The 70245-nt window shown below is 43.5% G+C and overlaps 1 pseudogene; it reads right to left on the reverse strand.

Moving 5' to 3' along the window:
* Positions 1–27049: 27049 nt before the first annotated feature.
* LOC116360062 (inactive dual specificity phosphatase 27-like) lies at positions 27050–45256 on the reverse strand (annotated as a pseudogene).
* Between the last annotated feature and the right edge of the window lie 24989 nt (positions 45257–70245).

Genomic DNA, 70245 nt, shown 5'->3' on the forward strand with positions numbered 1-70245 from the left:
GGCTACAGTATATACAGGGAGTACCAGGTAATACCATGGCTACAGTATATACAGGGAGTACCAGGTAATACCATGGCTACAGTATATACAGGGAGTACCAGGTAATAGCATGGCTACAGTATATACAGGGAGTACCAGGTAATACCATGGCTACAGTATATACAGAGAGTACCAGGTAATACCATGGCTACAGTATATACAGAGAGTACCAGGTAATACCATGGCTACAGTATATACAGGGAGTACCAGGTAATACCATGGCTACAGTATATACAGGGAGTACCAGGTAATACCATGGCTACAGTATATACAGGGAGTACCAGGTAATACCATGGCTACAGTATATACAGGGAGTACCAGGTAATACCATGGCTATAGTATATACAGGGAGTACCAGGTAATACCATGGCTACAGTATATACAGGGAGTACCAGGTAATACCATGGCTACAGTATATACAGGGAGTACCAGGTAATACCATGGCTACAGTATATACAGAGAGTACCAGGTAATACCATGGCTACAGTATATACAGAGAGTACCAGGTAATACCATGGCTACAGTATATACAGAGAGTACCAGGTAATACCATGGCTACAGTATATACAGGGAGTACCAGGTAATACCATGGCTAGAGTATATACAGGGAGTACCAGGTAATACCATAGCTACAGTATATACAGGGAGTACCAGGTAATACCATGGCTACAGTATATACAGGGAGTACCAGGTAATACCATGGCTACAGTATATACAGAGAGTACCAGGTAATACCATGGCTACAGTATATACAGAGAGTACCAGGTAATACCATGGCTACAGTATATACAGAGGGTACCAGGTAATACCATGGCTACAGTATATACAGGGAGTACCAGGTAATACCATGGCTACAGTATATACAGGGAGTACCAGGTAATACCATAGCTACAGTATATACAGGGAGTACCAGGTAATACCATGGCTACAGTATATACATAGAGTACCAGGTAATACCATGGCTACAGTATATACAGGGAATACCAGGTAATACCATGGCTACAGTATATACAGGGAGTACCAGGTAATACCATGGCTACAGTATATACAGGGAGTACCAGGTAATACCATGGCTACAGTTTATACAGGGAGTACCAGGTAATACCATGGCCATATACAGGGAGTACCAGGTAATACCATGGCTATATACAGAGAGTACCAGGTAATAGCATGGCTACAGTATATACAGGGAGTACCAGGTAATACCATGGCTACAGTATATACAGGGAATACCAAGTAATAGCATGGCTACAGTATATACAGGGAATACCAGGTAATACCATGGCTACAGTATATACAGGGAATACCAGGTAATAGCACGGCTACAGTATATACAGGGAGTACCAGGTAATACCATGGCTACAGTATATACAGGGAGTACCAGGTAATAGCATGTCCATATACAGGGAGTACCAGGTAATAGCATGGCTACAGTTTATACAGGGAGTACCAGGTAATAGCATGGCTATATACAGGGAGTACCAGGTAATACCATGGCTATATACAGGGAGTACCAGGTAATAGCATGGCTATATACAGGGAGTACCAGGTAATACCATGGCTATATACAGGGAGTACCAGGTAATACCATGGCTATATACAGGGAGTACCAGGTAATAGCATGGCTATATACAGGGAGTACCAGGTAATAGCATGGCTATATACAGGGAGTACCAGGTAATAGCATGGCTATATACAGGAAGTACCAGGTAATAGAATGGCTACAGTTTATACAGGGAGTACCAGGTAATAGATTGGCTACAGTATATACAGGGAATACCAGGTAATACCATGGCTACAGTATATACAGAGAGTACCAGGTAATACCATAGCTACAGTATATACAGAGAGTACCAGGTAATACCATGGCTACAGTATATACAGGGAGTACCAGGTAATACCATAGCTACAGTATATACAGGGAGTACCAGGTAATACCATGACTACAGTATATACAGAGAGTACCAGGAAATACCATGGCTACAGTATATACAGGGAGTACCAGGTAATACCATTGCTATATACAGGGAGTACCAGGTAATACCATAGCTACAGTATATACAGGGAGTACCAGGTAATACCATGACTACAGTATATACAGAGAGTACCAGGTAATATTATGGCTACAGTATATACAGGGAGTACCAGGTAATACCATGGCTATATACAGAGAGTACCAGGTAATACCATGGCTACAGTATATACAGGGAGTACCAGGTAATACCATGACTACAGTATATACAGAGAGTACCAGGTAATACCATGACTACAGTATATACAGAGAGTACCAGGTAATACCATGGCTACAGTATATACAGAGAGTACCAGGTAATACCATGGCTACAGTATATACAGGGAGTACCAGGTAATACCATGGCTACAGTATATACAGGGAGTACCAGGTAATACCATAGCTACAGTATATACAGAGAGTACCAGGTAATACCATGGCTACAGTATATACAGGGAGTACCAGGTAATACCATAGCTACAGTATATACAGGGAGTACCAGGTAATACCATGACTACAGTATATACAGAGAGTACCAGGTAATACCATGGCTACAGTATATACAGGGAGTACCAGGTAATACCATGGCTACAGTATATACAGGGAGTACCAGGTAATACCATGGCTACAGTGTATACAGGGAGTACCAGGTAATACCATGGCTACAGTATATACAGAGAGTACCAGGTAATACCATGGCTACAGTATATACAGGGAATACCAGGTAATACCATGGCTACAGTATATACAGAGAGTACCAGGTAATACCATGGCTACAGTATATACAGAGAGTACCAGGTAATACCATGGCTACAGTATATACATAGAGTACCAGGTAATACCATGGCTACAGTATATACAGGGAATACCAGGTAATACCATGGCTACAGTATATACAGGGAGTACCAGGTAATACCATGGCTACAGTATATACAGGGAGTACCAGGTAATACCATGGCTACAGTTTATACAGGGAGTACCAGGTAATACCATGGCTACAGTATATACAGGGAGTACCAGGTAATACCATGGCTATATACAGAGAGTACCAGGTAATAGCATGGCTACAGTAGATACAGGGAATACCAGGTAATACCATGGCTACAGTATATACAGGGAATACCAAGTAATAGCATGGCTACAGTATATACAGGGAATACCAGGTAATACCATGGCTACAGTATATACAGGGAATACCAGGTAATAGCACGGCTACAGTATATACAGGGAGTAGCATGTAATACCATGGCTACAGTATATACAGGGAGTACCAGGTAATAGCATGTCCATATACAGGGAGTACCAGGTAATAGCATGGCTACAGTTTATACAGGGAGTACCAGGTAATAGCATGGCTATATACAGGGAGTACCAGGTAATACCATGGCTATATACAGGGAGTACCAGGTAATAGCATGGCTATATACAGGGAGTACCAGGTAATACCATGGCTATATACAGGGAGTACCAGGTAATACCATGGCTATATACAGGGAGTACCAGGTAATAGCATGGCTATATACAGGGAGTACCAGGTAATAGCATGGCTATATACAGGGAGTACCAGGTAATAGCATGGCTATATACAGGAAGTACCAGGTAATAGAATGGCTACAGTTTATACAGGGAGTACCAGGTAATAGATTGGCTACAGTATATACAGGGAATACCAGGTAATACCATGGCTATATACAGGGAGTACCAGGTAATAGCATGGCTATATACAGGAAGTACCAGGTAATACCATGGCTACAGTATATACAGGGAGTACCAGGTAATACCATAGCTACAGTATATACAGAGAGTACCAGGTAATACCATTGCTACAGTATATACAGGGAGTACCAGGTAATACCATTGCTACAGTATATACAGGGAGTACCAGGTAATTCCTTGGCTACAGTATATACAGGGAATACCAGGTAATCGCATGGCTACAGTATATACAGGGAGTACCAGGTAATAGCATGGCTACAGTATATACAGGGAGTACCAGGTAATAGCATGGCTATATACAGGGAGTACCAGGTAATAGCATGGCCATATACAGGGAGTACCATGTAATACCATGGCTACAGTATATACAGGGAATACCAGGTAATCGCATGGCTACAGTATGTACAGGGATTACCAAGTATAATACCATGGCTACAGTATATACAGGGAATACCAGGTAATAGCATGGCTATATACAGGGAGTACCAGGTAATAGCATGGCCATATACAGGGAGTACCATGTAATACCATGGCTACAGTATATACAGGGAGTACCAGGTAATACCATGGCTACAGTATGCACAGGGAGTACCAGGTAACTGCATGGCTACAGTATATACAGGGAGTACCAGGTAATAGCATGGCTATATACAGGGAGTACCAGGTAATACCATGGCTATATACAGGGAGTACCAGGTAATAGCATGGCTACAGTATATACAGGGAGTACCAGGTAATAGCATGGCTATATACAGGGAGTACCAGGTAATAGCATGGCTACAGTATATACAGGGAATACCAGGTAATACCATGGCTATATACAGGGAGTACCAGGTAACACCATGGCTATATACAGGGAGTACCAGGTAATAGCATGGCCATATACAGGGAGTACCATGTAATACCATGGCTACAGTATATACAGGGAATACCAGGTAATCGCATGGCTACAGTATATACAGGGAGTACCAAGTATAATACCATGGCTACAGTATATACAGGGAATACCAGGTAATAGCATGGCTATATACAGGGAGTACCAGGTAATAGCATGGCCATATACAGGGAGTACCATGTAATACCATGGCTACAGTATATACAGGGAGTACCAGGTAATACCATGGCTACAGTATGCACAGGGAGTACCAGGTAACTGCATGGCTACAGTATATACAGGGAGTACCAGGTAATAGCATGGCTATATACAGGGAGTACCAGGTAATACCATGGCTATATACAGGGAGTACCAGGTAATAGCATGGCTACAGTATATACAGGGAGTACCAAGTAATAGCATGGCTATATACAGGGAGTACCAGGTAATAGCATGGCTACAGTATATACAGGGAATACCAGGTAATACCATGGCTATATACAGGGAGTACCAGGTAACACCATGGCTATATACAGGGAGTACCAGGTAATAGCATGGCTACAGTATATACAGGGAATACCAGGTAATACCATGGATATATACAGGGAGTACCAGGTAATAGCATGGCTACAGTATATACAGGGAATACCAGGTAATACCATGGCTATATACAGGGAGTACCAGGTAACACCATGGCTATATACAGGAAGTACCAGGTAATAGCATGGCTATATACAGGGAGTACCAGGTAATAGCATGGCTACAGTATATACAGGGAGTAACAGGTAACAGCATGGCTACAGTATATACAGGGAGTACCAGGTAATAGCATGGCTATATACAGGGAGTACCAGGTAATACCATGGCTATATACAGGGAGTACCAGGTAATAACATGGCTACAGTATATACAGGGAGTACCAGGTAATACCATGGCTACAGTTTATACAGGGAGTACCAGGTAATACCATTGCTATATACAGGGAGTACCAGGTAATACCATGGCTACAGTATATACAGGGAGTACCAAGTATAATACCATGGCTACAGTTTATACAGGGAGTACCAGGTAATTCCTTGGCCATATACAGGGAGTACCAGGTAATAACATGGCTACAGTTTATACAGGGAGTACCAGGTAATTCCTTGGCTATATACAGGGAGTACCAGGTAATACCATGGCTACAGTTTATACAGGAAGTACCAGGTAATTCCTTGGCTATATACAGGAAGAACCAATACTGAGTCGATGTGCAGGTGTATGAACTGATTGAGGTAGATATTGTATGTACATATAGGTAGGGGTAAAGTGACCAGGCAACAGGAGAGACAATAAACCGTAGCAGCAGTGTACGTGACATTGTGAGAGTGTGTGTGCCATTTCAAGGATATAAGGACCTCATTGTCTGGTGCAGACTCAATTCGTCGTGCTTGGAGGACAAAGAATGCTGAGTTGCATCCAAAGAACACCATACCTACTGTGAAGCATGGGGATGGAAACATCATGCTTTGGGGCTGTTTTTCTGCAAAGGGACCAGGACGACTGATCCATGGAAAGGAAAGAATGAATGGGGCCATGTATCGTGAGATTTTGAGTGAAAACCTCCTTCCACCAGCAAGGGCATTGAAGATTAAACGTGGCTAGGTCTTTCAGCATGACAATGATCCCAAACACACCACCCGGGCAATAAAGGAGTGGCTTCGTAAGAAGCATTTCAAGGTCCTGGAGTGGCCTAGCCAGTCTCCAGATCTCAACCCCATAGAAAATCTTTGGAAGGAGTTGAAAACGCTTGACCTCTGTCATTGCCAACAAAGAGTATATAACAAAGATAAACTTTTGTTATTGACCAAATACTTATTTTCCACCATAATTTGCAAATAAATTCATAAAAAATCTTACAATGTGATTTTCTGAAAATTTTTCTTCTAATTTTGTCTGTCATAGTTGAAGTGTACCTATGATGAAAATTACAGGTCTCTCTCATCTTTTTAAGTGGGAGAACATGCACAATTGGTGGCTGACTAAATACTTTTTTGCCCCACTGTATATATATAATAACACACACACACACACACACACACACACACACACACACACACACACACACACACACACACACACACACACACACACACACACACACACACAGTGTTTTCACCCTTTGACTTTCAGACCCCTTGATTCAATTGTCCTGAGCGCTCTGGAGCAGGTTTTCATCATGGATCTCTCGGTACTTTGCTCCGTTCATCTTTCCCTTGATCCTGACTAATCTCCCAGTGCCTGCCATTGAAAAACAGCATGATGCTGCCACCACCATGCTTCACCGTAGTGACGGTGCCAGGTTCTCTCCAGACGTAATGCTTGGCAGACCAGAGACTCTTTTTAAAATATTTGCATTTTCTTTTTTTATTGAATATATAAAACATACAATCCATTTGCAGTGAAGCCTCTCAGCCTCTACATCACATTAGTCCTCTAACAGACTCCCATCCAGAGTGACCCACTGGAGCAACCAGGGTCAACGCCCTGCTCAAGGGTACGTCAACAGATCTCCCACAAGGTTAAAAACGGGGACCCGAACCAGCTACTCATCAGTCACCGGGCTAAGCTCCCAACCGCCAGGCCACCAGCCCTCCAGCCCTCCAAGATCCCCCCCACAGTTTCTCAGCTTCCCTCAGCCCATCCCACCCATCTCTGCTGACTACCCTCTTCAGATTTCTATGCACCATATATCTTTCAACTATGCTGTGATGTTTAACATGCAATTTGAATCTACCTAATCGAATAGAATCCACAGATTGCGAGTTGAAGATAAATAGTTTACTAAGAGTATTAGTATATTAGTAATTGACTGACCCGGTCTCTCCAGATCTCCTAACAGTATTATTTCTAGGGTCAATTTTAGATCAATGTTATGCATTTTCAGCCATTCCTGAACCTGAGACCAGAAATAGGCTACCTGAAGGCAATACCAAAACAAATAGTGTATTGATTCTGTATCCTCACAACAAAATATGCAGAGCTGCGATGATTGTATGCCCCGAATATTCAACATTTTGTTTGGGGCAAGAATTCTGTATGATATTTTTAGCTGAAAAGCACAAAATCTTGAATCTTGCGTCGTTTTATGTATCAACTCATACACCCTGTACCATGGAATCGGTACATCAAAAATCTCTTCCCAACTATTTTGCAATCTGTATTACACAGCTGTCAACATCTTGGTCCTCAAATGAAACTGGTATACTTTCCTATTTATGCTATTTTTATTCCTCTGCCAGTTTTGATCCTTTATATTGGGCAGACAGACCAGTTCACTACCTCCTCTCGCTGCCACCTGCCTCCTCCATCTTGGATTGAGCAGACCTTCCCTTACAATTCTGATAACTCCATGAAAGACATACCACTACCATTCCAATTTACAATATAACTTAAAAGCAAAATACCCTTTTCAAACACATTTTCCATAAATACAGGTATTTTATCAACCAGCACATTTGAGTTCAGCCATAATATTTGTTGTAATATTTGTTCTATCTTTTCAGGGGGATGAAATTCAAATTGTAGCCAACTCTGCAATGCTTGTTTGTCATGGTACTGCTGCTCATTCCATTCACCAGCTCCGGAGGTTTACGTCACCAGCCTTCTAGGCGTCACTGAACTGGATCATTACCACCAACCCCGGACTGTCTTGTCTCATTACGCACACCTGGTTCCCATTCCCCCTGATTATTATGTGTATGTGTGCCCTCTGTTCCCCATTGTCCTTGTTTATTATTGTTCCATGTCCGTTGGTCTTGTGAGGACCTGTGCTCTGTTGTATCGGCTTTCGTGTTACCGGGTTAGTGTGCTCTTGTTATTACGGGTCTCGTCCAGTGTATTGTTATTACGGGTCTCGTCCAGTGTATTGTTATTACGGGTCTCGTCCAGTGTATTGTTATTACGGGTCTCGTCCAGTGTATTGTTATTACGGGTCTCGTCCAGTGTATTGTTATTACGGGTCTTGTCCAGTGTATTGTTATTACGGGTCTCGTCTAGTGTATTGTTATTACGGGTCTCGTCCAGTGTATTGTTATTACGGGTCTCGTCCAGTGTATTGTTATTACGGGTCTCGTCCAGTGTATTATTATTACGGGTCTCGTCCAGTGTATTGTTATTACGGGTCTCGTCCAGTGTATTGTTATTACGGGTCTCGTCCAGTGTATTGTTATTACGGGTCTCGTCCAGTGTATTGTTATTACGGGTCTCGTCCAGTGTATTGTTATTACTGGTCTCGTCCAGTGTATTGTTATTACGGGTCTCGTCCAGTGTATTGTTATTACAGGTCTCGTCCAGTGTATTGTTATTACTGGTCTCGTCCAGTGTATTGTTATTACGGGTCTCGTCCAGTGTATTGTTATTACTGGTCTCGTCCCCATGTATTTATTAGAGGTTAACACCTCGCTCTTTGTTTGGGTTACAGCCCTGTGATATATATATATATATATATACATGTTTGCTTTGGGCTTCATCCCTGTTATGTCCATGACGTACACTATTTTTGGTAGAGAAACAAAAATCCCTATTTCGTATTCCTGCGCCTGTCTCCTATCATTTCATCGAAAATGTGAATATTTTTGAAATATTTTTTGCTCATATGATTTGAAAAACAAATCATCAGGAGTAGGCAGTGCCATAAGTAAGTGAGTAAACTGAGATATGACTAAGGAGTTAATCAGGGCAATTTTTCCATAAATGGACGGTGTTTACCTCTCCATGGTTACAGATTTAGTTTTACAAGTTTTTTATTGAAATTCATTTTGTAGAGTTCATTTATATGTTTTGTGATATGAATACCAAGTATGTCTACTTCACGTCAGACCATTTTGTAGGTAAGCAGGGTAGTGTAAAAGTTTTTTTTAAAGATCCAATACGTAATATTAGGTTTTAGTCCAGAGAGTCCAGAAAAGTTATTTAATGAGACATTGCAGGGATCTAGCTTGTGGACTTAATATAAAACTTGTGTCATCGGCATACATGGACACCTTTGTTTTTAAGCCTTGGATTTCTATTCCTCTAATGTTATTTGATCTGATTTTAATAGCTTGCATTTCGACGGCCATAACGAATAGATATGTTGACAGCGGACACCCTTGTTTAACTCCTCTTGACAATTCAAAACTCCCTGAGAAGTAGTCGTTATTTATTATTTTACACCTGGGGTTGCTATACATTACTTTTACCCATTTTATAAGAGAATCACCAAAATAAAATAAAAATCCAGGCATTTATAAATAAAATCCAGTCTTTCAAAATCTGCTATAAATACCTGGCCTGGCTTCTTAGATGTTTTTCAATTATTTCTAGTAGTTATTTGTTTATCTCTAATGTATCGTCCATGTAAAAAACCTGTCTGATCAAGATGAACAATACCTGGTAAAACCTTTTTAATTCTGAGTGCTATGGATTTCACTAGTATTTCAGCATTACAACATTGAAGTGTAAGAGGCATCCAGTTTTCTTTGATAGACTGTATGTTTAAATCTGCCATCTGGGTCTTGTTTTAATAATAGTGAAATCAGACCTTCCTGCTGAGTACCCGACAGACTACCATTTCTATAGGAGTAGTTAAAACAAACTAACAATGGAGCTTTGAGAATATCAAAAATGTATTGATATACATCTACCAACTGGTATGCCATCAAGCCCTGGGGTTTTTCCAGACTGAAAGTATTTAATAGCATCAAAGTTATTCCACTGTAATTTGGCCTTCGCACAGAGAATTTGGCAAACTCCAAGTGGGTTGTCATGTGCCTTTTACTGAGGAGTGGCTTCCGTCTGGCCACTCTACCATAAAGGCCTGATTGGTGGAGTGCTGCAGAGATGGTTGTCCTTCTGGAAGGTTCTTCCATCTCCACAGAGGAACTCTGTGTTCTGTCTGAGTGACCATTGTGTTCTTGGGCACCTCTCTGACCAAGGCCCTTCTCCCCCGATTGCTCAGTTTGGCCGGTTGGCCACTTCTACGAGTCTTGGTTAATCCAAACTTCTTCCATTTAAGAATGATGGAGTCCACTGTGTTCTTGGGGACCTTCAATGCTGCAAAAAAATGTTGTTACCCTTCCCCAGATCTGTGGCTCAACACATTCCGATTTGTGAAGATGGCGCCGGGGAGTATGACTAGTGTTTTATTGGCTCTTAACCAACCGTGCTGAACATCTAATCAAATGGCTACCCCCTTCTACACTGCTGGTACACTCTGTTATTATCTATGCATAGTCATTTTAATAACTCTACCTACATGTACATATTACCTCAATTACCTCGACACCGTTGCCCCCGCACATTGACTCTGTACCAGTACCCCCTGTATATAGCCTCGCTATTGTTATTTTACTGCTGCTCTTTAATTATTTGTTATTTTTATCTCTTACTTTTTTTTGTATTTTCTTAACTGCATTGTTGGTTAAGTAAGCATTTCACTGTAAGGTCTACACCTGTTGTATTCGGCACATGTGACAAATATAATTTGATTTGATTTGAACACAATCCTGTCTCAGAGCTCTACGGACTATTTCTTCAACCTTATGGCTTGGATTTTGCCCTGACATGCACTGTCAACTGTGGGACCTTATATAGACAGGTGTATGTCTTTCCAAATCATGCCTAGTCAATTGAATTTACCACAGGTGGACTCCAATCGAGTTGTAGAAATATCTCAAGGATGATCAATGGAAACAAGATGGACCTGAGCTCAATTTCGAGTCTCATAGCAAAGGGTCTGAATACTTATGTAAATAAGGTATTTTAAAAGAATGATGTTTTTACACATTTGAAAAAAATTCTTAACCTGTTTTTGCTTTGTCAGTATGGGGTATTGTGTGTAGATTGATGAGGATGTTTTTTTTTATTTTATCCATTGTGGAATAAGGCTGTAACGTAACAAAATGTGGAAAAAGGGAAGGGGTCTGAATACTTTCCGAATGTACTGAAAAAAACACACATGGTTTGAAGAAATTCCCTGAGCCACACGCTGAGAATTCGAAAAGTGTGAAAGCGAACGATCCAGTATTCTAGAACATTGCTGTGCATACGAGTACATGTTTTGGACTCTGATAAGCGCTCTAGGCTTACCTCGTCATGTATGTATGCTGTTAGGTATTACTGTACTGTTGGAGGCAGAAACATAAGCATTTCCCTACACCTGCAATAACGTCTGCAAAATACTGTATGTGTACGTGACCAATAAAATGTGATTTTATTTCAAAATAAGAAATGTACTGTATGTTCATGGACATTGGACAAATACATATCCTTATGGTGTGTTTGATTGAATATCAGCCTTAAAAGCACATAATTTCCACTGGTACAATATTTCATGCTGGACAACATTAGGTGTTGTGTCATGGCAATCTGACAGAGAACGTCTTGCCATCTGAAGGGGGGCACCCAGAACCTCGTGATCTCAGCCAGACGTTTTATGTTGGTGTGACTGTGTTTGTGTGTGTGTGATCTGACAGTGCTCTAGCTACTGCTTTCTCACCCAGACACCGCCTGCCTTGTGGCAAACTTTGATAATGCTCTTTATTGTGGATTACGAAAGGTCTGAGAAACAAAACGATTATTTATGAAAGACAAGGGAGGAGAAGCATTTATGAATGCCGCGGTCCTGTAGATCGGGATCAAAAGAACCAGAACAAGCTCTCTGTTAGAAGACCAGACATGATAACATAACAGACATGTTGTTGTCAACTGTAGCTAACAGCTAATGTAGCATTCTGTGATCTAAAGGTAATGGTTGGTTTTGTGTCTTGTCTTTGTTGTCTTTGTTGAGGCGTTGTCATGGCCACGACTTAAGCACAATTCAGAGTCCATTCATTTGAATGTGGTGACGGTTGGAAGAAATTGTCTGAGCCACATGCTGAGAATACGAAAAGTGTGAAAGACACCGGTCCAATATTCTAGAACACTGCTGTACGTAGGAGTACACGTTTTGGACTCTGATAAGCACTCTGGGCCTACCTTGTTTTACCTATTGAAGGAAACATGGCCAAAGTGAAACTTCCTGTATGACTATATCAAAGCTCCTATATGGGTTAGGACACCTACAATGTCCATGCAGTGCAATGGGTGTACAATCATTAACGGATTTCAAACCATTTTGTGATCCTATTGTGAATATATAGGCTCAGACTTGATACAGTGACTTAAAATCTTGAGCAAATCCCATACTGTTTGTTTTGGGTCATGGTTGTCAACACGCCATAATGGAAGGAAATGTTATCCAGGTGTGTTGTGCTAAATATGTTGATGGATGTGTCAAGGTTTGAGCTGATTCTCATCTAAAATGGCAGAGATTGATCCTTCAAGCCACCTGAAAAATGGCACCTTTAAACAACCACCCCCTCTCTCAATTCCATTCAGTAGACTTTATTAACATGGCAAGTTAATGACTTACATTGTCAAAGTTGACATATAACAAAACATGGTGGGACCAACAGCAATAAGGCATCAATACTAATAGTAGTAGTGGAAATGGGATTACTATCAACAGCAACTACAACAGCAACATTAATGAGAATAACTATACATTAAAGCAATAGTAGTCGACCAGTCTCAACCTGACTGAGAAGACACATGACATGGTATGAAAGACAAAACAAAACCAAAAAGAGAAATATTATTGACATTACATTGCATTTTTCACTGGCTGTCATTCAGGTTGTGGCAGGAGGACACAAATTTGCACATTTTGGCTTTTCACCCAATAAATATAGTTTTTATAGTTTCAAATTCTTTGTACTGAATGATCATTTGGGGAAATATAGATTATCTCTGAGTATTTGTCACAGTGTAATAGGAAATGCAGCTCTCTCTCTACCTCTCCCCAGGAGCAGAGTAGGCATAGCCTGTCCGGTCTCTATATCCAGACTGTGCTCACTGGGTCTGTACCTAGTCAGTGATTTCCTCATCTTTCGATCAGTCACTGTAGTCAGATAGTCTGCCACCATGTATTGTCTGTTTAGAGCCAAATATAATTCAAGTTGACTTAGATTTTTTTGTGGTGTCTTTCCAATAGGTGATATATGCTTTGTGATGATTTGTTTGGGCCAGATTTTCTGTTTGTTGTCCTGATGCTCTATTGGGTTGGTTTGGGTTAGTGAACTGAGCCTCAGAAGCAGCTGGCTGAGGGGACACTTCTCTCGTTTCTCTTGACAGAGTAGGACTGTGTGATTAAAGGTTTCAGGGTCACTTCTTTTTTGGATGGTTGTCAAATTTTATGGCTATTTTTCCTATTTGAATAAGGAGGCGGTATTGGCCCAATTCTGCGTTATTTTGAGTTTTTCTTTGCGCTTACAATAAACAATTGCCAAACTCTGCATGCAGTATTTCGATTGGATGTTTGTCCCATTTGGTATATTCATTATTAGAGAGTGGACCCCATACATTGCTGCCATATAGAGCAATTGGTTCTATAACTGATAAAAACTTTTTTTGCCAGATTCTAATTGGAATTTAGATTTTAATATTCCTTTTAATGGCATAGAATGCTCTTCTTGCTTTGTCTCTCAGCTCGTTCACAAACATGTGAAAGCTACCTGTGTGCTGATATTTAGTCCTAGATACGTGTCGTTTTTGGTGTGTTCTAATAGAACTGTGTCCAAATAGATTTTATATTTGTCTTCCTGATTTCCAGACCTCTTTTGGAAAATCATTATATTCAGGTGTTTTAGGTTAACGGTCAGAGCCCAGGTCTGACAGAACCTGTGCAGATGATCTAGACGCTGCTATAACCCCTCCTTAGTGGAAAGACAGCAGCACCAGGTCATCTGCGTACAGCAGACACTTGATTTCAGTGTTGTGTAAGGTGAGACCAGGTGCTGCAGATTCTTCTAATGTGTTTGCCAATTCATTAATGTAGATGTTAAATAGTGTTGGACTTATTGGACAGCCCTGTTTCACTCCACGTCCCTGAGAGAAGAAGTCTGTTTGCTTGTTGTCAATTTTAACAGCACATTTGTTTTTAGTCTACATTGATTTAATAACATCATATGTTTTCCCTCCAATATAAGTTTCTATTGGTTTATAAAAAAAAGACCTTCGTGCCAAATTGAATCAAATGCTTTTTTGAAGTCTACAAAACATGAGTAGATGTTGCCATTGTTTTGGTTTACTTGTCAATTAGAGTGTGGAGGGTATAAATGTGGTCTGTTGTGCGGTAATTTGTTAAAAATCCAATCTGGCTTCTGCTCAGGACGTTGTGTTCATCAAGTAAATGATGTAGTCCGCTTTTCAGTATGATACTGCAGAGAATTTTCCCCAAGTTGCTGTTAACCCAAATTCGTCTGTAATTATTTGGGTCATATTTGTCTCCATTTTTATAGATTGGTGTGATCAGTCCTTGGTTCCAAATATCATGGAAAATACATTATCCTCAGCCAATTTGAATTTGTGGTCTGTATATTTGATCAGCACCACAGGCCTTTTTGGTTAGAGTGTATAGTTTTTCTCTCCCTCTATCTATCTATCTATCTATCTATCTATCTATCTATCTATCTATCTATCTATCTATCTATCTATCTATCTATCTATCTATCTATCTATCTATCTATCTATCTATCTATCTATCTATCTATCTATCTATCTATCTATCTATCTATCTATCTATCTATCTATCTATCTATCTATCTATCTATCTATCTATCTATCTATCTATCTATCTATCTATCTATCTATCTATCTATCTATCTATCTATCTATCTATCTATCTATCTATCTATCTATCTATCTATCTATCTATCTATCTATCTATCTATCTATCTATCTATCTATCTATCTATCTATCTATCTATCTATCTATCTATCTATCTATCTATCTATCTATCTCTCTCTCTCTCTCTATCTCTATCTCTAACCATCTCATCTTTCTCCATCCATCTCTCTCCCTCCCCCTCTTTCCATCTCCATTTCCATCTTTCTCCCCCTCTCTCTCTCTCCTCTCTCTCTTTCCATCTCCATTTCCATCTTCATCTCTCTCTATCTCTCTCTCTCTCTATCTCTCTCCCTCCCTCTCTCTCTCTCCCCTCTCTCTCTCCATCTCCATCTCCATTTCCATCTTCATCTCTCTCTCTCTAACCATCTCATCTCTCTCTCTCTCTCCATCTCTAACCATCTCATCTCTCTCGCTCTCTCTCTCTCTCTCTCTCTCTCTCTCTCTCTCTCTCTCTCTCTCCTCTGACAGTGTGTGAGTGATACTTTGTTTCCTCTGTCAATAAGGCAGAATGATTCAGTCTGCTAGAGACCCCTATACCCCCCCCCCCACACACACACAGAGTATAGAGGAGGTAAAGCAGTCTGATGGATAGAGCACCTTTGAGTTATCTGTAGAAGATAAGAGAGGCCAGGAATAATACAACCGTGCTACACTCCTGTTGCACTCTGGGAAAGTGACATAACAAAACTGAAGCATTGGTCTGTTTGTCTAACCATGGAACAATAAAGTTGATGATAATTATTGCTAGTTATTATGCCACTATTTGGCCCTAAAAGCTGTGCAGTTGTTAATGGGTAGTGTTATGTTGACGATGGTGGGGAGGGTTGTTATATTGGTTGGTTGGTTATATTTATAACCCAACCTCTATATATTTCTAGTAGATATATAACCAGGGCTGGTCTATAGCTAGTCAGGGGGTGAATCCTTCTCTGTGTCAGTGTGGAGAATCTCATGGCGGCAGACGGCAGGCTGTGTGTTTCCCTATCGCTAGGAGGCTTATCTTATCTTGAGACCCAACTGTCATGAGGCAGCGCAGCATGCAGACACATGGCAGGGTACAGGGGCCATGCATCAGAAACTTAACCCACAGGGCGCTTATTTATAGGTCATTGGTATATTTTCCAATATATATACAGGACCAGTCAAAAGTTTGGACACAGGTTTTTCTTTATTTTTAATATTTTCTACATTGTAGAATCATTTTTATTTATTTTATTTCACATTTATTTAACTAGGCAGGCTAGTTGCAAAGCAGTGTGACACAAACAACAACACAGAGTTACACATGGAATAAACAAACATATAGTCAATAACACAATAGAAAAATAAAAAGTCTATATACAGTGTGTGCAAATGAGGTAGGATAAGGGAGGTAAGGCAATAAATAGGCCGTAGTGGCGAAATAATTACAATTTAGCAATTAAACACTGGAGTGACAGATGTGCAGAAGATGAATGTGCAAGTAGAGATACTGGGGTACAAAGGATAAAAAATAAAAATAAGAGTATGGGGATGGGGATGGGGATGAGGTAATTGGATGGGCTGTTTACAGATGGGCTATAGTTGGATGGGCTATTTACAGATGGGCTATTTACAGATGGGCTATAGTTGGATGGGCTATTTACAGATTGGCTATGTACAGGTGCAGTGTTCTGTGAGCTGCTCTGACAGCTGGTGCTTAAAGTTAGTGAGGGAGATATGAGTCTCCAGCTTCAGTGATTTTTGCCATTCACTCCAGTCATTGGCAGCAGAGAACTGGAAGAAAAGGTGGCCAAAGGAGGAATTGGCTTTGGGGATGACCAGTGAAATATACCTGCAGGAACGCGTGCTACGGGTGGGTGCTGCTATGGTGACCAGTGAGCTGAGAAAAGGCGAGGCTTTACCAAGCATTATGGCCAAACAGTTCTATTGTTGTTTCATCAGACCAGAGGACATTTCTCCAAAAAGTACGATCTTTGTCCCCATGTGCAGTTGCAAACCGTGTCTGGCTTTTTTATGGCGGTTTTGGAGCAGTGGCTTCCTCCTTGCTGAGCAGCCTTTCAGGTTATATCGACATAGGGACTCGTTTTACTGTGGATATAGATACTTTTGTACCGGCTTCCTCCAGCATCTTCACAAGGTCCTTTGCTGTTGTTCTGGGGTTGATTTGCACTTTTCGCACCAAAGTACGTTCATCTCTAGGAGAAAGAACACGTCTTCTTCCTGAGTGGTATGATGGCTGTGTGGTCCCATGGTGTTTATACTTGAGTACTATTGTTTGTACAGATGAACTAGGTACCTTCAGGCATTTGGAAATTGCTCCCAATGATGAACCAGACTTGTGGAGGTCTACATTTGTTTTCTGAGGTCTTGGCTGATTTGATTTTCCCATGATGTCAAGCAAAGAGGCACTGAGTTTGAAGGTAGGCCTTGAAATACATCCACAGGTACACCTCCAATTGACTCAAATGATGTCAATTAGCCTATCAGAAGCTTCTAAAGCCATGACATACTTTTCTGGAATTTTCCAAGCTGTTTAAAGGCAAAGTCAACTTAGTGTATGTAAACTTCTGACCCACTGGAATTGTGATACAGGGAATTATAAGTGAAATAATCTGTCTCTAAACAATTGTTGGAAAAATGACTTGTGTCATGCACAAAGTAGATGCACAAAGTAATGTCCTAACCGACTTGCCAAAGCTATAGTTTGTTAACTTCTTGGTGACATGGGGCAGTATTTTCACGTCCGGATGAAATGCATGCCCAAATTCAACTGCCTGCTACTCATCCCCAGAAGATAAGATATGCATATTATTAGTAGATTTGGATAGAAAACACTCTGACGTTTCTAAAACTGTTTGAATCATGCCTGTGAGTATCTCTGCGAAACCCAGAGTAAAAACCATTCAGATTTTTGTTGTTGTTGAGGTCACTCTCTTTTCAATGGGTTTTCATTGGGAATACAGATTTCTAAGGGACCTTCTTGCAGTTCCTAATCCTGCTTTCACTGGATTTGACCAGTCTTTAGAAATTGGTTGAGGTTATTCCTTTGTGTAATGAAGAAGTAGCCCTGTTCATAACGAGGGTCACTTCAATTCTACTGTTTGTTCGAGGCGCGTGACCAGAAAGGTAGCGTCAGTTTGTTTCCTACCTGTATTGAACACAGATCATCCCGTCTTCAATTTTATCAATTATTTACTTTAAAAAATACCTAAAGTTGTATTACAAAAGTAGTTTGAAATGTTTTGGCAAAGTTTACAGGTAACTTTTGAGATATTTTGTAGTCACGTTGCGCAAGTTGGAACCAGTGTTTTTCTGGATCAAACGTGCCAAATAAATGGACATTTTGGATATATATTGACGGAATTAATCGAACAAATGGACCATTTGTGATGTTTATGGGACATATTGGAGTGCCAACAGAAGAAGCTCGTCAAAGGTAAGGCATGATTTATATTTTTATTTCTGTGTTTTGTGTCGCACCTGCAGGGTTGAAATATGCTTCTCTCTCTTTTTTTACGGAGGTGCTATCCTCAGATAATAGCATCGTTTGCTTTCGCCGAAAAGCCTTTTTGAAATCTGACATGTTGGCTGGATTCATAACATGTGTAGCTTTAATATGGTATCTTACATGTATGATTTCATGAAGGTTTGATTTTTATAGTAATTTATTTGAATTTGGCGCTCTGCATTTTCTCTGGCTTTTGGCCATATCCCAGAGAAGTTAACAAACAATTTGTGGAGTGGTTAAAAAATGAGTTTTAATGACTCCAACCTAAGTGTATGTAAACTTCTGACTTCAACTGTAGTATTTGTAGATGTCCACATATTCTAAGTCAGATCTGTCCAGAGTAGTGATGCTGGATGGGCTGGCAGGTGCTGGTCTCGATCGGTTGAAGAGCATGCATTTAGTTTCACTTGCATTTAAGAGCAGTTGGAGGCCATGGAAGGAAAGTTGTATGGCATTGAAGCTCGTCTGGAGGTTAGTTAAAACCTGTTTGGGATAGGCGTGCCGCTAGCAGGACACCTCGAGAACATCCGGTGAAATTGCAGAGGGCCAAAATCAAATGAAATGACTATAAATATTAAAATTTCATAAAATCACAAGTGTAATACATCAAAATAAAGCTTAATTTGTTGTTAATCCAGCCATCGTGTCAGATTTCAAAAAGGCTTTAAGGCGGAAGCAAACCATGAGATTATCTGAGTACAGCGCGCTGCATACCAACACATGAAAAACATATTTTAACCAGGCAGGTGCGACACGAAAGTCAGAAATAGCGATATAAAAAATGCCTTACCTTTGATGATCTTCTTCTGTTGGCACTCCAAAAGTTCCCAGTTACATCACAAATGGTCCTTTTGTTCGATAATGTCCTTCTTTATACCCATAAAAGCTCAGTTTAGCTGGCGTGCTTCAGTCAATAATCCATTCAGTTTCCCTCCATCAAAATGCATACAAAATGAATCCCAAACCTTACTTATAAACTTTTCCAAACAAGTCAAACAACGTTTATTATCAAACCTTAGGTATCCTAATACGCAAATAAATGATACATTTAAGACAGAGAATAGTATGTTCATTCCAGGGAGAAATAAGAAAGAACGCACTTTCCTCCAAGCACTTGGAAACACTACAGCCAAAATGGGATCCATCTAGAAAAACTACCATTTCTGGGTCATTTTTCCAAAAACCAGCATGAAACTCTTTCTAAAGACTGTTGACATCTAGTGGAAGCCCTAGGAACTGCAATTCAGGAGGACTTGGGTTTATAATTATAGTACTAGCCATTGAAAACAGTGGTAAGCTGAATTTTTTGGGGGGGATGGTTTGTCCTAAGGGCCATATCAGTTTTATTATACTCACAGACATAATGTTAACAGTTCTAGAAACCTTAGACTGTTTTCTATCTAAATCTACCAATTATATGCATATTCTAGCTTCCGGGCCTGAGCAACCGGCAAGGCAAGGTAGGATAAATATAGGTCTGTAGCAGCTTGGGTCTAGAGTGTCACCCCCTTTGAAGAGGCGGATGACCGCGGCAGCTTTCCAATCCTTGTGGACCTCAGACGGTATGAAAGAGAAGACAATAATATTGACGACATCAAAACTATTAATTAACACATTTAGTAACCAAATAAGTGTTAAACAAATCAAAATATATTTTATATTTGAGGTTCTTCAGAGTAGCCACCATTTACCTTGATGACAGCTTTGCACACTCTCGAAATTCTGTTTTCACTATTATTTTACAATGTAGAACATAGTAAAAATAAAGAAAAACATTTAAATGAGTAGGTGTTTTAAAATTTTTGACCGATAGTGTATATGTTTAAACAAAGATGTCTTTACTGCGTATGTCTTCACACCCCAGAGGTAATACTTGGTGGAACATCCTTCGGCAGCCATTACAGCTGTGAATTATTTTGAATACGTTTCTACCAACATTGCACAACTCTTAGGGCAACATATATTGGTTGGGAATCATTGATGAACAGCAACATTCAAACCATGTCACTGATTTTAAAGCAAATTGAACTGAGACTCGACCACTCAGGAACAACAACACCTCTTGGAAAGCCATTCTGGTGTGTCTTAGGCATTAAAATTGTCTCGCTGAAAATGTCAAATCTATCCCAGGGTTAGGTTTTCAGAAGACTAAGGTGGGTTTTCCTATAACTTTTCATCTGGGCTTTGCTCCTTTGATATTTATTTTGATCCTGACAAACTTCCTAGTCCCTGCCGGTGACAAGCATCAAATCAAATCAAATTCTATTGGTCACATACAGTGAGGTAAAAAAGTATTTAATCCCCTGCTGATTTTGTACGATTGCCCACTGATAAAGAAATTATAAGTCTAGAATTTTTATGGTAGGTTTATTTGAACAGTGAGAGACAGAATAACAACAAAAAAATCCAGAAAAACACATGTCAAAAATGTTCTGAATTGCATTTTAATGAGGGAAATAAGTATTTGACCCTTCTGCAAAACATGATTTAGTACTTGGTGGCAAAATCCTTATTGGCAATCACAGAGGTCAGACGTTTCTTGTAGTTGGCCACCAGGTTTGCACACATCTCAGGAGGGATTTTGTCCCACTCCTCTTTGCAGATCTTCTCCAAGTCTTTCATTTCGAGGCTGACGTTTGGCAACTCAAACCTTCAGCTCCCTCCACAGATTTTCAATGGGATTAAGGTCTGGAGACTGGCTAGGCCACTCCAGGACCTTCATGTGCTTCTTCTTAAGCCACTCCTTTTTTGTCTTGGCCGTGTGTTTTGGGTCATAGTCATGCTGGAATAGCCATCCACGACCCATTTTCAATCCCCTGGCTGTGGGAAGGAGGTTCTTACCCAAGATTTGACGGTACGTGGCACTGTCCATTGTCCCTTTGACGCGGTGAAGTTGTCTGGTCCCCTTAGCAGAAAAACACCCCCAAAGCATAATGTTTCCACCTCCATGTTTGACGGTGAGGATGGTGCTCTTGGGGTCATAGGCAGCATTCCTCATCCTCCAAACACGGCGAGTTGAGTTGATGCCAAAGAGCTCCATTTTGGTCTCATCTGACCACAACACTTTCACCCAGTTGTCCTCTGAATACATTCAGCTGTTCATTGGCAAACTTCAGATGGGCATGTATATGTGCTTTCTTGAGCAGGGGGACCTTGCGGGTGCTGCAGGATTTCAGTCCTTCACGGCGTAGTGTGTTACCAATTGTTTTCTCGGTGACTATGGTCCCAGATGCCTTCATTGACAAGATCCTCCCGTGTAGTTCTAGGCTGATTCCTCACCGTTCTCATGATCATTGCAACTCCACGAGGTGAGATCTTGCATGGAGCCCCAGGCCGAGGGAGATTGACAGTTATTTTGTGTTTCTTCCATTTGCGAATAATCGCATCAACTGTTGTCACCTTCTCACCAAGCTGCTTGGCGATGGTCTTGTAGCCCATTCCAGCCTTGTGTAGGTCTACAATCTTGTCCCTGACATCCTTGGAGAGCTCTTTGGTCTTGGCCATGGTGGAGAGTTTGGAATCTGATTGATTGATTGCTTCTGTGGACAGATGTCTTTTATACAGGTAACAAACTGAGATTAGGAGCACTCCCTTTAAGAGTGTGCTCCTAATCTCAGCTCGTTACCTGTATAAAAGACACCTGGGAGCCAGAAATCTTTCTGATTCAAATAATTATTTCCCTCATTAAAATGCAAATAAATTTATACAATTTTTGACATGCGTTTTTCTGTATTTTGTTGTTGTTATTCTGTCTCTCACTGTTCAAATAAACCTACCATTAAAATTATAGACTGATCATTTTTTTGTCAGTGGGCAAACGTACAAACGAGACAGAAATCTTTCTGATTGAGAGGGGATCAAAAACTTTTTCCCCTCACTGTACATATGGTTAGCAGATGTTAATGCGAGTGTAGCGAAATGCTTGTGCTTCAAGTTCTGACCATGCAGTAATATCTAACAAGTAATCTAACAATTTCACAACAACTACTTTATACACACAAGTGTAAAGGAATGAATAAGAATATGTACATAAATATTTGGATGAGCGATGGCCGAACGGCATAGGCAAGATGCAGTAGATGGTATAGAGTACAGTATATATATATATATATATATATATATATATATATATATATGAGAAGAGTAGTGTAGGGTATGTAAACATTATATAAAGTGGCATTGTTTAAATTGGCTAGTGATACATTTATTACATCCAATTTTTATTTATTAAAGTGGCTAGAGATTTGAGTCTGTATGTTGGCAGCGGCCACTCAATGTTAGTGATGGCTGTTTAACAGTCTGATGGCCATGAGATAGAAGCTGTTTTTCAGTCTCTCGGTCCCAGCTTTGATGCACCTGTACTGACCTTGCCTTCTGGATGATAGCAGGGTGAACAGGCAGTGGCTCGGGTGGTTGTTGTCCTTGATGATCTTTATGGCCTTCCTGTGACAGGGTGTGGGTGTCTTCGAAGGCAGGTAGTTTGCCCCCGGTGATGCGTTGTGCAGACCTCACTACCCTCTGGAGAGCCTTGCGGTTGTGGGCGGAGCAGTTGCCGTACCAGGCAGTGATACAGCCCGACAGGATGCTCTCGATTGTGCATCTGTAAAAGTTTGAGTGTTTTTGGTGAAAAGCCAAATTTCTTCAGCCTCCTGAGGTTGAAGAGGTGCCGTTGCGCCTTCTTCACCACACTGTCTCTGTGGGTGGACCATTTCAGTTTGTCCGTGATGTGTACGCCGAGGAAATGCAATCATACCCATAACGTGATGCTACCACCACAATACTTGAAAATACAGAGGGTTTCACTCTGTTGTATTGGATAGGACCCAAACCTGTCATTTTAAATTTAGGCAAAACATGTTTTTCTTTGCCTTATTGTCTTGCCGTATTACTTATGAGCCTCGTTGCAAACAGAAGGGATGATTTGGAGTGGATTCTTTTAACACAGGCTTCTTTTTTATACAGGCCAGTAATGTCGCCTGAATGCAAGGTTGTTGATCCTCTGTATTTTCATGTATTATGGTGTCAGCATCATGTTATGGTCACCGGCAGGGACTGGGAACCTGGCTTGGTTTGGTTGGGGAGTTTGGAATGGTTCAGAATATTTAATCAGACACACAAAGGTTTCAGTTACACATAATATACACTCACCTCTCCACATGCATGTGACTGCATGCACTTCTTAGAATAATAGAATATACATACAAATGTAATTGGGCTGTTGAGGTATTAGAGACATTACCAGTGCTAAGCATGCAGCCAGCCGGCTAAGAGGTATAGTCAAGATGATTTTGCCTCTGTAATGCAAACCTCCCACCTTCCCTAACTGAGAGAGAGAGAGAGAGAGAGAGAGAGAGAGAGAGAGAGAGAGAGAGAGAGAGAGAGAGAGAGAGAGAGAAAGAAAAGCTGGAAGCAGGGGAGGAAGTGAGAGCAATTAAAGAACCATTAGTAGCACCTCTGAAAAAGCCATTAATCAGGCAGGCGCTGCCCGCTTGTCACAACGGCAACAGTTACCACACACTGTACACAGGAGGGAACTAACCAACGACAGATGAACGAACCAGGGGAGGGATTCTTCATTTGACTTTGCCTTGGGCTGTGCCGGCAGGGACCTGCAGCAGGGACCAGGGACCAGGGACCAGGGACCAGGGACCAGGGACCAGGGACCAGGGACCAGGGACCAGGGACCAGGGACCAGGGACCAGGGACCAGGGACCAGGGACCAGGGACCAGGGACCAGGGACCAGGGACCAGGGACCAGGGACCAGGGACCAGGGACCAGGGACCTGCAGCAGGGACCAGGGACCAGGGACCAGGGACCAGGGACCAGGGACCAGGGACCAGGGACCAGGGACCAGGGACCAGGGACCAGGGACCAGGGACCAGGGACCAGGGACCTGCAGCAGGGACCAGGGACCAACGTCCAACTCCTTTAAAAACATGTACACATGCTTACATATACATACAGAGGTTGGACAGTAGTTGTCCTGCTGTCTCAGTGTGGTCCAACTAGAGATGTGTGGGTCAGGGGTTAGCTTCTATAATGGGAGAGACAGACAGGGAGATCGTTTGGGGGTCTGACGAGAAATGCTGGAAAGGATATTCAGCTATTTTAGGCTACACTCTTCTGAGTGTGAAAGTAGCCTTAGTCCAAACTGAATTGCTCTGTTTCCCAATTGTTCCATCGTTTCACTTCACAATTTCAATTAACTTTTGTGTCAAATTAAGATTTTTGGGAGGGTTGAGGGTTATTGTGGTTCAATCTAGTTCGAGACAGTTTGGTCTTAGCTTCCATAATGTGAGAGACAGACAGGCAGCCAGCCAGAGAGACAGCCAGACAGACAGACAGACAGACAGACAGACAGACAGACAGACAGACAGACAGACAGACAGACAGACAGACAGACAGACAGACAGACAGACAGACAGACAGACAGACAGACAGACAGACAGACAGACAGACAGGCAGACAGGTGCAATAGACAGGTCTATCATGTCAAATGATGTGCTGGTTGAGGGGAGCATTGGGGGTTGTTGTGGTCCAGTTAAGGACAAGACAGTCTTGGTCTTAGCCTTCATAATGTTTGTATAATGTGAGAGTGAGACAGGTCATTTCAAATGAGGAGCAGATTGGAAGGGTTGGAGGTTATTGCCTCCAGGACATTGTGGGTGAGAAGTGACTACCATATCTCTCAGAGAGAAAGGTCAATCTTATCACAGCCGGTTTAGGGCTTCAAACAATCTGTTATGAGGATACACTGCACTGTATATTTTTGACACTGGAAGTAGACAAGCAAGTAGACTATGCTGTTGGTTAACTATGACATTTCTAAAGAAGCCAAATATACATTTTGAAATAATATCTACGTTTTAATTCCTATACAGCTGGGTTTCCCAAACTCGGTCCCGGGGCCTTCCATGGGTGCAAGTTTAGTTGTTTTCCCCTAGTACTACACAGCTGATTCAAATAATCAACTCATCATCAAGGTTGGATTATTTGAATCAGATGTCTAGTGCTAGGGCAAAACAAAAAAACTTCCAGCCCTGGGAGACCACAGGACCGAGTTTGAGAAACCCTGCTAAAGAAAATGCTAATTTAGACAGAACCTCCAGTGGCATTTAACTACGAAACCGAGGGCCATTTAAATTAGCCAGCATAAGAGCAGTGTCAACATTCACACATTAAATATGAGAAATGTTAACCAGCCATTGATTTTCATTACTCAGCCATATGGTATAAACACTGTCAAAAATATGGCGGGCGGCTATTAGTTAAGAATATTGATAAAACATCAATGAAGCAGGTTCAGCAGGTCAAACATTATTAGGGAAGGTTAAGTGCACCGTGCCACAATTTAATACATTTTCTCTCCTTTTCATCTCTCTCTCTCTGTCTCTCTGTCTCTCTTTCTCTCCCTCCCTCCCTCCCTCCCTCCCTCCCTCCCTCCCTCCCTCCCTCCCTCCCTCCCTCCCTCCCTCCCTCCCTCCCTCCCTCCCTCCCTCCCTCCCTCCCTGTCTGTCTGTCTGTCTGTCTGTCTGTCTGTCTGTCTGTCTGTCTGTCTGTCTGTCTGTCTCTCTCTCTCTCTCTCTCTCTCTCTCTCTCTCTTTGTCTGTCTCTCTCTCTGTCTGTCTCTCTCTCTGTCTCTCTCTAACAGGTACTGGACAGTCCTAGGTAGTTGACTTATAGAGCACTAAACTAATCTCCACAGAAAAGTTCCCTACCTTTTTCCCTCCCTCCCTTCCCCACACCACCCTCCCCAGTTCCAGCTTCTCTCCTGTCACTTGGCAGCATCCCCTTCAGCGTGTGTTTTCAAGATGGATGCCCACTCGCACGCATTCATCCGGCAGGTGCCCTAGTGCTTTATTATCAAATTTTGACAGGCCGGTCCCTCCCACCGTGCCGCCGTGTCGCTCCCCGGACGTGTCCCTCGGGACAGCCTCCGCTGAACCCAATCGCAATGTACTAAACGCGCGCCGCGGCTCGAATGCTAATTTACTGTAACCAATGCGCCCAGTCTCCCACCACCTACGGTGCTGAAAGACCTCCTGTCATTGCAGAATGCAGAACCACCCATCCCACCTCTCCACCCGAGAATGGAAACTAACCCCCACCACGCCTGCCCCAAGTTGACTGTTTTTATTTCCCGTCCATACAAATCTACATCTCAAATGCTAGTCCGGGGTCCAAGGCTTACGGACGCTGATAACCATGACGATTTGGAAGAGAATGTATCTCTGGCTCAGCCTGAAGGGAAAGATGACACACTAGATTGAATTGAGGTCTCACTGACTGCAGAGAGAGAGAGAGCTGTGGTGATGAAGGATGGTGTCTGCTCCCTCTGCAACCTGAGCGGATGAAACATTAAGCCACCGTAGGATAACGGATGGTACGTTGATGAAACATTAAGCCACCGTAGGATAACGGATGGTACGTTGATGAAACATTAAGCCACCGTAGGATAACGGATGGTACGTTGATGAAACATTAAGCCACCGTAGGATAACGGATGGTACGTTGATGAAACATTAAGCCATCGTAGGATAACGGATGGTACGTTGATGAATCACAGCAGTTATTATCATCGTCATTCATCGCCACTTTTAGCATGATTGTAATTCATCAAATACATTACAGTTTATATTGGGATTAGCCTGCCCTTGTTTTCTCTTTGTCATTCAAGTCTTGAAGTGTGGTAATATAGCATCTTCATAATGCTGTCATACTATGTCATGACAGGTGATGACAAGTGACATAACACTGATGTTGCCATTGTTCTTAAACTGAAGTAAGAAGTGATGAAAACCTCTGGATCCAATGTTTTCTCTGGGTGGCCAACAACGGTGTCCAGTTGGGATTTTAGGGTTGCAATAGAGTTAGATCCAAAACCAGTGTCTCCCCTCCACTTTGACAGAAGCTGAAATGAAATACAGTCTGAAATGGAATACAGTCTAAATTGGAATACAGTCCTAAAATGGAATACAGCCTAAAATGGAATACAGTCTAAAATTGAAATAGTTTGAATACGGACTGAAATGGAATACAGTCTAAAATGGAATACAGTCTAAAATGGAATACAGTCTAAAATGGAATACAGTCCTAAAATGGAATACAGCCTAAAATGGAATACAGTCTAAAATTGAAATAGTTTGAATACGGACTGAAATGGAATACAGTCTAAAATGGAATACAGCCTAAAATGGAATACAGTCTAAAATGGAATACAGCCTATAATGGAATACAGTCTAAAATGGAATACAGCCTATAATGGAATACAGTCTAAAATTGAAATAGTTTGAATACGGACTATAATGGAATACAGTCTGAAATGAAATAGTTTGAATACAGTCTGAAATGGAATACAGTCTGAAATGGAATACAGTCTGAAATGGAATACAGTCTGAAATGAAATAGTTTGAATACAGTCTGAAATGGAATACAGTCTTTACTGGAGTACAGTCTGAAATGGAATACAGTCTAAAATGGAACACAGTCTAAAATGGAATACAGTCTAAAATAGAACACAGTCTAAAATAGAACACAGTCTAAAATGGAATACATTCTAAAATAGAACACAGTCTAAAATGGAATACATTCTAAAATAGAACACAGTCTAAAATGGAACACAGTCTAAAATAGAACACAGTCTAAAATGGAATAGAGTCTAAAATGGAACACAGTCTAAAATGGAACACAGTCTAAAATGGAACACAGTCTAAAATGGAATACTGTCTGAAATGGAACGCGGTCTGAAATGGAATACAGTCTAAAATGGAATACAGTCTAAAATAGAACACAGTCTAAAATGGAACACAGTCTAAAATGGAACACAGTCTAAAATTGATTTACAGTCTAAAATGGAATACTGTCTGAAATGGAACGCGGTCTGAAATATAATCTGAATGTGGTGTCAATCAGAGGCCTACCATTCAGCAGATGACTGATTGTGACATCAGGCATTTCCCTGGAGCACCAATGCTCTCCTTAGATCATCTCAAGTGTTTTCGCTATATGACTCAGTAGCAAGGTCTTCTGGAATCTTGACCAATTAGCATTCACTTTGACGTATGGTAGATCACATCCGTTTGATCGAAATTGGTTGAAATGTACTGCAAGGCTTTATCGTCTTCAATTAGAATTCATCAGAGAATTTGGAATCATTTTCCTCATGTCTCATCGCACTGTATCTTCATTTTCCCTTTCTCCTCCCACCGATTTTGGTGGAATATGTCAAAATGTCAGTTAGAAACTGGAGGGAAAGTGGAAGAGATCGTATAGCGTATGTAGAATGTCAACTGTCGTTGTAGTGGTTTGTATGTCTTTTTTAAATGAAGAAATGTCATCAGCCAGGAAATCTTATTTTCCCCTTCCCACTCAATAAGTGAGCAATTCAACAACTGTGTGCATCGACTATATCTCAGAAAATCCTATTTTAGCAGTTCTTCTCCCCAACCAAAAACATCATTATACATTTTTGGCCTGGAAAGAATAGACTTCGAGCAGATAATTGCCAATGCAAACGTGGGGCTTTTATCTCTTCCCTTCTCCCCACCCCACAAAATTGGATAATCCTCATTTAGGTCTGGTGTTTACAACAGTGGTGCGGTGCTTTAACCAATTCATTGGTCATTTCATTTCAGGCGCCCCCTAAAACCACCTCGGCCTCCCACTTCAGCTACCCCCGTACCCCACTCCACCACCCCCGCCTCCCATCCTCATTTTGCAGGGGCCCCGCATTTGGTCAAATTGCCCCTAAAACCAGAGCTGTTGTAATTTGTGAGGGCTACAGAGTGGGTGCTTTGAAGAAGGGAGGAAAAGGAGAAAAAAGTAACAAAAGCAAAAACAGGGATGGCGATGTCATTGGGTACACGGGCAATCAGAGGAGAGGAGAGGTGAGAGGTGGGGAAGGCGGAGGCTGTGTTAAGTGCTCTCAGCGAGGAGTCGAGTCCCCCTCTCTCCGGTCGCCAGCCTCGCTCTAGGCAGTCAGATCCCCTTTGAAGTAATTACCCTTTAACCTGGACAAGCTCATCAGACCCCCTCAACACACACCACTCACACGCACATACACACACACAGACAAGACTGGAGGGGAAGAAGACAAGGAGGGAAAGAGGAGGAGGAGGAAGTAAACAAAACAAGACAGATATGTCTCCTGGTCCACCTTCTATTCAGACACTGCTGTATGGATTTCTAGAAGTGAGCATGGACTATACTATTGAAAGATGGCTCTGTTAGCACTGCTGTGGTGGTTAGCTGTAAACAGTCACCTAGCTACAATTGTTGTTGTGTGGGTAGTTCTAAACAGTCACCTAGCTACAACTGTTGTTGTGGTGGTGTTTAGCAGTAAACAGTCACCTAGCTACAACTGTTGTGGTGGTGGTTAGCTGTAAACTGTCACCTAGCTACAACTGTTATTGTGGTGGTCAGCTGTAAACAGTCACCTAGCTACAACTGTTGTGGTGGTGGTTAGCTGTAAACTGTCACCTAGCTACAACTGTTGTGATATGGTTAGCTGTAAACAGTCACCTAACTGCAACTGTGGTGATGGTTACTGGTAAACAGTCACCTAGCTACAACAGTTGTTTTGGTGATTAGCTGTAAACAGTCACCTAGCTACAACTGTTGTTGTGGTGGTGGTGGTTACTGGTAAACAGTCACCTAGCTACAACTGCTGCTATGGTAGGGGTGGTTAGCTGTAAACAGTCACCTAGCTAAAACTGTTGTTGTGGTGGTTAGCTATAAACAGTCACCTAGCTACAACTGTTGTGGTACTGGTTAGCTGTAAACAGTCACCTAGCTACAACTGTTGTTTTGGTGGTTAGCTATAAACAGTCACCTAGCTACAACTGTTGTGGTGGTGGTTAGCTATAAACAGTCACCTAGCTACAACGGTTGTGATGGTGGTTAGCTGCAGACTGTCAGCTACAATAACAGCTACAATTGTTGCTGTGGTGGTCGTTAGCTGTAAACAGTCACCTAGCTACAATGTTGTAGGACTGCTGCTATTGTGATTTATATACAGAATAGTGGTTTCTTTGTTTTCTCAAGGTTGCTTTAAGTGAGACCTTAATTAATGTCACATATATCTGATAGACAGTATTATGCTAATATTCTACTTCTCCCAAGGCCTCAATGCATCTATGACATACTATAAGACAAAAACTAATGTATTATGCTTCTAAGTTTTGGAATTGTAGAGACCACCATAGATACTAAACAAATAAATAAGCCTCTGTGTATATAGCTACATATATAATATATATGTATATATGTAAGTATGTGTACAGTGGCAAGAAAAAGTATGTGAACCCTTTGAAATTACCTGGATTTCTGTATGAATTGGTCATAACATTTTATCTGATCTTAATCTAAGTTAAAACAACAGACAAACACAATGTGCTTAAACTAATAACACACAAATTATAGTATTTTTCTTGTTTATGTTGAATACATAATGACTTAATTGGAGTCAGGAGTCAGCTAACCTCGAGTTCAATCAATGAGATGAGATTGGAGATGTTGGTTAGAGCTGCCCTGCCCTATAAAAAACACTCACAATTTTTTATTTGCTATTCACAAGAAGCATTTCCTGATGTGAACCATGCCTCGAATAAAAGAGATCTCAGAAAACCTAAGATTAAGAATCACTGACTTGCTTAAAGCTGCAAAGGGTTGCAAAAGTGTCTCTAAAAGCCTTCATGTTCATCAGTTTCCGGTAAGACAAATTGTCTATAAATGGAGAAAGTTCAGCACTGTTGCTACTCTCCCTAGGAGTGGCCGTCCTGCAAAGATGACTGCAAGAGCACAGCGCAGAGTGCTCAGTCAGGTTAAGAAGAATCCTAGAGTATCAGCTAAAGACTTACAGAAATCACTGGAACATACTAACATGTCTGTTGACAAGTCTACGATACGTAAAACAAGAATGGTGTTCATGGGAGGACACCACGGAAGAAGCCACTGCTGTCCAAAAAAAAACAATGCTGCATGTCTGAAGTTCACAAAAGAGCTCCTGGATGTTCCACAGCACTACTGGCAATATATTCTGTTAAACTAAAGTTGTGTTGTTTGGAAGGAACACACAACACTATGTGTGGAGAAAAAAAGGGCACAATGCACCAACATCAAAACCCGATTTGAGATGCTGTGACATGACCTCAAGTGAGCAGTTCACACCAGACATCCCAAGAATATTGCTGAACTGAAACAGTTTTGTAAAGATGAATGGTCCAAAATTCCTCCAGACCATTTTGCAGGTCTGATCCGCAACTACAGAAAACATTTGGTTGAGGTTATTGCTGCCAAAGGAGGGTCAACCAGTTATTTAATACAAGGATTCACATACTTTTCCCACCCTGCACAAGACATGAAAACGCATAATTGTTTGTGTGTTATTAGTTTAAGCAGACTCTGTTTGTCTATTGTTGTGACTTAGATCAGATCAAATGTTATGACCAATTCATACAGAAATCCAGGTAATTCCAAAGGGTTCACATACTTTTTCTTTCCACTGTATATATGTGTGTGTGTGTGATTGTATGTGCGCATATGTTTGTGTGTGTTTATGGAATTTGGCACACACACACACACACACACACACACACACACACACACACACACACACACACACACACACACACACACACACACACACACACACACACACACACACACAGTGCCATCCATGCGTTGGTTGGTCCTAGGCTGTCAGAGGTCTGTGTAGCTAATCTTTATGCACTCTGTGACCTCCTCACTGCAAACCCTGCTAAATATATTATTCCCGTGGGGCTTTCATTGCTGCTTGGTGTCAGAAATCAATATGTATGAGGCGCGTAGATGGGAATTTCTAATAGATCTCTGAGGCCCCGCGCTGCTCTTCAATATCTGCCTGGCGCTATTAGTGCCGGCTCAGTGGCAGTGAAATAACCGAGATAATCTTTTAAGGTACCTTTCTTAAGGTGGAACGGCGACGTTGCCAGGTCTCATGCATTCTCTCTTGCATCTGAGTGCCTGAATGCCTGACGCTGAACGTCAAGGAAGGTTTTTATGGATGGGGGGGTATTTGTGCAGTGATACATAGCAGTGTGTTTTATCATGATTTGAATTGGATAATTTGTGTTGTTATATACAGAAATGTTACTTTCCCACCTAAAGAGAAAGCGTTGACTTTTACAGGCTCAGGAGATCACCCTCCTCTGCATCCACCTGTGTTTAAATGAGGTGATATGGTATAGCCACATACATAGCATATCATATACACACACACACAGGAAACCATCATTTACACAAACAGACCGACAAATGGAAACCCAGTACAAAACATCTCTCACACACAAACACAAACACACATTCAACATGCAAACTGTAGACATACACACTACCTTTTTATAATTTATGCGGAGAAAGATTAGAAAGGAAAACTGAATGTAATAGTTGTGTGTTTATGTTTGTGTGTGGCTCTCTGTATGTGTGTGTGTATGTGTGTGTCTCTCTCTGTATGTGTGTGTTTGTGTGTGTGTGTGTCTCTCTCTGTATGTGTCTCTCTCTGTATGTGTGTGTGTGTGTGTGTGTGTGTGTGTGTGTGTGTGTGTGTGTGTGTGTGTGTGTGTGTGTGTGTGTGTGTGTGTGTGTGTGTGTGTGTGTGTCTGAAGGGATGTGCCACAGTGCTAATTGCCCATATTCCTAATGTGGGGATGATTTGCTGCAGCACTTAGCTGCAGAACATAGGAGACAGAGTTTCTCTCTCTCTCTCTCTCCTTATCTCTCTCTCTTTCTCTCTCTCTTTCCCTTCCTACCCTATCTTTCTTCCCCTCTCTCTCTCTTTTTCTCTCTCTCTCTCCCCTTACGCGTCGCGTAGAAGATGAGACATCCGGCTTCAGCAGGCAGTTAGGGGATTGGAGGAGGAGGAGTAGGAAGAGGGGAGCAGAGGGGAGTGGAGGGGGCTAGAGCGAGGGAGAGGAGGAAGAGAGAGAAGAGGAGAGAAGTGAGGGAGGGAGGGAGGGAGGGGGGTTGGCTCTGAGCTCAGACAGCGTGAGGTCCCTGGGGAAAGAGAGAGGCTGGAATTATTCTACGGTCATGGGCTTTTTTCCCCTCCCATCTCGTCCCCTCCCTCCCTCCATCTCACACGGCGAGGACCTCTGAGTATAATCCTCCACCGCTCAGCCCAGCTCGTATATCTCTCTGCCGTCCCTGAGACAAAGGTTATCACTCCCCCACCTCACGGTTGGCCGGCGGCTGTAGAACCACTAACCACATCCTGGGCTGGTATACATTAAAACAACAGGAACAATCCTATAGAATATTATAATATTAATTATGATATTTGGGAAAATGCTTATTAATTGTTAATGAAAGCATGATTAATTACACCCACAATCATATGATCATCATGAGAAATCACAAATAATTATTGTTGTACTGTATATTAGCCATAATGCTGATTAACCTGTTTTTTAATATTGCTACATTTTAAATTCCAGGTAGCTAGCCTACCACTGTGGTCTAATTCATATCCATTGTTGACTCAGTGGCCTGCCAGAGCATGTAACTCTCCACATTCAGAGTGGGAGAGAGCCAGAGTGGGAGAGAGCCTCTCCTTCTCTACTCCTTCCCTCTCTCACCGAGCCACATATCTTCAGCAGTGATCACCCATAAGATGAGAGTGATTACCCCTCCTTATTCCCCCCATCTCTCTCTCACTCCCCCCCCCCCCCCCCCCATGTTAAGCCTCTGTACGGCTCAGTCAGTACCTGTCGTTGTCCAAGGCACTTGATACCATTTCTCTTTAAAGATAGACTTAGAAAGACATTCAGATTCATGGCACCTCGGTCCCTATGACTCAGAGAGAGAAATAAGACACACACACACACTCATTAGACTGGGGTGAGAAGGGCAGGATCGACAGAGGAGGGGAAGTAACAGTTAGGATTTGGTTATGAAGACCCTGCTCAGTGAGTGGCTCAACAGGGAGAGAGGATGGAGATAGAGAAAGGGGGATGGGGAAGAGAAAGAGAGAGAGACAGAGAGGAGGGTGAAAGCGAGAGAGACAGGAGAAAGCAAGGTACCTGCGCTGTATCTTCGACGATCTCTTCACCCCGTAGCAGGCCATCTTGTTCCTCATCTCCGACTGCATCTGCTTGTCCATGGAGTCCAGCTTCTGTAGGTTGACCTGGTCGGCAAAAAGGCTGTAGAGGGGCACGCTGGTGGTGGTGATCTTGCTCCTGCGGGAGCCCAGACCGGAGATGCTGGAGAGATTACTGGTAGAAGAAGCAGCACTTCTACCAGAGAGCACAGACTCGGCCCTGCCAGCACTGACACCGTGATGAGCCAGCGAGCTCGAATAGGATGCTCCACTCAGCATAGAAGCCTTGTCATCGTCCAAGCCACGTCTTGCTGGCCCTACCACACTAGATGACCCACCGAAACTTAGCACCGATCCAGCCTGGGACGGGGGGAGGCTCATCTCACGCTCCTTCTGGATGAGGGTCTCGGACACCACATTGGCGATCCAGTTCTGAATGCTGGACAGGTCGACCATGGGCTCCCCACCAGGTCCCTGCATTGTGGGCACAGGGATCATGGGGACTTGGGGAATGCCCTGTGGAATTCCTGAGCCCATAGAGGCCAGAGATCTGGTGCTGCGGGCTTGGGATACAGAAGACCTGCCACTCAGCATGGACATGTTGTCATCATTGGCAACACGTCCGGCTTGTGAGCCGTCAGGCTGGGCGAAGAAGGCAGAGAGCGGCAGGGTGCTTCCGCTCATGGAGCTCTCTGTCTCCCAGCCACACATGGACTGACTCTCCTCCAGTGTCTTCCGCGAGCGCTCCAGGAGCTCCTCCCGCCTCTGTCTCCTCTTGGCTGTGGCCGAGTCCTCGCCACGGCTCATCTCCACAATGTCATCTTTTGTTGCCTTGTTGTCCTCTCCAAGCCGCTTCGCCTGTTTCATCTTCCAGGTCTGGTAGGCTGTCAGGTTGATGTCCTCCAGTGCCGGAGTGGGCCTCAGCATCGCCATCTCCCTGCTCCCCACTGCCCCATACACCCCCGGCTCTTTTCTCCCCATCCCTCCCTTCGTCATTTTTATTCCAGCCAAACTGGATCCTCTTCACCCTCCAGCGCTCCAGGGGAGTTAGGTTCTCCTTGTTCCTCTTGCAGAAGTTGTACATGGAGCTGGTGTCCGAGAGCACGCTCTCCACGTCGTCCTTGATTGTCTTATTTTGTATCCCCTCCATCGCTGTGCTCTCACTGTTGTTGTCGTCGTCCTTCTTGCGGTAGCGCGCTGCCGCCTGCTCCTCGATCTCCTTCAGACGCTGCTTCCACAGGTCAGAGTAGCTGCTACAACTGGCCGTGGACACTGACTCTGAGGGGAGTGCCGGGGGCGCCGCTTCAGGCGCTCTTTCATGGCCTGGACGTCCTCACTGGTCACGCTCTCCAGGTCTTCTGTTGCCCCAGGACCCCTCATGCCCCCCAGGAGAGACTCCTCGTCCCCAGCCTCACTCATCAGCTGTTGCTCCCACCACTCCTCGCTCTGGTACTTCTCGTTCCTCCTCTGCCACTCGCGGATCATGCTCATGCCATCTTCATCCCCATCCTCTGTATCCTCCCCACCGTCGCCAGCGTCTTTTCCAGGCAGGGCCAGGCCTCTGTCGTCTCTGCCCGTTCCAGGCCCATCCGCAGCCCTCCAAAAACACCGTCTCTGAGGGCGGCGGCTGCGGCAGACGAGGCCACGCTACTCATCACGCTTTGGCTGTCCTCCTCCTCCTCCATCATGATGGAGTGGGCCTTCACGCCCATCATGCTCTCTTCGTCGTCAAACAGGTGGGCGCGAGGTGTGAGCGTCGATGACGGAGCATTGGCTGAGGGTGTCGTGTCGTCATCATCGTCATCGCTCCTCTAGTAGCGTCTCGTTGAGCTGACGCAGCTGTTTTAGGAAGCCCTCGTTGGGGTTGATGGGTCGCTTCTTCCTCAGAGTGGTCAGTGCCTCCATGATGGTCATGTGTTGGAAAATCATGAGGTAGGCAGCCACCAGCACAGCGGAGCGGCTCTCGCCCATCATAGAGGACACCAGGACCTTACCTGCAGGAGAAGAAGACAAAAACACACTTCCCATTGGTTACACTTGACATAAGAAATAACTATTTTCCAGGGTTTATATGTAGTTAATTAAAGATACATTTGCAACGTAAGGGATAAGCAAATGACAATACTGATTTCATGAATCTGAAAGTATTAGGTACCAGTTTGATAATAACAGCTGTAGCTGTAGGAGGCTAATACATTTTATGTGCAGGTAGAGCCAGCATGACGTCTGCTCTGCAAGGACACTCTATAACCAGCAGAGGGCTGTATTCCCTTCCAGTTGTGACTGTATCACTCCTAAACACTGTACCCCCCATTTATAAACTCTGACATCATAACCCATGATATGATAACCCCCAAGGTGCCAGGTTTGAAATGTGATACGTTGCCTACTCCCTCCCTGTAGCGGAAAGGACAGCGAGGCCCCGCAGACCCAAACCTATGACATGAATACTAGTTACTACTGCCTCACATTTAACCTGATTCTTAACAAATATGTGTTTATTTAACTCAAGTGGTCAGTGGATCTAATCTATTTGGGGTTTAATTAGAGTTGGGGCGGGGGGGTGGGGGGTTGAAAAGCTTTAGAAGATGATTCACCCGCCTAAACAGAGTCCAGATATAGCTAGGCTATCCCTGTCCATTGGCTCTGAGTGAACCCCCTAAAATAAGACTGACGGCCACCCCTGGTTATGATGAGTAATTAGGAGTAGTCTATAGATTAGTCTAGAATCTAGATGGAACTCCAAGTAGTCTCTGGATTGGTCTAGAGATGGAATTCCAAGCCTCATCATCACTGGGTCCAGTTAAGCCAAAGCAAACAATCCAGAGATTGGTTCTACTATGTCCAGGTCAGCCCAGACTCAAGGTCAATGGAAATGGGAGAAAAACATGAGATCACACAAGAAGACGTTCATATCGTATCCATTAAATATCCTGGTAATAGCTCTCCCTCGCTGTCTGGTAGAATAGGTGGAAGTTTCACCATATTACTTTCATCAATCAAATCCAGGTAGATCTACAAATGCATAGGGTGTAGGGTCTGAGGTGGGTCCATTGAGAATTGGGCCTTGATCCACCAATAAGAACACACAAAAGAACACTGACTCACCCTTGTGTGTCAACAGGGCCTCATCCAGGAACTCAGCGCAGGTTCTGAAGTGAGGGGAGATGTCAGACTCTGCAAAGTCATCTACCTCGATACCCATGTAGCCGATGTTCATGCCAGCGTAGAAGGCCTCCCCTGTGTAGACCCCGGTACCGTGGGCAGCGTTCAGGATGTGGGTGATACCCATGCGCTTCAGACGAGCTTTATTGACAGCCACGGATCTGCAAAACAGAGGAAGGAACAAGCAACGCTGTTGTTGTTGTGGTCAGGGCACTTTTACAAAGTATTATAAACTGGGTGGTTCGAGGGATGAATGCTGGCTGGCTGACAGCCGTGGTATATCAGACCGTATAACACGGGTATGACAAAACATGTATTTTTACTGCTCTAATTACATTGATAACCAGTTTATAATAGCATTAAGGCACCTCTGGGATTTGTGGTATATAGCCAATATACCACGGCTAAGGGCTGTATCCAGGCACTCTGCGTTGTGTCGTGCATAAGAACAGCCCCTAACCATGGTATATTGACCATATACCACACCCACTCGGGCCTTGTTGCTTAATTATACCATAGGAGGTGAACAGCTATCTATCTGTCATTCTATTGACACTCAGTGAAGTTGTCTATGGTGAAAGTGAGGTGGGGATAAATCTAGCTTTAATGATGTTCCATGAGCTATGCATATAACACTGTATTTTGAAGGGCGGAGTGTGTGTGTGTGTGTGTGCTTGTGTGTGATGGGTGTATGGGGATATGTAATGTATACAGTAACTTCCACGGCACAGTGAGTGACTCACTTCTCAGCGATGAATATGTTGTTCCACACCTCGTCCACGGGGTTGTTGGGGGCCTCCAGGCGGTCCTGTACCATGGCCCGCTGGATGTCCATCACACAGGGGGTGTTATAGGGGCTGCGGTCATCGATCATGTCCTTCACCCGGTTGTACAGGTCCTCCACCATCAGCTGTTCCGCTGTCTCCAACATGCTGTCTGGGGTACTCTCTGCCCTGATACCCCGTTGTGGGAGCTCTGAGGAAAGGAAAGAGCAGACTATTCAGATACACACACACACACACACACACACATAATTCATTGCATCTAAACGTGTAAGTAGGCTACAGACAGTGGCTAGATTGAAGGAAATTACTGGGCTGCAAAACTCCCCACCCTCTGTGTCAGTCTTTACAAACCATACCAGGAGTATGTCACATTTGCAGACAGCATCCGTTAAGGATAGACAGCTGCTGCAGGGACACACTGTTAGAAAGCAAAGTAACCTATTCAAAGTTAGTTAGGAGCATAATTGTGGTGTGTTGGCGAACGCATTACCCCAATCAGACAGTCTAGCTATGGATAATGGCTTGGACGTCTCTAGCTGGATATTGCCATAATGAACACATTGTATTCTCAGGTAAGAGATAGAGGTGATTACTCTAACGCTACAGTATAATCAAATCAAACTTTATTTGTCACATGCACCAAATACAACAAGTGTAGACTTTACCATGAAATGCTTACTTACAAGCCCTTAAAACCTCATAAGGATCCGCCCCTTTAAAAAAAACATTTTTGTCTAAAATGACATAACCAAATCTAAATGCCTGTAGCTGAGGCCCTGAAGCAAGGATAGGGCTATTCTTGATATCATTTGAAAGGAAACACTTTGAAGTTTGTGGAAATGTGAAAGGAATGTAGGAGAATATAACACATTAGATCTGGTAATGCAAGAGAAAGGCCATAATGTATTATTCCAGCACAGGTTCCATTTAGATTTTGGCCACTAGATGACAGCAGTGTATGTGCAAAGTTTTAGACTGATCCAATGAACCATTGAATTTCTGTTCAAAATGTTGAATGAAAACTGCCCAAATGTGCCTAATTTGTTTATTAATAACTTTTCAAGTTCAAAACTGTGCACTCTCCTCAAACAATAGCATGGTATTCTTTCACTGTAATTGCTACTGTAAATTGGACAGTGCAGTTAGATTAACAAGAATTTAAGCTTTCTGCCAATATCAGATATGTCTATGTCCTGAGAAACTTTCTTGTTACTTCCAACCTCATGCTAATCGCATTAGCCTACGTTAGCTCAAACGTCCCATGTGGGACCCACTGATCCAAAAGGGCAGTTCAAGAAGAGTTAAGAAAATATTTACCAAATAAACTAAAGTAAAAATGTTTTTTAAAGTAACACAATAAAAAACAATAACGAGGCCATATACAGGGGGTACCGAGTCAGTGTGCAGGGGTACAGGTTAGTTGACGTAATTTGTACATGTAGGTAGGGGTGAAGTGACTATGCATAGATAATAAACAGTGAGTAGCAGCAGTGTAAAAAACAAATGGATGGTGGGGGGTATCAATGTAAATAGTCCGGTGGCCATTTGATTAATTGTTCAGCAGTCTTATGGCTTGGGGGTAGAAGCTGTTAAGACTTGGTGCTACGGTACCGCTTGCCGTGCTGTAAGTCTATGACTTGGGTGACTGGAGTCTGATGGGCTTTGTATGGGCTTTCCTCTGACACCGCCTATTATATAGGTCCTGGATAATAGAGCATTGCAGTGCACGCTGTATGTATTCAAGGTCTCTCTGGACTGTCTTGGATTAATTATTGAACTGCTTTTTAAGCAAAATACAATTAACCCTTGTTTGTAATATAAGTATCTTTGTCAGGCCGAAGAGAAGTAGCTTTGTCCGAGACATTGTGTAACCAACCGAATGGCCAAAATTAAACCACAGCTTTATCTCTATGGGACAAATACAATATGTATGTGGAGCCAGGCACACGCAATGTGCTTGGCACCAGTACAGTATTTTTTAACTAGGCAAGTCAGTTAAGAGCAAATTCTTATTTACAATGACAGCCTATCAGGGAACAGGGGGTTATTTTTACCTTGTCAGCTTTGGGATTTGATCCAGCAACCTTTCGGTTACTGGCCCAACACTCTAACCACTAGGCTACCTGCTGCCCCAAGCTGATCTGTATAAGGTGAACCTGCAAACAGGACTAGTGGTGGCTGTTTTTTCCCGGCTTTCTTTGTGGTTCCACCCTTCAACTTTCTTTAACCTTTCGAGAGCTTGGGACTATAAGGTTCTATCTGTATTTTAGTCAACATGTAGTTATTGACAGCCTTGTTCTGTTCAATGTTCTCTACCTTTACAGTAGTCTAAATACCTCAGTTCATGTTAAGTTCAAAAGAATACAAGATAAAAGTAGTTCAAACTACTCATTCAAACCAATCAGGGTTCAGAACTTCAAAGCCAATTATCTCAGAATCATCTTTTTCTAGATAGAACCTTATAGTCACAAGCACTCACTTTGTCAACAGCCATGCTTCTCTAGGTGAACAGCATTTATAAAATTGTATTCTGCCAATATGAAAGCTTTCATTTAGATGTTTTAAATCATAATGTTCAGATCCACTCACAAGTCAAAAAAACAGCATGTGAGTTATGTGTGGTTGGTGGAATGAATCTGTATCTCACCCTCGTTGATGATTTGTTTGGCAGCTATAGCTGAGGACAGGTGAATGGGCTCCATATAGATGCTCTCGGCATCCGACCCTGATATCATGGAGAATCTGGACTCCGAGATCACGGAGAAACTGCAAAAGTATAGAGACATAGTCATAACCATATAAATATAATTACTAAGCAGACCGAGGGGGGGGGGGGGGGGGGGCAAATATATGTAATGTCAAATACTGGAGGTGTGATTGATTTAGCCTGACATGCAGGGTGGGCGGAGTTGGCACTTTTGGGACATTTAAACAGCTTTGAAAATTCATTTGAGTCATTGGGAGGTGTACTTGTGGATATATTTCAAGGCCTACCTTCAAACTCAGTGCCTCTTCGCTTGACATCATGGGAAAATCAAAAGGAATCAGCCAAGACCTCAGAAAAAAATTGTAGACCTCCACATGTCTCGTTCACCCTTGAGAGCAATTTCCAAACGCCTGAAGGTACCACATTCATCTCTACAAACAATAGTATGCAAGTATAAACACCATTGGACCACACAGCCGCCATACCGCTCAGGAAGGAGACGCGTTCTGTCTCCTAGAGATGAACGTACTTTGGTGCGAAAAGTGCAAATCAATCCCAGAACAACAGAAAAGGACCTTGTGAAGATGCTGGAGGAAACAGGTACATAAATCTATATCCACAGTAAAACGAGTCCTATATCGACATAACCTGAAAGGCCGCTCAGCAAGGAAGAAACCACCTGCCAAAACCATCATAAAAAAGCCAGACTACGGTTTGCAACAGCACATGGGGACAAAGATCATACTTTTTGGAGAATGTCCTCTGGTCTGATGAAACAAAAATAAAACTGTTTGGCCATAATGACCATCGTTATGTTTGGAAGAAAAAGGGGGAGGCTTGCAAGCCAAAGAACACCATCCCAACCGTGAAGCATGGGGGCGGCAGCATCATGTTGTGGAGGTGCTTTGCTGCAGGAGGGCCTGGCGCACTTCACAAAATAGATGGCATCATGAGGGAGGACATTTCTGTGGATATATTGAAGCAACATCTCAAGACATCAGTCAGGAAGTTAAAGCTTGGTCGCAAATGGGTCTTCCTGTAAGGGGCGTGTGACTGGCTGCAGGGAAGTCAGGCGCAGGAGAGCAGAACTGGGTAATAACCGGAGCAGTTTAATAAGCAAAACCAACGGTACCCAGAACAACAAAATATGGGTACAAAATATCCTGTGTTGAACCAGTCAGAGTGCACAAGCACTAAACATCAAACAATTTCACACACAGACATGGGGGAACCAGGTGTGTGGGAAAACAAGACAAAACAAATGGAAAATAAAAGGTGGATTGGCGATGGCTAGAAGACCGGTGATGTTGACCGCCGAATGCCGCCCGAACAAGGAGAGGAACCGACATTGGCGGAAGTCGTGACACTTCCAAATGGACAATGACCCCAAGCATACTTCCAAAGTTGTGGCAAAATGGCTTAAGGACAACAAAGTCAAGGTATTGGAGTAGCCATCACAAAGCCCTGACCTCAATCCTATAGAAAATTTGTGGGCAGAACTGAAAAAGAGTGTGCGAGCAAGGAGGCCTACAAACCTGACTCTGTTACACCAGCTCTGTCAGGAGGAATGGGCCAAAATTCACCCAACTTATTGTGGGACGCTTGTGGAAGGCTACCCAAAATGTTTGACCCAAGTTAAACAATTTAAAGGCAATGCTACCAAATACTAATTGAGTGTATGTAAACTTCTGACCCACTGGGAATGTGATGAAAGAAATAAAAGCTGATATAGGTCATTCTCTCTACTATTTTCTGACATTTCACATTCTTCAAATAAAGTGGTGATCCTAACTGACCTAAGACAGGGAATTTTACTAGGATTAAATGTCAGGAATTGTGGAAAACTGAGTTTAAATGTTTTTGGTTAAGGTGTATGTAAACTTCCGACTTCAACTGTATGTATTTGATCCAGGTCTAGTGTGCATCATAGTGTGTGACAGTAGTAATCAGTTCTTGTGAGCACTTCTGATGAAAGATGTTCTATATGCTATAAAATTGACATGGCTATACTCTCTACAAATTGACCAAATTGTGCTTGGAAGCTGGACAATACATTTATTTAACACACTATTAGAGCCCTTGTCACGCCCTGACCTTAGAGATCCTTTTTATGTTTCTATTTTGGTTTGGTCAGGGCGTGAGTTGAGTTGGAGTGGGCATTCTATTTTGTGTTTCTATGATTTTCTATTTCTATGTTTTTGCCGGGTATGGTTCTCAATCAGGGACAACTGTCTATCTTTGTCTCTGATTGGGAACCATACTTAGGTACCCTTTTTCCCACCTGTGTTTGTGGGAAGTTAACTTTGTTAATGGCACATAGCCTGAAGCTTCACGGTTTGTTTTGTATTGTTTATTATTTTGTTGGCGTCATTTCGAATAAAAGAGAAAATGTACGATCACCACGCTGCACCTTGGTCCAGTTCCTTCAACAGCCGTGACAGAACTTCTCACCACCAAAGGACCAAGCAGCGTGGTAAAGAGGACTCCTGGACATGGGAGGAGCTCCTGGATGGTAAGGGACCCTGGAGGCAGGCTGGGGAGTATCGCCATCCACGGGAGGAACTGGATACAGCTAAGGTGGAGCGGCAACATTATGAGGGAACACGGCTGGCAAGGAAGCCCGAGAGGCAGCCCCCCAAAATATTTGAGGGGGCACACCGGGAGTGTGGCTGAGTCAGGTTGAAGACCTGAGCCAACTCCCCTTGCTTACCGTGGAAAGCATGTGACTGGTCAGGCCCCGTGCTATGGGGTGATGCGCACTGTCGAGGCATTCTATGTTTTGTGTTTCTATGATTTTATATTTCTATGTTTTGGCCGGGTATGGTTTTCAATCAGGGACAGCTGTCTATCGTTGTCTCTGATTGGGAACCATACTTAGGTACTCTTTTACCCACCTGTGTTTGTGGGAAGTTAACTTTGTTAATGGCACATAGCCTGAAGCTTCACGGTTTGTTTTGTATTGTTTATTTTTTTTCGGTGTCATTTCGAATAAAAGAGAAAATGTACGCCGCCCACCACTGCACCTTGGTCCAGTTCCTTCAACAGCCGTGACAGCCTGGGTGGGTCTTTTCCCATTACAGAACTACAAGAACAGTGGGTCTCCACGTATGCTTACCTGCTGGGGGAGGGACAGCGGAGATAGTGGGACTGAATAGATTTGACCTTAGTCGCCTCCTTTTCTCTCTCTCCATCAGGCACCGTCTGATCGCCCTCGCTCGGTGACGCCATGGCAACGCAATCCTTCCTTTCTTGTCTTCAAGGATGTGGGAAACAGAAATTCCTCTGATTCACAGACGAAATTCATTGGTGAAACAAGCTCAGATTAGAATTCAAGGAATGTACTAATGGACAAAACACAAACTATTGCAGACACAAATACACACAGAATATGGTTGATAGTTACTGTGTTTTCACTGGATTCCCAAACACAATTATGTGTGTTATGAAAGCAGACATTACTCTTTCAAAAATAATCTAGTTCTTGATCCTGGAAAGATGTTCCAGGAAACCTGAATGTCTCTGTCATTACTATAACATTAAGGAAACCTGAATGTCGCTGTCATTACCATAACATTAAAGCCTGAATGTCTCTGTCATTACTATAACATTAAGGAAACCTGAATGTCTCTGTCATTACCATAACATTAAAGCCTGAATGTCTCTATCATTACCATAACATTAAGGAAACCTGAATGTCGCTGTCATTACCATAACATTAAAACCTGAATGTCTCTGTCATTACCATAACATTAAGGACCAGGGACCTGCAGCAGGGACCAGGGACCAGGGACCAACGTCCAACTCCTTTAAAAACATGTACACATGCTTACATATACATACAGAGGTTGGACAGTAGTTGTCCTGCTGTCTCAGTGTGGTCCAACTAGAGATGTGTGGGTCAGGGGTTAGCTTCTATAATGGGAGAGACAGACAGGGAGATCGTTTGGGGGTCTGACGAGAAATGCTGGAAAGGATATTCAGCTATTTTAGGCTACACTCTTCTGAGTGTGAAAGTAGCCTTAGTCCAAACTGAATTGCTCTGTTTCCCAATTGTTCCATCGTTTCACTTCACAATTTCAATTAACTTTTGTGTCAAATTAAGATTTTTGGGAGGGTTGAGGGTTATTGTGGTTCAATCTAGTTCGAGACAGTTTGGTCTTAGCTTCCATAATGTGAGAGACAGACAGGCAGCCAGCCAGAGAGACAGCCAGCCAGACAGACAGACAGACAGACAGACAGACAGACAGACAGACAGACAGACAGGCAACAGACAGGTGGCAATAGACAGGTCTATCATGTCAAATGATGTGCTGGTTGAGGGGAGCATTGGGGGTTGTTGTGGTCAGTAAGGACAAGACAGTCTTGGTCTTAGCCTTCATAATGTTTGTATAATGTGAGAGTGAGACAGGTCATTTCAATGAGGAGGCAGATTGGAAGGGTTGGAGGTTATTGCCTCCAGGGACATTGTGGGTGAGAAGTGACTACCATATCTCTCAGAGAGAAAGGTCAATCTTTATCACAGCCGGTTTAGGGGCTTCAAACAATCTGTTATGAGGATACACTGCACTGTATATTTTGCACACTGGAAGTAGACAAGCAAGTAGACTATGCTGTTGGTTAACTATGACATTTTCTAAAGAAGCCAAATATACATTTTGAAATAATATCTACGTTTTAATTCCTATACAGCTGGGTTTCCCAAACTCGGTCCCGGGGCCTTCCATGGGTGCAAGTTTTGTTTTTTCCCCCTAGTACTACACAGCTGATTCAAATAATCAACTCATCATCAAGCTTGGATTATTTGAATCAGATGTCTAGTGCTAGGGCAAAACAAAACAACTTCCAGACCTGGGAGACCACAGGACCGAGTTTGAGAAACCCTGCTAAAGAAAATGCTAATTTAGACAAAACCTCCAGTGGCATTTAACTACGAAACCGAGGGCCATTTAAATTAGCCAGCATAAGAGCAGCGTCAACATTCACACATTAAATATGAGAAATGTTAACCAGCCATTGATTTTCATTACTCAGCCCATATGGTATAACACTGTCAAAAATATGGCAGGCGGCTATTAGTTAAGAATATTGATAAACATCAATGAAGCAGGTTCAGCAGGTCAAACATTATTAGGGAAGGTTAAGTGCACCGTGCCACAATTTAATACATTTTCTCTCCTTTTGATCTCTCTCTCTCTGTCTCTCTGTCTCTCTTTCTCTGTCTCCCTGTCTCCCTGTCTCTCTCTCTCTCTCTCTTTCTCTCTCTCTCTCTCTCTCTCTCTCTCTCTCTTCTCTCTCTCTCTCTCTCTCTCTCTCTCTTTGTCTGTCTCTCTCTTTGTCTGTCTCTCTCTCTGTCTCTCTCTAACAGGTACTGGACAGTCCTAGGTAGTTGACTTATAGAGCACTAAACTAATCTCCACAGAAAAGTTCCCTACCTTTTTCCCTCCCTCCCTTCCCCACACCACCCTCCCCAGTTCCAGCTTCTCTCCTGTCACTTGGCAGAATCCCCTTCAGGTGTGTTTTCAAGATGGATGCCCACTCGCACGCATTCATCCGGCAGGTGCCCTAGTGCTTTATTATCAAATTTTGACAGGCCGGTCCCTCCCACCGTGCCGCCGTGTCGCTCCCCGGACGTGTCCCTCGGGACAGCCTCCGCTGAACCCAATCGCAATGTACTAAACGCATGCCGCGGCTCGAATGCTAATTTACTGTAACCAATGCGCCCAGTCTCCCACCACCTACGGTGCTGAAAGACCTCCTGTCATTGCAGAATGCAGAACCACCCACCCCACCTCTCCACCCGAGAACGGAAACTAACCCCCACCACGCCTGCCCCAAGTTGACTGTTTTTATTTCCTGTCCATACAAATCTACATCTCAAATGCTAGTCCGGGGTCCAAGGCTTACGGACGCTGATAACCATGACGATTTGGAAGAGAATGTATCTCTGGCTCAGCCTGAAGGGAAAGATGACACACTAGATTGAATTGAGGTCTCACTGACTGCAGAGAGAGAGAGAGCTGTGGTGATGAAGGATGGTGTCTGCTCCCTCTGCAACCTGAGCGGACGAAACATTAAGCCACCGTAGGATAACGGATGGTACGTTGATGAAACATTAAGCCACCGTAGGATAACGGATGGTACGTTGATGAAACATTAAGCCACCGTAGGATAACGGATGGTACGTTGATGAAACATTAAGCCACTGTAGGATAACGGATGGTACGTTGATGAAACATTAAGCCACCGTAGGATAACGGATGGTACGTTGATGAAACATTAAGCCATCGTAGGATAACGGATGGTACGTTGATGAATCACAGCAGTTATTATCATCGTCATTCATCGCCACTTTTAGCATGATTGTAATTCATCAAATACATTACAGTTTATATTGGGATTAGCCTGCCCTTGTTTTCTCTTTGTCATTCAAGTCTTGAAGTGTGGTAATATAGCATCTTCATAATGCTGTCATACTATATCATGACAGGTGATGACAAGTGACATAACACTGATGTTGCCATTGTTCTTGAACTGAAGTAAGAAGTGATGAAAACCTCTGGATCCAATGTTTTCTCTGGGTGGCCAACAACGGTGTCCAGTTGGGATTTTAGGGTTGCAATAGAGTTAGATCCAAAACCAGTGTCTCCCCTCCACTTTGCCAGAAGTTGAAATGAAATACAGTCTGAAATGGAATACAGTCTAAATTGGAATACAGTCCTAAAATGGAATACAGCCTAAAATGGAATACAGTCTAAAATTGAAATAGTTTGAATACGGACTGAAATGGAATACAGTCTGAAATGAAATAGTTTGAATACGGACTGAAATGAAATACAGTCTTTACTGGAGTACAGTCTGAAATGGAATAGTTTGAATACAGTCTGAAATGAAATACAGTCTTTACTGGAGTACAGTCTGAAATGAAATAGTTTGAATACAGTCTGAAATGAAATACAGTCTTTACTGGAGTACAGTCTGAAATGGAATACAGTCGTAAATGGAATACAGTCTTTACTGGAGTACAGTGAAATGGAATACAGTCTGAAATGAAATAGTTTGAATACAGTCTGAAATGGAATACAGTCTTTACTGGAGTACAGTCTGAAATGGAATACAGTCGTAAATGGAATACAGTCTAAGTTGGAATACAGTCTAAAATGGAATACATTCTGAAATGGAATACAGTCTAAAATGGAACACAGTCTAAAATGGAATACAGTCTAAAATAGAACACAGTCTAAAATGGAATACATTCTAAAATAGAACACAGTCTAAAATGGAACACAGTCTAAAATGGAATACATTCTAAAATAGAACACAGTCTAAAATAGAACACAGTCTAAAATGGAATACAGTCTAAAATAGAACACAGTCTAAAATGGAATACAGTCTAAAATTGATTACAGTCTAAAATGGAACACAGTCTGAAATTGATTACAGTCTAAAATGGAATACTGTCTGAAATGGAACGCGGTCTGAAATATAATCTGAATGTGGTGTCAATCATAGGCCTACCATTCAGCAGATGACAGATTGTGACATCAGGCATTTCCCTGGAGCACCAATGCTCTCCTTAGATCATCTCAAGTGTTTTCGCTATATGACTCAGTAGCAAGGTCTTCTGGAATCTTGACCAATTAGCATTCACTTTGACGTATGGTAGATCACATCCGTTTGATCGAAATTGGTTGAAATGTACTGCAAGGCTTTATCGTCTTCAATTAGAATTCATCAGAGAATTGGGAATCATTTTCCTCATGTCTCATCGCACTGTATCTTCATTTTCCCTTTCTCCTCCCACCGATTTTGGTGGAATATGTCAAAATGTCAGTTAGAAACTGGAGGGAAAGTGGAAGAGATCGTATAGCGTATGTAGAATGTCAACTGTCGTTGTAGTGGTTTGTATGTCTTTTTTAAATGAAGAAATGTCATCAGCCAGGAAATCTTATTTTCCCCTTCCCACTCAATAAGTGAGCAATTCAACAACTGTGTGCATCGACTATATCTCAGAAAATCCTATTTTACCAGTTCTTCTCCCCAACCAAAAACATCATTATACATTTTTGGCCTGGAAAGAATAGACTTCGAGCAGATAATTGCCAATGCAAACGTGGGGCTTTTATCTCTTGACTATTTGTGTGGAATCTACATACCGCCTCCTTCTTCCCTTCTCCCCACCCCACAAAATTGGATAATCCTCATTTAGGTCTGGTGTTTACAACAGTGGTGCGGTGCTTTAACCAATTCATTGGTCATTTCATTTCAGGCGCCCCCTAAAACCACCTCGGCCTCCCACTTCAGCTACCCCCGTACCCCACTCCACCACCCCCGCCTCCCATCCTCATTTTGCAGGGGCCCCGCATTTGGTCAAATTGCCCCTAAAACCAGAGCTGTTGTAATTTGTGAGGGCTACAGAGTGGGTGCTTTGAAGAAGGGAGGAAAAGGAGAAAAAAGTAACAAAAGCAAAAACAGGGATGGCGATGTCATTGGGTACACGGGCAATCAGAGGAGAGGAGAGGTGAGAGGTGGGGAAGGCGGAGGCTGTGTTAAGTGCTCTCAGCGAGGAGTCGAGTCCCCCTCTCTCCGGTCGCCAGCCTCGCTCTAGGCAGTCAGATCCCCTTTGAAGTAATTACCCTTTAACCTGGACAAGCTCATCAGACCCCCTCAACACACACCACTCACACGCACATACACACACACAGACAAGACTGGAGGGGAAGAAGACAAGGAGGGAAAGAGGAGGAGGAGGAAGTAAACAAAACAAGACAGATATGTCTCCTGGTCCACCTTCTATTCAGACACTGCTGTATGGATTTCTAGAAGTGAGCATGGACTATACTATTGAAAGATGGCTCTGTTAGCACTGCTGTGGTGGTTAGCTGTAAACAGTCACCTAGCTACAATTGTTGTTGTGTGGGTAGCTCTAAACAGTCACCTAGCTACAACTGTTGTTGTGGTGGTGTTTAGCAGTAAACAGTCACCTAGCTACAATTGTTGTTGTGTGGGTAGCTCTAAACAGTCACCTAGCTAAACTGTTGTTGTGGTGGTGTTTAGCAGTAAACAGTCACCTAGCTACAACTGTTGTGGTGGTGGTTAGCTGTAAACTGTCACCTAGCTACAACTGTTATTGTGGTGGTCAGCTGTAAACAGTCACCTAGCTACAACTGTTGTGGTGGTGGTTAGCTGTAAACTGTCACCTAGCTACAACTGTTGTGATATGGTTAGCTGTAAACAGTCACCTAACTGCAACTGTGGTGATGGTTACTGGTAAACAGTCACCTAGCTACAACAGTTGTTTTGGTGATTAGCTGTAAACAGTCACCTAGCTACAACTGTTGTTGTGGTGGTGGTGGTTACTGGGAAACAGTCACCTAGCTACAACTGCTGCTATGGTAGGGGTGGTTAGCTGTAAACAGTCACCTAGCTAAAACTGTTGTTGTGGTGGTTAGCTATAAACAGTCACCTAGCTACAACTGTTGTGGTACTGGTTAGCTGTAAACAGTCACCTAGCTACAACTGTTGTTTTGGTGGTTAGCTATAAACAGTCACCTAGCTACAACTGTTGTGGTGGTGGTTAGCTATAAACAGTCACCTAGCTACAACGGTTGTGATGGTGGTTAGCTGCAGACTGTCACCTAGCTACAATTGTTGCTGTGGTGGTCGTTAGCTGTAAACAGTCACCTAGCTACAATGTTGTAGGACTGCTGCTATTGTGATTTATATACAGAATAGTGGTTTCTTTTGTTTTCTCAAGGTTGCTTTAAGTGAGACCTTAATTAATGTCACATATATCTGATAGACAGTATTATGCTAATATTCTACTTCTCCCAAGGCCTCAATGCATCTATGACATACTATAAGACAAAAACGAATGTATTATGCTTCTAAGTTTTGGAATTGTAGAGACCACCATAGATACTAAACAAATAAATAAGCCTCTGTGTAAATAGCTACATATATAATATATATGTATATATATGTAAGTATGTGTACAGTGGCAAGAAAAAGTATGTGAACCCTTTGGAATTACCTGGATTTCTGTATGAATTGGTCATAACATTTTATCTGATCTTAATCTAAGTTACAACAACAGACAAACACAATGTGCTTAAACTAATAACACACAAATTATAGTATTTTTCTTGTTTATGTTGAATACATAATGACTTAATTGGAGTCAGGAGTCAGCTAACCTCGAGTTCAATCAATGAGATGAGATTGGAGATGTTGGTTAGAGCTGCCCTGCCCTATAAAAAACACTCACAATTTTTTATTTGCTATTCACAAGAAGCATTTCCTGATGTGAACCATGCCTCGAATAAAAGAGATCTCAGAAAACCTAAGATTAAGAATCACTGACTTGCTTAAAGCTGCAAAGGGTTGCAAAAGTGTCTCTAAAAGCCTTCATGTTCATCAGTTTCCGGTAAGACAAATTGTCTATAAATGGAGAAAGTTCAGCACTGTTGCTACTCTCCCTAGGAGTGGCCGTCCTGCAAAGATGACTGCAAGAGCACAGCGCAGAGTGCTCAGTCAGGTTAAGAAGAATCCTAGAGTATCAGCTAAAGACTTACAGAAATCACTGGAACATACTAACATGTCTGTTGACAAGTCTACGATACGTAAAACAAGAATGGTGTTCATGGGAGGACACCACGGAAGAAGCCACTGCTGTCCAAAAAAAAACAATGCTGCATGTCTGAAGTTCACAAAAGAGCTCCTGGATGTTCCACAGCACTACTGGCAATATATTCTGTTAAACTAAAGTTGTGTTGTTTGGAAGGAACACACAACACTATGTGTGGAGAAAAAAAGGGCACAATGCACCAACATCAAAACCCGATTTGAGATGCTGTGACATGACCTCAAGTGAGCAGTTCACACCAGACATCCCAAGAATATTGCTGAACTGAAACAGTTTTGTAAAGATGAATGGTCCAAAATTCCTCCAGACCATTTTGCAGGTCTGATCCGCAAATACAGAAAACATTTGGTTGAGGTTATTGCTGCCAAAGGAGGGTCAACCAGTTATTAAATCCAAGGATTCACATACTTTTCCCACCCTGCACAAGACATGAAAATGCATAATTGTTTGTGTGTTATTAGTTTAAGCAGACTCTGTTTGTCTATTGTTGTGACTTAGATCAGATCAAATGTTATGACCAATTCACACAGAAATCCAGGTAATTCCAAAGGGTTCACATACTTTTTCTTTCCACTGTATATATGTGTGTGTGATTGTATGTGCGCATATGTTTGTGTGTGTTTATGGAATTTGGCACACACACACACACACACACACACACACACACACACACACACACACACACACACACACACACACACACACACACACACACACACACACACACACACACACACACACACACACACACACACACAGTGCCATCCATGCGTTGGTTGGTCCTAGGCTGTCAGAGGTCTGTGTAGCTAATCTTTATGCACTCTGTGACCTCCTCACTGCAAACCCTGCTAAATATATTATTCCCGTGGGGCTTTCATTGCTGCTTGGTGTCAGAAATCAATATGTATGAGGCGCGTAGATGGGAATTTCTAATAGATCTCTGAGGCCCCGCGCTGCTCTTCAATATCTGCCTGGCGCTATTAGTGCCGGCTCAGTGGCAGTGAAATAACCGAGATAATCTTTTAAGGTACCTTTCTTAAGGTGGAACGGCGACGTTGCCAGGTCTCATGCATTCTCTCTTGCATCTGAGTGCCTGAATGCCTGACGCTGAACGTCAAGGAAGGTTTTTATGGATGGGGGGGTATTTGTGCAGTGATACATAGCAGTGTGTTTTATCATGATTTGAATTGGATAATTTGTGTTGTTATATACAGAAATGTTACTTTCCCACCTAAAGAGAAAGCGTTGACTTTTACAGGCTCAGGAGATCACCCTCCTCTGCATCCACCTGTGTTTAAATGAGGTGATATGGTATAGCCACATACATAGCATATCATATACACACACACACAGGAAACCATCATTTACACAAACAGAACGACAAATGGAAACCCAGTACAAAACATCTCTCACACACAAACACAAACACACATTCAACATGCAAACTGTAGACATACACACTACCTTTTTATAATTTATGCGGAGAAAGATTAGAAAGGAAAACTGAATGTAATAGTTGTGTGTTTATGTTTGTGTGTGGCTCTCTGTATGTGTGTGTGTATGTGTGTGTTTCTCTCTGTATGTGTGTGTTTGTGTGTGTGTGTGTGTCTCTCTCTGTATGTGTCTCTCTCTGTATGTGTGTGTGTGTGTGTGTGTGTGTGTGTGTGTGTGTGTGTGTGTGTGTGTGTGTGTGTGTGTGTGTGTGTGTGTGTGTGTGTGTGTGTGTGTGTGTGTGTGTGTGTCTGAAGGGATGTGCCACAGTGCTAATTGCCCATATTCCTAATGTGGGGATGATTTGCTGCAGCACTTAGCTGCAGAACATAGGAGACAGAGTTTCTCTCTCTCTCTCCTTATCTCTCTCTCTTTCTCTCTCTCTTTCCCTTCCTACCCTATCTTTCTTCCCCTCTCTCTCTCATTTTCTCTCTCTCTCTCCCCTTACGCCGTAGAAGATGAGACATCCGGCTTCAGCAGGCAGTTAGGGGATTGGAGGAGGAGGAGTAGGAAGAGGGGAGCAGAGGGGAGTGGAGGGGGCTAGAGCGAGGGAGAGGAGGAAGAGAGAGAAGAGGAGAGAAGTGAGGGAGGGAGGGAGGGAGGGGGGTTGGCTCTGAGCTCAGACAGCGTGAGGTCCCTGGGGAAAGAGAGAGGCTGGAATTATTCTACGGTCATGGGCTTTTTTCCCCTCCCATCTCGTCCCCTCCCTCCCTCCATCTCACACGGCGAGGACCTCTGAGTATAATCCTCCACCGCTCAGCCCAGCTCGTATATCTCTCTGCCGTCCCTGAGACAAAGGTTATCACTCCCCCACCTCACGGTTGGCCGGCGGCTGTAGAACCACTAACCACATCCTGTGCTGGTATACATTAAAACAACAGGAACAATCCTATAGAATATTCTAATATTAATTATGATATTTGGGAAAATGCTTATTAATTGTTAATGAAAGCATGATTAATTACACCCACAATCATATGATCATCATGAGAAATCACAAATAAATATTGTTGTACTGTATATTAGCCATAATGCTGATTAACCTGTTTTTTAATATTGCTACATATTAAATTCCAGGTAGCTAGCCTACCACTGTGGTCTAATTCATATCCATTGTTGACTCAGTGGCCTGCCAGAGCATGTAACTCTCCACATTCAGAGTGGGAGAGAGCCAGAGTGGGAGAGAGCCTCTCCTTCTCTACTCCTTCCCTTTCTCACCGAGCCACATATCTTCAGCAGTGATCACCCATAAGATGAGAGTGATTACCCCTCCTTATTCCCCCCATCTCTCTCTCACTCCCCCCCCCCCCCCCCCATGTTAAGCCTCTATACGGCTCAGTCAGTACCTGTCGTTGTCCAAGGCACTTGATACCATTTCTCTTTAAAGATAGACTTAGAAAGACATTCAGATTCATGGCACCTCGGTCCCTATGACTCAGAGAGAGAAATAAGACACACACACACACTCATTAGACTGGGGTGAGAAGGGCAGGATCGACAGAGGAGGGGAAGTAACAGTTAGGATTTGGTTATGAAGACCCTGCTCAGTGAGTGGATCAACAGGGAAGAGAGGGATGGAGATAGAGAAAGGGGGATGGGGAAGAGAAAGAGAGAGAGACAGAGAGGAGGGTGAAAGCGAGAGAGACAGGAGAAAGCAAGGTACAGAAATAGAGAGAAAGAGAGAGAAATACAACCCCCCCTTCCTAGTGATTGGAGACCCTTCTGGCCTGGCGGGCTGCCTAGGTGTTAGGTATGCAGCAGCAGTGTTAGCCAGGGCCACGCCCCCCGCTCTGCTCTGCTCATCACCATAATGACCTCCCCCAGGTATAAGTACACAGGGACACGCCGCCACCACACGCGCCACGCCGCACACACGCCACCACCGGGGGCACTGCGCCAGGGACGGCAGACGGCGACCAGAGCAACAGAGGGGGATGTATGGAGGGGAGGAAGAGAGGAAAGGAGAGGGGAAAACAGGGGGGCTTCTGAGAGACAGGTGTCATGGCAGAAGGAAGGATGACTAATTACACAAGGTATCTCCCTCTATTAGGAGCTGGATGTGACTGGCTATGGAACAATAGAGTAGGAAGACCGTGTTGCTGCGTTGTCCTGATGCCGTGTCCGTATATTTAGACTGATTTGTAAATATTTTTGTGACATCACATTTCATGTAGGTTTCTCCCATATGGACAATGATGTAAAACAAACCTAAACTTAAACCTGAGCTTAAATTTGAACTTGAACCTGAAATTGAACTTGAACTTGGCTAGGTTATGCAGGCATCTTCTTTTACCTTTCAGTGGGAGGTATACTGAAATGAATGATCTGTATAGAAATAAACCTTTACCTTTCAGTGGGAGGTATACTGAAAGGAATGTTCTGTATAGAAATAAACCTTTACCTTTCAGTGGGAGGTATACTGAAATGAATGTTCTGTATAGAAATAAACCTTTACCTTTCAGTGGGAGGTATACTGAAATGAATGTTCTGTATAGAAATAAACCTTTACCTTTCAGTGGGAGGTATACTGAAATGAATGTTCTGTATAGAAATAAACCTTTACCTTTCAGTGGGAGGTATACTGAAAGGAATGTTCTGTATAGAAATAAACCTTTACCTTTCAGTGGGAGGTATACTGAAATGAATGTTCTGTATAGAAATAAACCTTTACCTTTCAGTGGGAGGTATACTGAAAGGAATGTTCTGTATAGAAATAAAGAACAACGCTAAGGAGACACAAGCATGGCAGACATGTGCAATGTGTGGAAAGAAAGTATTAACAACCAAAAAACTAAAGGTTGAATAATATTCATCCTTATAATATTAAAATGACTGCATTTCATTTAATTTCATGTGTGCACACTATAAATAGAGATGTTTTTTTAGAAACTGTTTTTTAATTGATGGATTTACATAAAGCTTGGATTTACAAGACCACAAATGCGATTGAAATATATTTTGGTGACAGCTTTCATATACCTCAACATTTCAACGTTTGTTTATCAAAAACATCCCCTACTTTTACACCAACAATGAATCTATTCTGTCATGAATAACAGACATGATCCTTAATAATCAACAATCGAGCATTAGATAGACGTCCAATTAAAAATACAGCACCTCACACCATGATTGGCCGGGGTCAAGCAGGAAGTAGGAACTCAATAGTCATGAGGCTGCATGACACCAATTTCCCCTCAGTCTAAGCACATGGACCCAACACACATGGAAATGGATAGATGATGCTCGCCCTATCGCTGCCATGACTCCATCTCCCTTATGGAAGTCAACCTGGCTTAAAAAGTGGTGAAATTGGAACTCCCTGAGGAGCTTGAAAGAGAGATAAAGAGGGGAAAACTATTCTGCATCGGGTGGACGTTTGTGTGTGTGGTCCTGATTACAAACCATGGTACTGTGACTTCTTAAGGACTGTGATGTCATACTGTCAGGATCTATCCCATGTCACGTACACTGGACTCTCCCAGTGCGTGAGGGTTGCCAGGTCTGTCCTACACTGCAACAGGGTGAGAGGAGGTGCTGGCTCTGTGTAGTTCCCTCTGCTTCTCTGCCACAGCCAGGCCGGGGGTGCAGAACGCAGCAGGGTCTGGCAACGCTCCAGAGCGGCCCAGCCGACTGAGCTCATTTGGGCACGCTTCTACAAAGCCGTGCATCTGCACCCCTGCACCTGTTTAAAGTAACCCCTCCCCCTCACTCCTCTACCCTGGTAACCAGGTAACAGGAGCAGGCGCCAACGACACCAGCCTGCCAGGGTTACTGCTGTACCAGTCAGGTGGTGTGCTGTATATGATAAGGAGAGAGAGAGAGAGAGAGACACACAAACACACACACATACACACACACACACAGATAGTGTATGTGTGTGACAAAGAGAGATATTTGTGTGTGTGTTGTGTGAGTGAGAGAGAGATACAGAGAATAAAGAAAGGAAAAGTATGAAGGATTTTTGCTGATTAAAGTGTATCTAAGCCTGTCTATGTTGTATCTCAGTTCCAAGACACTGCTCCTTTCCTTCCCAATGTCCTTATTTATCACCAAAAAAACAGACACAAAGCATATTTATCACCTAAACAACAGACACAAAGCTTAATTTATCGCCTAAACAACAGACACAAAAGTTATTTACCACCAAAATAACAAACACAACACTTATGTGTTGCCTAAAGAGACAAAACGCTTATTTATCACCAAAACAGCAGACACAAAGCGTATTTATCACCAAAACAACAGACACAATGCTTATTTATCACCAAAACAACAGACACAAAGTGTATTTATCACCAAACAGACAATGCTTATTTATCGCCGAAACAACAGACGCAAAGCTTATTTATCACAAAAACAACAGACACAACGTTTATTCATCACACAAACAACAGACACAAACGTATCGCCAAAACAATAGACACAACGCTTATCACCAAAACGTCAGACAGGTCGCTTATTTATCACCAAAACAGACACTAAGCTTATTTATCACAAAACAACAGACGCAAAGCTTAGAAAGACTGGGGGAGCACAACATTGTGTCTGCATGGTCTCTAGAGTAGCAGTCTGAACGGTTGGTATCAGACATCAGACCAGCGTCACTCTGTGCTGTCTACCAGACTAACTCATCTCCCTCTCCTCCTCCCTCCTCTCCTACTCCTCTCTTCTCTCTCTCTCCTTAGTGTCTGTCCGTCTTTGCCTCTTTCCCTTTTTAAAGGCGAACGCAGGCGGGTAGCGGCGTCGGTGGCGCTCCTCTCGACACGTGGGCCCATCTTCTCACCTTGGAAACGGAGGATGGGCATGCGTGGCGCGCTTTGATGGCTTAATTATCGCTGTGGAAACAGGCAAGGGCCAGACAGAGAGCGGTAACGGACACACAGACACAGCCAGGTAAAGGCTCCAGTAGTCATGCTAACGGGGCTGAATAGGCGTGTGAGTGATCGTTGGCATCGTTAGCTCCCCATCAGGCCGTTGTGTGTGTGGTTGACTGAAGGAGAAAGGAAGGGGGTTTGTTTGAGGGTCTTAATGTGTCTATACAGTAGCTGCATGTGTCCTTATACGCCCAATTACGCTCCCTTCTGTTGGTTTAAAGTTGCTGCTTGGTCTAGTAATGGAGAGTTGTCTAAAGGAAAAGATTGTTGATATTTAAGCCCCACAATACATCACTAGAAATAAGTCTCCTTTGTGTCATTTCAAATGTCATTACATGATGAATTGAAGACCTATGGCATGAAGACCTATATACAGATGAGGTCTGAAGTCACCATACATTTTGGTTGGAGTCATTAAAACTTGTTTTTCAACCATTCCAAAAATGTCTTGTTAACAAACTATAGTCTTGGCAAGCTGGTCGGCACATCTACTTTGTGCATGACAATATTTCCAACAATTGTTTACAGACAGATCATTTCACTTATAATTCACAATCCCAGTGGGTCAGAAGTTTACATACACTAAGTTGACTGTGTATTTAAACAGCTTGGGAAATGATGTCATGGCTTTAGAAGCTTCTGATAGGCTAATTGACATAATTTGAGTCAATTGGAGGTCTACCTGTGGATGTATTTAAAGGCCTACCTTCAAACTCAGTGTCTCTTTGCTTGACATCATGGGGAAAACAAAATAAATCAGCCAAGACCTCAGAAAAAGAAATTGTAGACCTCCACAAGTCTGGTTCCTTCCTTATACAGAAATGACTGCCGAGGCATTTTGTCCAAGCTACGGCAGAGTACTGTAGCCTATGTTACTGTTTACAGCATATTACGAATATAACACCTTTTATTGTTTGTTATATTTGTTTGATTTATTATAGACAGTTTGACTTTCAAGGCCTTTGTTCCCACTATGATTGTCTGAATGGTTCCTATTACATGCAACATTTACACTATATGTGTGTTGTAAACACACCAATAAAATGACCTATTTCATATTCATTTCATTGGGCATTGAGGTACATTCTTGATGTTGTTACAATATGCGTCTCACACCGACATGTGTCTAGAGATGTGAGATTTGATGTTATAATTTGCGTATAATCTCATCAAAATGATTTCAGGCTCCCAACTGAAACCTATCTCATATCTGATAACCAAAAGATGTCAATTTCACTGATGTTTCTTGGAAAACGGATGGTTTTCTTCCCAGAATGTACATTTCATTTGTTCACAACCTTACAACACTGTATTTTTGTGTTACTCTGAATATTCATAGCAACTCTCAATAACCTTAGAAAAAAATACGTATTTCTCATGGTCAACCCTGAATTCATCATAAACTTTTAAATGTGTGACATAATTGCTGCAAATCAAGCATCTTTTCTCCTAATATTTATATGAAACAGTTCAACAGTTTTATCACTAGGGACTGGAGGGGATCCTGGGTATGTGACCCAACTAGACACAACTCTGGGCCTTATTCATCACAGAACCCCCTCCGTTAGAGAAAGTCGTGATGTCAGCAGGGGGTAGCGAACCATTTAGCTTTGGAAATAGGGGGGTGCCTTCTGTCTCCCACAGATGGGGGAGGGGGGTGTTGGGTCGAGCTCGGTTTAATTGAAGATTATCTGCTTAGCTACTCAAGCATAGCCAGCGCTAAACAGCGCTGTGTGTGTGTGTGTGTGTGTGTGTGTGTGTGTGTGTGTGTGTGTGTGTGTGTGTGTGTGTGTGTGTGAGTGTGAGGGTGTGTGTGTGGGCTTGGATTAAGAAACCGTCCATGTAGCAGAGACCTTGGGGTCTGGTGCTGCGCTCAATTAGCGAGAGAGGGCCCTGATACTCCTCATTCTCCTCCTCTCCTCTCCTCTCCTCTCCTCGACTCACCTGAACTGCATGTTAAGAGATGGATGGGTCATAGCACATAGCACATACACGCATGCAAACATGTAAATCCAAACATTTGCAAGCACACACACACACACACACACACACGCACACTCACTCACTCACTCACTCACTCACTCACTCACTCACTCACTCACAATAAAATTGGATTTGATTTGACTCACTCACTAACACACACACACACACACACACACACACACACACACACACACACACACACACACACACACACACACACACACACACACACACACACACACACACACACACACACACACACACACACACACACACACACACACACACACACACACACTCTTTCACACGAATTGACACACATTTGAGGTTTATCTCTTCTTGTACACTGATGGGAGATGTTGAAAAGTGACTGTCTCCTCTCCCTCTCTGCCTCTCTCTCTGGTAGATGGCTTATTTACACTATCAACCACCACAGCACCTTAATGATGGCAGACTGCTATAGGTTGACTTAAAAAATGCCTTATCCAGCCTTCCACCCCCCGACACTCATGTTTATCTGGCCTCTGTACACTGACAGGGGGATGGAGGGGTGGAGGTAAGAGGGCCTTGATACTGTGAAGACTTGAAGGTCCTTTTGTCTGGGCTGACCCTAGTGGTGAGGCGAGGCCAGGGGGTCACAAGGTACCCCCCTCCTCCTCCCTCCTCCCTCCTGCGCCATGGCCGCTTTTTTCCTCTCCTTGACCTCTCCCTCATCCCTCTTTCCACCCGCTCTCCCTCCGTTCAACCATCGTTCCTTGGCTCGTGTCAGCGAGAAACTGAGGGATTGGGGGAGTGCGTGCCACGGCAAAGGACACATTTTGGGAATCTAAGGTTAGCTAGACTTAGTCAGGCTCTGTGTGTATTTCTCCTATACAAGATGACCTCCTGTGATCTCCTGCATGAAAGCCTGTTCTTGTAAAAGACTTGAAGACCATTTTATCAAGGCTGGATCATGAATATCAGTAACATAGTCATTTATTTAGTCATAATCTATGTAACTATGTCACATAACCACAGCTGTCTTTGCTGTTCTATTCTCATACGGTACATTTCTATGCCAGTAATATCGTCGCAGAATGTTAGGTACTGTTTCCCATATCCGTCTCCTTCACTGTTACTTTGTCCCGTGTGGCTCGGTTGGTAGAGCATGGCACTTGCAACACCAGGGTTTTGGGTTTGATTCCCACGGGGGACCAGGACAAACAAATATTAAAATGTATGCACTCACTACTGTAAGTCGCTCTCGGTAAGAGCATCTGGTAAATTACAAAAAAATTACGAAATGACAAAAAAAAAAACATGTTTGAAGATTCCTCCTTTCACACTATGGTCTGATATCTATACTGCCAGATACACAGTTCATCAGACATGTGTTCTAAGTGATTAGCTATATTATGGACATGGGAACGTAATGGACGTTTATAGCCTTGTTCTGTCTTATGAGCGTCCAGCCTCCCGCTACGGTCAGAATGAAGCAGATAGGATTGTGGGTAATGGAGAGTGAGGGCAGGTTTTTGGACGGCCTGATAAGGGGGCAGCCGTGACCTTGGGGCCCTTTCTGCTCCACAGCTTAATTAAGTAGAAGGCTAGTGTTTCTGTGAAGCACCGTGACCTTGGGGCCCTTTCTGCTCCACAGCTTAATTAAGTAGAAGGCTAGTGTTTCTGTGAAGCACCGTGACCTTGGGGCCCTTTCTGCTCCACAGCTTAATTAAGAAGAAGGCTCGTGTTTCTGTGAAGCACCGTGACCTTGGGGCCCTTTCTGCTCCACAGCTTAATTAAGAAGAAGGCTAGTGTTTCTGTGAAGCAATGTGACCATGGGGCCCTTTCTGCTTCACAGCTTAATTAAGAAGAAGGCTAGTGTTTCTGTGAAGCACCAGTGACTGTCTCGCTCCTTTCTCACAAAAGGCCTGTCTTCCAAGGAGCTCTTCTACCGGCTGCATATATTCCAACTACTTTGTATTTCTGGTCATGCGTTCTTCAGAAAATGATGCCTACCTTCCTGACCGCAATACAGGCCGGAAGAGTACAAAACAGTGGTTGGCGGGCATGGAATTACCACGTTGCCGTGCCGACTTCGTGCTGCATGAGAAGAAAAACGTAATTGGCTACTCCTCAGACAACAGTTACCTTCAATTAGGCATGAAAAGACACGTTCATGTCGGATCGGGGGGAGAGAGATGGCCCCTTTTCGCCTGGCATTCTTTTTGCTGCTACCTTCGGCTGAGGTAATCTGAGGGAAAATCTGCTGGCCCAGCTTTGTTTCATTGTGCCGTCGTGTAATAATTGAATCATCGCATAACTGCAATAGCACAATATCAGTCGAATAAAGACACACAGAGACAGAATGAGAGCACGAGAGAGAGAAAGAGAGGGTTAGGTAGAAAGAAAGAGAGGGAGAGAGAAAGAAGGAGAGGGAAGGAAGAGAAAGAGAGCACACTTGTGAATCGGACACAAAGGCCTTTTTGGGTGTTTTTTTTCTACCTTGATTGTCCAAGCGCATTGGTGGATGAAATGCTAAAAGGCTAGCAACGCTAACGCTGAGCAGTTAGGTACTGTTCTGGTTACTCTTTACATTGGAGAGAAATGACACTAGAGTTGTCATTTACAATGCACCGTTATAGCAGGCCTGTGAACATTTCTCAAAGCTAAATGTATCAGAAAATATTTTTGAAAAATGAAAATAGAGTTTCATGGGCATTTGGCAGGTGATTGGATTAAATAAAGCTCAGTTAAATCCAATATTTGCCACATAAGGAGCAGGAAGAGGGAATAGGGTGCGACGCTTTAATCTGACCCCGGGGTAAGGTGCCATCCAAGCTAAATAGGGACCGGGGACAATGGACGGGTGGGGACTTTTTAGAGGACAGAGTAGGCTTGTTGCCACCATCCCATTACACAACCATTCTGCTCCAAACCGGTAAACAACATTCAAAAACCAATGACATTGTATCTGCAGTCTTTTGAAAATGCCTTACAATATACAAGTTACATTATGTGATGGTATAGTGGAACAGGAGGTTGGTGGCACCTTAATTAGAGAGGATGAGCTCGTGGTCATGGCTGGAGCAGAATAGGTGGAATGGTATCAAATACATCAAACACATGGTTTGATGCCATTCCATTCGCATCGTTCCAGCCATTATTATGAGCCGTCCTCCCCTCAGCAGCCTCCTCTGGTATAGTGTAATGTGTACGCATGCGTGTGTGTTTACAGATGTGTGAAGAGGCCTGAGCGTATTCGTGTCCTGTCTGTCTGTGGTTTGTATGTAACTTAATTGAGGCGACAGGAGATAGCAGAACACAATCTTGTGCAACACTGTCAAGCGTGATTCTGTGGCCATATTGTTCTCCTTCTGCTGGCTGAATGAGACAGACAGGGCTTTCAGATCAGAGAGCCACACACACACACACACACACACACACACACACACACACACACACACACACACACACACACACACACACACACACACACACACACACACACACACACACACACACACACACACACACTCACACTCACACTCACACTCACACTCACACTCACACTCACACACAGTGGCAGTGAAGCCTCTATACACACTTGGGAATTGTATGTGTCTATTTGCATGCAAATATAGATGTAGCCTATTAGCTAATTTCAGTCAGTGGAGGAGGAAGTGGAGGACCATCCTCCTCAGTGAATAGTGAAACATTACCAAAGTTAACATTTTTACAGAAAACTATACTAAATATATTTGTCACCAAAAAATTGTTTAAAACAGCTAGTTACCATCCTCCTCTGGGTACATTGACTTCAAAAGGAGGCCTAGGAGGGAACCTAGGAGGTTCCTGGTTCTCACCCCATTCCATAGACTTACTCAGTAATTATGACAATTTCCTGAGGATGTACTCCAACCTATCAAAACTCTTGCAGCATAAACTGACATGTTGTCCAACCAATCAAAATGTCAGATAATTAATTTAGTACTGAAAGCATAAGCTACTGTTAGCTAGCACTGCAGTGCCTAAAATGTGGTGAGTAGTTGACTCACAGGGCACGAAAATAGTTGAACAGTTTTGAAGAAATTAATTTCTTCAAAAATAAAGAAGAGAGAGAGAGAGATAGAGAAAGCTGGCTATATTTGTTTCACTTTCACTTACTTAGCTAGCCAGTGAATGCAGCTACAGTAGCTAGTTTAGCCGACTCAAACATCTGAATCAAACAGAGAGGGATGCTATGTTACCTAGCTGGCTGTGGCTATCCAGCACTGGAACTCTTCCAACTTTTGCTTGCTAACTGTACACTGTACTGCATGATTGTAGTGGGTTTACTAACGCGTTAATTCTAGTAGCCATGTTGACTATGATGCTAGCTAATATGGTGACAACGATGTAGGCTGTGTGTAGCGGTTAGCGGTTATGATATAAAGGTTTGGCTTGGATTTTTTCTTTTCTTGGCCTTGTGACAGACAACTGATGTGTTGTGCACTGCAGTCCACAAGCGAAGGGAAAAGATTAGAAGAGTAGAGTGCGTAGATGAGAGAAGGAATGATCCAATGATCAAAGGGATCATTCTGTTTATATGTGGCTGTTATGAAAGCGAACTGTGTTTGCGTGTGATCATGGGTGTATTCATTCCGCCGATTCTGCGGAAAAACAGTTCTTAAAAAGGAAGCCAACGGAACAAAACTTGCATAAACATACCTGCATTTGTCCAATAGCAACTCTTGTTTGTAACTGTTGGACTAATGATTACACCGTACAACAGCTAGATGCAGGCAAGACTGTGCAAGGCAGAATTAAATGTGTCAATGTCACCTTGATTACTCACATTTCTCTTGACCTGTGCACCTACGTTGTAAACTTTCATTCATAGGCTAGGTTGTAGCAAACTCATGATGGGTACAGGGAAAATTTGAGTATCATGCAGTAGCCTAAACCTATCGCTGTTACATTGAACTGAGTGAATGGAATATGAATGACAGTCATTCAATATGCTGTAATAGAATAAGGCCATGCTCATGAAAAGAATATCATATTCCCTCGTCTTAAACTGCACCGGCCACCACTGATTTCAGTGTGTGTTCATACCTAATGTATGGAACCAGGTATTAGTAATCAAGTCTACAGTATGTCTTTGTGTTGCTATGACTGTATTTGTACCTGCAGTGGGAGCCATAGAAATAGATCTACCCCTCATGTAATCAGTCAAATTGCTGTGGTATGCAGGGCTGAAAGGGTCATTTAACCATTTTGTGAAATGCCCCTTGAACCTGTTCTAGTAATTATATTTCTATAATGTGAGTGTCTGGCTATTTGTTTGTATGACATGTTGACTTCAACTATGTGAAGACCTCTATGTGTGTTTGTATTGTAGACATACTGTTACTAGATGGATAGAGACTTATACCATGAGTTTGTATTGTAGACATACTGTTACTAGCTGGATAGAGACTTATACCATGAGTTTGTATTGTGGACATTCTGGTTCCAGCTGGATAGAGACTTATACCATGAGTTTGTATTGTGGACATTCAGGTTCCAGCTGGGGTAACTCCTCCTCTCTGGGGTAACTCCTCCCCTCTGGGGGTAACTCCTCCTCTCTGGGGTAACTCCTCCTTTCGGGGGGTAACTCCTCCTTTCGGGGGTAACTCCTCCCCTCTGGGGTAACTCCTCCCCTCTGGGTGACTCCTCCTCTCTGGCGTAACTCCTCCTCTCTGGGGTAACTCCTCCTCTCTGGGGTTAATTGAATTCTGACAGCGCCCTGGTGCTTTACCTCCTAAAGTCTATGCCACAAGCGCGCGCACACACCACACACACACCACACCACACACACACACACACACACACACACACACACACACCACACACACACACACACACACAAACTGAGGCTCTTAGAGCTGTATAGGATTACTCTGCTATCTACTGGTGCTGCTGGCTGAGACACAGAAGGGAGGGGGAGAGAGAGTGAGAATGAGAGGAGAGAGACAGAGAGAGAGAGAGAGACAGAGAGAGAGAGAGAGAGAGAGAGACAGGAATAAGGAGGTGAAGATTTTCTTCCTCCTGAGTTGCTCCGCTCATGCGGCGGAAATGCTGCGGGAGGTCAGTTGCTACCCCCCCCTCCCTCGGCTGCCATCCTTCCCTCTCACTCTCCTCCTCCATCGCCTCCCTCTCTCTCTCTCCCTCTCTCCTCTCATAGCCTTATCTCTGCCCGTATTTCCTTCCCTCTCAGCTCTCCTCCTCCATCCCTCCCTCATCTCTCTCTCCCTCTCTCCTCTCTCAGCCTTATATCTGGCCCGTATTTCCTTCCCTCTCACTCTCCTCCTCCATCCGCTCCCTCTCTCTCTCTCCCTCTACTCCTCTCTCAGCCTTATCTCTGCCCGTATTATCCTTCCCCTCTCACTCTCCTCCTCCATCCCTCCCCTCTCTCTCTCTCCCTCTCTCCTCTCTCAGCCTTATCTCTGCCCGTATTTCCTTCCCTCTCACTCTCCTCCTCCAATCCCTCCCTCTCTCTCTCTCCCTCTCTCCTCTCTCAGCCTTATCTCTGCCCGTATTTCCTTCCCTCTCACTCCTCCTCCTCCATCCCTCCCTCTCTCTCTCTCCCTCTCTCCTCTCTCAGCCTTATCTCTGCCCGTATTTCCTTCCCTCTCACTCTCCTCCTCCATCCCTCCCTCTCTCTCCCTCCCCTCTCTCCTCTCTCAGCCTTATCTCTGCCCGTATTTTCCATCCCTCTCACTCTCCTCCTCCATCCCTCCCTCTCTCTCTCTCCCTCTCTCCTCTCTCAGCCTTATCTCTGCCCGTATTTCCTTCCCTCTCACTCTCCTCCTCCATCCCTCCCTCTCTCTCTCTCCCTCTCTCCTCTCTCAGCCTTATCTCTGCCCGTATTTCCTCCCTCTCACTCTCCTCCTCCATCCTCCCTCTCTCTCTCTCCCTCTCTCCTCTCTCAGCCTTATCTCTGCCCGTATTTCCATCCCTCTCACTTCTCCTCCTCCATCCCTCCCCTCTCTCTCTCTCCCTCTCTCCTCTCTCAGCCTTATCTCTGCCCGTATGTCCTTCCCTCTCACTCTCCTCCTCCATCCCTCCCTCTCTCTCTCTCCCTCTCTCCTCTCTCAGCCTTATCTCTGCCCGTATTTCCTTCCCTCTCACTCTCCTCCTCCATCCCCCTCTCTCTCTCTCCCTCTCTCCTCTCTCAGCCTTATCTCTGCCCGTATTTCCATCCCTCTCACTCTCCTCCTCCATCCCTCCCTCTCTCTCTCTCCCTCTCTCCTCTCTCAGCCTTATCTCTGCCCGTATTTCCTTCCCTCTCACTCTCCTCCTCCATCCCTCCCTCTCTCCTCTCGCCCTCCTCTCCTCTCTCAGCCTTATCTCTGCCCGTATTTCCTTCCCTCTCACTCTCCTCCTCCATCCCTCCCTCTCTCTCTCTCCCTCTCTCCTCTCTCAGCCTTATCTCTGCCCGTATTTCCTTCCCTCTCACTCTCCTCCTCCATCCCTCCCTCTCTCTCTCTCCCTCTCTCCTCTCTCAGCCTTATCTCTGCCCGTATTTCCTTCCCTCTCACTCTCCTCCTCCATCCCTCCCTCTCTCTCTCTCCCTCTCTCCTCTCTCAGCCTTATCTCTGCCCGTATTTCCTTCCCTCTCATGCCACGCGACGTTTTGACAAACAGATTTATTGGTTACGTCATATTTCTTCCCTGTTTTAATCAAATGCCGGGGCAGCGGGGCTGACTGGCGCTCAGATTAATATCGCCATTGATCAGATTGGATGGAGGTGTCCTCGAACCCGCACCCGCTCCTACCCCCCTCACTTAGCCTCTACGCTACCACTGCTCCGAGAATTCCGGTAATATGCCTCTTCTCTGTGTGGCCTTTGATTGTGTGTGAGGATGTGAGCTGGCACTGTAGGCTGATTGGCTGGATGTGCGTGGGTGGTTGGGTGGTGGGTGGTTGGTTGGGTGGGTGTGCGTGGGTCTGTGTGTGTGTGTTTGTCTGTGCAGATCGTGTGCCCAAAGTGAACATGTATGTTTACAGGTGTGTATTTGAGTGTGTGTGTGATGATGACAGAAATAGAGAGAGAGAGACAGAAAGAGTGAGAGAGAGAGAGAGAGAGAGAGAGAGGAGAGAGAGAGAGAGAGAGAGAGCGACCCGAAAGAGAGGGAGCTCCAGACAAGGATGAGGAGAGATGACAGCAGGTACAGCACAGGATCCAGCCTGACAATACCACAGGAAGTCATTTTAACAAATGCACTGGGGCTACCCGGGGTTAGTGACAGCCTTCTCCATCCCTTCTCTTTCCCTTCCTCCCCTCTCCCCTCCTCCCCTCACCCCCTGGTCCCCGGCCTGCCACTCTTGCCGCGCCGATCATGCGTGACATGAGGGTCAGCGGCGGCGGGCGGCGAGGTGAGTGGCTCCGGGGCACCCCAGGGGGCCAGGCAGCGCGGGGGAAATTACCACACATCTTTTGTTGCTAAGTGCACGGCTGAGTGATGAACAGAAGCGGCCTTTGGCAGACGCTAACTGCAGGGGTGTAGAGGGAGCATGAGGTGGGGGAGGGAGAGAGAGAGATGGTGGCAGAAAAAGGGAGAGGGGAAGAGGAGAGGGGGTGCGCCGGGGAGCCGCAGCCTTCTGATTAAGGGTGAAAGACTGCCGGCTGAGGGAGGAGGAGGAAGGAGGAGGGAGAAGGGGGTAGACAATTTAACCGAGCTCAAAGCCTGCCATCTCTGAAGAGTGAGGAATGAGACAGAGCCAAGGAGATTGGGCTGGTCTGTGTTAGCAGTCTGCTAGGCCTGCCCCTGTCTTTCTCTCTCTCTTCTTCTTTATTCCATCAACCTTTTTTGTGACTTGGTGACAAAAAAGTAGCAGGGATTAGTCCATGCTTTTAAAAGATACACAATCCTGTCTGAAAAACATACCACAGTTAAGCCTTTATGTTTGTTTAATTATTGCAATGGGGAAACGTTGTAGACTGAATTAGCTTTATTCTTAGCCGATGATGAGCATCTTTACTGGAACATGAAAATATAATGTGGTTATTGCAGAACACCTTCAACGCACCCTGGAATTCCCTTCATCCTAACAATATTGTGGGAGAAATCAAGAGCTTTTCTTTTTCTGGATGTTCTAGAAAAGTTGAACTGAAATGGCGCCCTTTTAACTTTGGAAAGAGAGTGAAAGAGAGTGAAAGAGAGGGAAAGAGAGAGTAAGAGAGAGTCAGAGAGAGTAAGAGAGAGTCAGAGAGGGAAAGAGAGAGTCAGAGAGGGAAAGAGAGAGTAAGAGAGAGTAAGAGAGGGAAAGAGAGAGTCAGAGAGGGAAAGAGAGAGTCAGAGAGGGAAGGATGAAAAACCCTCCCACATTTGACGAGGAGATAGAGAGAGTGAGCACCTGTGTCATTGTTATGCCTGTTGCCTAGAAACAGCATTCTCCACCCCGGCCGCTCCACACTACACAGCTAACGGAAGCCATGCATGAAGAAAGCCTTCATAAAAAATATAATAATAAACAGCGAATTCCATATTTCACGGACGTTTGAATATGGGCATTTATGTTGGGATGCAACCTCATCTCAACTCGCCGTGGTTCTCGCATAAGCATTGTCTACAATTGAATTAACAAGAGCTAGCCGTGCTATGCCGTACCGTAGCCAGCTTGGAAATCTCTCGGTT

Source organism: Oncorhynchus kisutch, unplaced genomic scaffold (genome assembly GCF_002021735.2).
Source record: "Oncorhynchus kisutch isolate 150728-3 unplaced genomic scaffold, Okis_V2 Okis07a-Okis12b_hom, whole genome shotgun sequence".
NCBI lineage: Eukaryota > Metazoa > Chordata > Actinopteri > Salmoniformes > Salmonidae > Oncorhynchus > Oncorhynchus kisutch.